Source organism: Pinus tabuliformis, chromosome 4_2 (genome assembly GCF_031772625.1).
Source record: "Pinus tabuliformis cultivar Carrire ecotype Pingquan chromosome 4_2, CPIR1, whole genome shotgun sequence".
Lineage (NCBI taxonomy): Eukaryota > Viridiplantae > Streptophyta > Pinopsida > Pinales > Pinaceae > Pinus > Pinus tabuliformis.
Window position 1 is genome coordinate 182,937,370 of NC_142304.1, and position 72,089 is coordinate 183,009,458.

Here is a 72,089-nt window from a genome sequence, read left to right on the forward strand (position 1 = left end):
TTAAGACATCTATTTCACTTCTGCTCAGTGGGACGATGAGGGTATTTTTCGGCACATATCCAGCATCACTACCACCAAACAGGCTAAACAGAGGTAATACTAGGTAATGGCCGATTGCAATATCCCGGGTGGGCCCAATCCCACATATCGATGATTGCAGTTGTTAAGGGGAGGCACTCTCGTCCCGTAAGGACCTTTAATGGAAAACCTTGATGCGATAGCTCTGCGATGAAGTAACGCAAAGCTTTAAAGGCATGGTGGGTCGACAACTAAGGCATTTAAGAAAGGAGGTGCAACATTCAAAATCGACATGGGTTGACCCAGAAAGGCCCCTTGTGACACGAAACTAGGGTCGATGAATACAGAGTAAATGAAGGCATGGAAGGTGAGGAGGACTTGATGATTCAACATGGTTCTCCATGTAGAGTGAAGATGAATTACTGCCCATACGAACTCTGCTTCTATACTATGGCATTAAACTGATAGGTGACCACTCCCAGTTTTGAAGAACGAAAGATATGAGCAGTAAAGGCAGAAGCGATGGGAACCGATTGAGTGACACATGTAACCAGATAGTGGGCAAGAAACAACCTGAAGCAAAGGCGATCACAGGGATGGGCATGGAGATAGTTTTTTGGCGTGTTCATCCAATCAATTGCCTTGTTTTTTTTTCTTGTGATGTGTCACCATTTATTGAAGCAATTAATTTTTGTAGTCATTTTTGGGCCACAGAGCCATTCTGGGCTGAGACTTACCAGAATTTTAGAAATTATTCTTGCAGGTAGGAGAAACCATGGTTCATAAGGGAAGGATACGATCATAAATCCTTGTCACATCCACGGGTTGAGGTCACATACTTTGTTATGCGATACATTAATTGCGAAGGTTGGCTCTCTACCTTGTTCAAATATCATTTTAAACTTCTTGCATGCCTTTGGTTCCATCATGTGCATTCTCTAGATATGCCATTTTTCTTATGGAATAACCTTTAGTTAATGCCAAGTGTTAGCAGTCCTCACAAACCACAGGTTTGTTAGGCTGGTGGTGGTGCATGCCCTATCATAGACTTTCGTGGCTTGTCCACAATTCACTGAATTAGTAGAAGAAGAAATTGCGACCATGATGCTGGCAAGAGAGGAAGAAGAGTTGGTGGCATAGGAAGAGGCTGCAGATGATGATGTTACACAAGAACTAGCATCGGTTGCCGAACAATTGGGTGAATTGACGAAGGAACAAGCAACAAAAGGATCACCAGTAGAGGAAGGGACCACAGACAACGCTGTTACAAAAGAACCAATGTCGACTGTTGACATGGTGGAAGAAGTAATGACAGAATCATCAACAGAGAAAGGGATAGCAGACGACGTTGTTACACAAGAACCATCATCGACTGCTCACATGGAAGCAAAAGAAATGAAGTGGAAGGGAGCGCAGGCGACGTTGTTACACAAGAACCAGTGTTGCCTGCCGAAGTGGTCGAGGAACCATTGGGAGAAACATGAGCTGCAGTCAACGTTGTTACACAAGAACCAACATCGACTATTGAGCAAGCAGGCGAGATAGAAGAACAGGTGGTGGAAGAAGTGTAAGAAGGAAAGGAGAAGGAGAGTGCAGAATAACTAGTAGATAAAGGGGAAGGAGATAGAATTGAAGGACTTGAGGTAGCAGGCATTGAAAGGATGGAGATTGAGGAGGATATCCCTCGTTCTCCGCTTCTCGCTTCCCTGCCAAGAGGGGCAAGAAAAATTTTCTCCCCTAATCACTCAGTAAGAGAAAAAATCTCTCCCTCGATATTAAGATTTTTAGGGACATCTATAGGCACCATCGTCGACACTGTCACAAAATAACCATCGTCGGTTGGGGGAAAATCAGGTAATTTGAAGAGTTGGTGGTCGACACTGTCACACAAGAACCAATGTCGAACAAAAGGAAAGTTGAATAAATCATGGCTGATGTTGTTCCCACAGAGTTGTTGGAAGAAAAAATCATTGTTGGTACCGGCCCGCAAGGGCCATAACCAATTTATGAGCCAATTGAAGGAGATGACCGGGCAACAGAGTAGCCATAGGAAATGGATGTTGAAGATGTTATTCTATAATAGACTGTAGTGGCTCTGGAGCCATTCAAGGAAGATATGGAGGTTCCAAGACCTACAGAAGAATATGTTGGGGCTGCCCCCCAAATTGTGGAGCAAACATAAGAAATAAGGGTGAAACATGAGCTGGTTGATGAGTTCACGACATCAATATGCCAAATCCAACACCGGTCATGAGACCAATGGAGGATGTCGTTATTAAATAGGAATTTGTTAAACAATGTGCAAGGAGAAGGGCCCCCATCCAGGATAGGTATCGATCATATTTTAAGGAGAACATGCAATTAAAAGTGGAAATTATTAAGTTAAGGAAGCAAGTGTTCTACTTACGGGGACAAGTGTGGAAGAAAAAGAGGAATGTCAATCGGGATGCCGTGAATCCTAGAGCTGAAACCACCTCAGTAGTAGTGTAGACTTAAGACATGCCTACGATTTCAGCAGCCGAGCAGACTGAGTCATTTTTTCATTTGTTTGAGTCACGGGAATTCTTGTTAACAATAGAAATTTAGAAATGGCATACTACTGCGTCTCGCCTTCAATGGGGGTCTATCCCTTTGGAAACCCACCAGGAAGGAGTGAGAGGAATTCGGGAACAATCTATGAGAGTGATAGCTAATTACATGACCCAAATAAAGAAAGAAAAGAAGAAACAAGAGAAGCAGCAGAGAAAGATTGAGGAATTATAAGAGCAAGTGCAGCTACTAAAGGCTGACAAAGATGAAATTCTTTCCCTTGTGCAACAAGCCATGGTGTGCTGACCTCCTACTAATAGTGATGCTCTGTTCCTCCATGAATAGTACATGTTCTTATGTTTGTAGAGCATCCATTAGGAAACAAACCATGAAATGAAGGATCCTATACAGTTTCTGCAGCTCCTGAGGGCTCATAATATCCTGAACCAGCACTTAATGTGCAAGCTCTACATGCACAATTATATTCTGGGGAATGATTAATCGTTCAATCCAGTACCATATGTGGGAGATTTTCAAATGAGAGACTTCACCTCTTTCATAATTAACCTGGTTAAATGGAAGAAATCCTTTGACATGCTCGAAGAGAGTGAAGTGAACATGCCACTTGTAATTAGAATGGAGCATTTTCAGGCTGTTGATATTTCTAACATGCATCGTACCTTCTTGGAAATAAAAGGATGGAAGGGTCAGATGCTGACAACACATAAGTGGTGTGCTGACATGTGTACAATTTGTTTTTTTACTTGTCAGGAGGAAGCCCAGGAAGACTGTCAAAAACGATGGATGTTGTCACCATCAGAAGTGAGGGTACGCGAACCTTTTGGGGCCCCTAATTTTGTTCGAGATTTGGAAAGAATACCACGATATATCATGTGTATTCAACATTGTGGGACTCGATGGATAGGTCTGAGATTTCAATTTCCCATTATTTGTCTGTCATCTGGGCAACACACACGAACTTATGTGGTAGACAAGGATTGGTGGAAGGATGTCCTTCAAATAGATGGATTTAAAATTTCTAGAACAAATATGGCTGTGAGATATGACATTGCACAACTTCATGCTGACCATAGTAGCTCCAACCCAAATCTGCGCAAACGATGAGCTATATAAGGACATGTGGAAAGGCTAGCTGGGGGGAGATGTTAGTTGCTAAATTTGTTTAATTTTTACCCGCCCATTTTATCCCTTTCCTGTACCTATTTCATGTCCTCGTTGGGTCAATTTGTATTCTAAACAAAAAAGATATAACTATTGTCATGTCTTTGTGAATTATTTATCGATGAAGCGTAGTCATAGGGGATTATTGCCTAAAGTGACTTGCTAACTTAATTTTCCTTACAAATTCGAAGGAATGATGATCAAGACCATGATTCAATGTATGGTTACTATCGAGTTGGGAGGGCTATCTTTGGATATCAGCTACAACAGTGGTTCAACTTATTGACCAACACAATTGCTATCTTTGTATACTATTGTATTTCGAGAAACACTATGTATTTGTAAGCATACATCTTCCATAATCTTAGGAATTATCAATTGTTAATTGAAATGTATAAGTAAGGTTACGGGGTTGGGAAATCCACTGCTAGAAGATATATGAGAATTCTGAGCTTGTAGACCTTTGTAATTTCATTTTGATTAATTCAATTTCAGAACATCTGAGAATTCTATAGTTATTGATCTTGCCACAACCCTGATCAGGGAGTTGGGCCCTCTCTCGTGAACAAGTATTGTTGGATTAGTAGTATGCATAGGTTTATATCTGTTGCGTTATTTCCTTATTGTTTTGATGATTTATCAAGTGCATTAATGTGATTTGTAACTTGTTGTTACTCTGATTGTTGTTACAATTATTACTTACTGTTACACATTGTTATGTTTATGATTGAATGTTCAATAATAGGTAGGGAAATTGTGGCCTGCATATACCTTGCATGATAGTCTTGAAATAACCAGCCGAGCCCCAGGTTGACAATTACTATGGAATGGGGTGAATTGTATGATTCATATCTGAACACCAACAATAACCACAAATTAAGATGTGGTGGAAAGCACCATGAAGGCGCATATATGACCGCATAGATTACATGATGGATCCACGGGTGACATGGAGCCTAGATAAGTTGACTTGGCATTACCACATAGCCCATATGTAGTTGCCACGTGGAAAAATATTGATGACATGGACTTGTGTCATGATAATGTGGTAGTGCTAAGTGGATGCTCAACACTGACATGGAAGTTCCCTTCGATTTACATGAGAGTGCCATGTGGTAGTGCCTTGCTAACGTAGCAAGGTTTAATGGGCTAAAATTAAAATGGGCATAAATTTCAATCTAGGAGTTAGATTGAGATAAAATCTATATTGTTAGAAATATCTCGATGAGGTGAATGTAATGGTGGTAATTATTCTGGGATTTGATGAAGTTGCAAAAGGAGGATTTTTGTAACCCCATCTTCATGTCTTACTTTAAGGGTTGGATTAATTATAAAGTAACACCTTCCAAAACCCAAGGAAGTATAAAGGGCGGGAGGGAGCATACAATTGTGCATAAGTCTAATGAAGGAAAAAACAAAAGCATATTTGAGACCCTGTAACTACCTCCCCCCACATTTACCCACTTTCACCAGTTTTCCCGGGGTAAACATGAGTTGAGGATCACTATGATAAGACTCAACCTCCTATATGACCTTAAAGAAATGGAGTCAAAAAATTGAGACCTTACTGACTTCACTTAGGTGCTATATGACCTCCAGGAGAAACCCAACCCCTCCAGGTATCCAACCCCTGAGACAAATCTCCTTTTCAGTGACCTAGAGGCATGCATGTGATTGTGGATGTTTCCTATGAGTTCTATGCTAATGACCCAAAATTTTGAGCCACTTTTTCAGGGCAAAGACTCAGCCTCTGCCTATAACTCTGTGAACATTTCAGAAATGATAAATGACACAGAAACAAGCTTATAAACCAAAACTTGAAATGGGAATTGACCTGACCCCTCTCAATTGGGACTGATATTATGTCAAACACATGATAAACATGCAACCTATAGGTCATGAATGAAAATATAAACATAGGGATTTGAAACTTATCTGAGGTTAAACAAGAAGGACCAATGCATTCTCAATATAGTTGTCATAACACCAATTAGGTCATGCATTCATTAACCAGACATTCATTAATGGAAATGTGATAAGAGCCATACTTGAATCTGTCAATTAACCATGCTTATAACTAGCATATAAACAAATAACTAACAATGATATAACAACAATTAAAGCCACATAATAAAAAGTACATTTACTCATCAAAAGCAAGAGGAAATTAGCTCTTATTAACCATACACAAAATCCAACCAAGTTACGGATTTTCATGTACCACCCAACCACATATTGGGTTGAACCAAATATTTCTTTCAGTCGATCACCCCCATGCCATATTCCAAGCATGAATGTGGGATCTCATGGGAATAACCAATCCATAAACAACCAAGGGAATCCAGAGGTTAAACCACCCCCACCATCACCATACTGTGATATCACCTAAACCGGTCTCGAGATCACAAAAACAAACCAAGCTTGGATGCCTCAAAATTCCTTCACCATCCCTTGAGGAATTTTCCTATCTCTACCCACCTTATGAGGGCTTCTCGGAGAAAACCATCTCTACCCCAACCCCTTGGTATTTTCTCGAGATCACCTTACTCGGATCCAAAACCTTTCGGAAATCCAAAGCTCAACCGAGAAAGAATCCCATCACACCATGAATATCTAGAAATGGAAAGGCAAGGTTAAAACCACTGCCAAAACCCAAAAAAATCCATTCCATTGACAACAAAGAAACCAAAATATACACATACATATGCCATGCATGCCAAAACCAGCTAGGAAATCATACATGCAATTTGTTCCCTGCAAGTATTCCTGTTGAAGTTGCCTGATCTACCCTTTCCTTGTTTGATCCTTGCTTCCTTTGCCTTCCTTGTGATTCCTTTGCTTTCCTTGTCCTTCCTTTTATTGATTTCTTTCCTTCTCCTCTTGGTGATCTTCTCCTCTCTAAGACTAACTCCAAAATTGAACTGACAAAAGACTACCAACTAATGCTCTGATGTATTTTTATTCGTGATGCCTTTAATTTCTTCAATTTTCCATTATTTTCCTTCATTTTCCCCCTCATGCAAATTGTGACCTTTCGCCTCCTTTTTCCCCTAATTTCCTTTATTTTCATAAAAAAATATGCCAATTAATGCCTCTTTTACTTTTCAAAGCCTTTGCCATTTCCTTTGCCAATTTCCCGTTAACCATAAATGCAACAATTGATGCTCACTAGGATATTTCACACAACATTCAGGTTGGAATAAGTATCCCATGACCTTGGTATTATTTTTCCTTTGTTAACTTTTATTACATGAAATTTTGAATCAGGGCTATTATAGACCCCTCCCCCTTAGGGGAACACCATCCTTGACGTTCTATGATGCATACAACTAGAAAAACCATTGAAAAGCATAACATACTGCCTATGGAGATTTATAACTTAGCTCATTGCAATATTCACAATGAACATCCTTCTCAAAATAAAAACCATCATGACAAACATGACAACCATACCACTTATTAGAGCTTTATAACACAACTCATTACGGTATTTACAATAACAACCATACATGAATATGTACATATACTAAAATTGCTTTGCCTCAAGCAATAAACAATGAAAGATACATAGCTCACATCTGATCACCCATCTCCCATGTAGCTTCATCGAGCCCAAAGTGCTTCCATTGCACTTTAACTTGCTCGATTGCTCTATTTCAGAGCATGGGTTGTTTCCATTGCAATGCACTGAGGTTCCAGCTAGAATTCTCATTTTGGGTCCACCTGCAATACAAACCGATCAATAACATGATCAACATCCTTTTCATATATTTTAAGAAATGAAACATGGAAAACATCATGGAATTTCACTATCGGAGGAAGTGCAAGTCTGTAGGCCACTAGTCCAATCCTCTCAAGGATCTCAAAAGATTCACAATATCATGGTTCCAACTTGGCACATGATCCAATCCTCAAGGAGCTCTCCTTGGGTTTGATGCACAAATACACATGCTCCCCAACCTGAAAATCCTTAAATGCACTCTGTTGATCTGCATAAATCTTCTACATGCCCTGTGCTACCTTTAGATTTTTCTTAGTAATCCGCATTTCCTATTCCATCTTTGCGAACATGTATGGTCCAATCAATACCCTATTCACTGGATCACTCCAACTGATGGGAGTATTACAACTATGCCCATAGAGTGCCTTAAATATACTCATCCTCTGTTGTAAGCAAACTCAACCAGTGGAAGGTACTCTTCCCACTTTCATTTTTGATGCATAACATACATCCTCAACATATTTTCTAGAACCCTATTGACCCTCTCTATCTATCCATCTGTTTGAGGATGATAGGTTGTACTGAAGGTCAACTCTTTCCCCAAACCTATAAACAACTTCTTCCAAAACTTGGAAGTGAACTTAGCATCCCTATTCGACACAATCTTCTTTGGAACACCACACAATCTCATGATCTCCTTGACGAAGATCAGTGCCACCTCACTAGCTGAATAATTAGTCTCCACTAGAATGAAGTGAGCTACCTTTCTTAACCTATCGACCACAACCATGATAGAATCATGCTTCCTTGATGTCCTCAAAAGGCTTGTAATGAAGTCCATGGAAATGACCTCCCATTTCCATTTCGGAATTAGAATAGGCTGAAGCAATCCACCTGGTTTCTTACACTTTGCTTTCACTTGCTGACATTCCAAACATATAGCTACAAATTGTGCCACTTCGTTCTTTAGATTTGACCAATATTAGAACTTCTTCACTATTGTCAATGTCTTCTGATATCTTGTGTGACCTAAATATGGCTTGACATGAAAATCCTCAAGATAGGCTTCTTGAACCCGTTGTCACCTGAAACATAGATCTTATCCCTGAATCTCACCAAACCATCTGTTGTGAGATGATAGTCTACATCCTGTTCACTCGTACCCCGCTGTAATCTATGCGTAAGATCCATGTACCTATAATCTTGTTGTGCTACCTATAAGATCTGATCTCGTAAATATATCCCATATGAGATCGCTGTTGTAACATGGTTCATCTACACTCTCTTTTTGAGAGCATATGAAACCCTACTCTCTTGACCCTTGATGCATCTGATCTCAAATTCAAACTCACTGAGGGTGGCCGACCATCTAACTTGCCCGACATTTAGATTCAGTTGCTCAAATAGGTACACCATTCCATTATGGTCACTCATCAATACGAACCTCCTACCAAGAAGATAATGTATCCACATCTTCAATGCATGGATAATAGTTTCCAACTCAATATCATGAGTCACATAGTTCTGATTGTGCTCATTTAGTTTCCTAGACTCATAGCATACCACCTATCGCTCTTGCATCAAGACTCCACCAAGTCCTCTCTTGAAGGCATTTGTACACACCACAAAATATTTATTTGGATCTACAATCTTAATAACTAGAGAATTTGTCAACAACTGCTTCAACTGCTCAAAACTTGTTTCACATTCCTCTATCAATTCAAATTTATTCCCTTTTCTTTGCAAAGATGTAATGGGAGATGAAATGCATGAGAAGTTCTGGATGAACCTCCTGTAGTAACCTACTAACCCAATAATGACTTGACTTCATCCACATTCCTAGGAGCTTCCCACTCCATGATAACCCTTATATTTTCTAGATCTACTATTATTCCTTCCTTGGAAACAACATGTACCAGGTAATACACCCTTGTCTGAAATAAACCACACTTGATAAGCTTGACATACAACTTATGCTCTCTTAGCAATCTCAACAATGCTGCTAAATGCTCGACATGCTCTTCCTTATTCTTAAAATATATCAATAGATCATCAATGGATACAATAACAAACTTGTCCAGATAAAGATGCAACACATTATTCATCAAGAACATAAAAGTAGTTGGATCATTAGTCAAACTGAATGGAACTACAAAAAACTCATAATGCCCATACCTAGTCTTGAAAGAAATATTGTAAATGTCCTCTTCTTTGATGCATACCTAATGGTATCCTGATCCCAGATCAATCTTCGAGAACATTGTTTCTCTTTTTTGTTGATCAAACAAATGATCAATCCTCGGCAATGGGAACATGTTCTTGATCGTCACCTTGTTCAACTGCCTTTAATCAATGCACAACATGCGAGTACCATCCTTCTTCTTCACGAACAATACTGGTGCACCCCAAGATGATACACTTGGCATAATGTATCCATTATCAAGCATTTCCTTCAACTGCAACTTCAACTCTACCAAATTTGGAGTGTTCATCCTATAAGGTGCTTTTGATGTTGTTGTTGCACCTAGTACCAACTCAATAGAAAAGTCCACTTCCCTATGGGGAGTCAACTCTGGAATCTCTTCTCGAAAAACATCCTGAAACTATTGTAATACAGGGTACCTATTGAATATTTATCCATCCTCAACATCCTTACCCTTGTCGTTAGAGATATGGATTGCAAACATCACACACCCTTTCTTGCAACTGTACTTACCTTGCATAACGATGACCATCCTCACTGATGTAGGCTTCTTCTTTCCTTACAAAATTCTCTTTTCCCCATTATCATCGAGGAACTCAATAGCCTTGTCATAACAATCTACTTTGGTGCTATGAAGGTACAACCAATCCATACCCAAAAGCATACTATATAATCCGAGTGGAAGTACATTTAGATGTGCTGCTGTAGGCATACCATTCAACTCAAATGCGAAATATCTTACCGAGTGATGAACTCCCTTCTTGGTACCTGTATCCAACTGCACCAACCAAGACTCTACATGCACTTATTTTCTCAATCCACACTTATCCACCAGGTAAGGATTAACATAACTATAATTAGATCCAAGGTCAACAAAAATATAAAAAACTTGATCATAGAGCTTACCTTCCATCTCAATAATGGATGCCTGGTGATGTGCCTACTTGTTGTCCACAATTGCATAAATTCGAGGAATGCTATGACCAACATCCCCAACTATCTGTGCCTCCTAAGCACTATAGATATGAGGCCTACCACCCTAGTACAATATAAAATCCTTCTTGCGATGATCTTTTCCACATATCCAACATTGCAACGGTCCCTTAGAATCACCTCTGTTCCAATGCTCTCCAAGCTGTGAGCCATGTCCCTTCTCAACTGCATTAAACTTCTTGTAAGCAACCACATTTTCTTTCTCACCTGCATCCTGAGGTCTTCCCCACTTCAGTGGCCACTTCCCTTTAATTTCCTCATTTCCTTTCAAGTCACGCTTAGGATCAACTTTTCTCTTTGACTGCTGTTATAGACAATTTTGTGCCTTACAGCAACAAGCATGAATTGTCAATAATCCAAGGGATCCAAAGTTCCCTAAACATGATGTTCCCACCCCTAGAGGAACAAGGTCAGCAAACCAACAGCTCTTAGATCAGTTTTCCACCTGAAAACACTCAAAAACAAGCAATCCTGAAATCAAAGCAGGTGCTCCACTAGGTTTCTGCGCTGAAACTCAGTTGCTCCATGGTGTACCTGCGTTGCAAAGCAAGTGGGACAAAGGCCACCTGCGCTGAGCGAGAAGGGACAAGTGGCACAGTGAGTCATTGCTTTGGAATCTTCCAAAAATGACACTTGGATCAGGTATTTCGCCTTGTGATGAGTCAGAGGCTCTGTTTCTCCAAGTGGAAGCAAAGTTCTCCAAGTGGACTCAAGAACTGAAGATCAACTAAAGATTAACTGAAGAGAGAGAGGACACAAGGCAGCTACACATCAGTTGCAAGCTGACTCATCCTTTCTCAATTCATCTATATATTGAGCTCTCTCCTATGAGCTCAAGAGGCTGGAATTTTGTGCAAAGTAATGATATGCTGTTGGTTTCACTATTGAGTTATTGGGTGATTGTTTGAGAGAGGCGAAGAAGAGCAATTCTTTCTGCTGGGAGGTGTTGCTGGGTTGGAGCCTTCAATGGTTGTAACACTCTCAGAACCTTTATTTCTTCATTAATAAAAGCTATTGAGGTTTCTTCTATGTGCTCTTGTTTCAATTATATATTGTGATGATTGCATGTTTGGTTTACACTAATCCATGAACCAGTTATGATTGCATGCCTCTTGTAGTTTCCTTCTTTGTTATTTTGCAGGATCTCATCGTAGCTGGGCGAACAGAAGGACAAAGAGCTAGGAGCAAGCGGCCAAAGAGAAGAGTTTGGATTCGACATTAAGCGCAAGGCAGCAGTTAGTGCTTTCTCCATTCTCTTTTGCTTTCATAAAGAAGTAAACCTTAAGTAGTTTGTTTTACAGTTGTTGCTAAGGAACTGTCACCCTTAGAGTGGGATAGGGTCATCCGAGTCGGATACTTTTCCCTACAACAAACTGGCGACTCCACTGGGGATCGTATCCGTTTGATTGTGTTTGTAGTATTTTGCTATTCATTTCCTGAACAAAAGAGTACCAAATCGAAAAGCTTTTGACTATATCAAAAGCGAAGTAGAGGGCAGCTACTCTTGCTCATTTTCTGAGTAAATTCATGATTTGAAGAGCTGATCTACAAGGATCCTTGTAAGCTCTTAGTGATAGCTTTGCACCTTCTTAATCATCCCTTTGAGTGTGCTTGACTGATTGCTTCTGATTTGAGCAAAAACCGTGCATTTTTGAGAAAATTATGACCCGGAAACTGTGAAAACGCAATTCTCGTTTTCCAAAGCAGGTAGTACACAGGCTACCTGCTTTGCAACGCAGGTCCCGAAGGGGCTACCTACGCTGAGAGCCAGTTTGGCTGTGCAGAGCCTGCGTTGGCCCAAATTTGCCTAGTGCATTTGGGGTTTCCTCCTTTCTCTTGCCTGTTTTCACTTAGTTTTGCTGCTAGGTGTCAGTCTGGTGCCTGTTTTGAAACCAATATTACTTGCCATCATTCTGCCTCTGTTATATAACGAAATTGTACTTGTTCTTTGTATTTCTTACTCATTTACAATTTCCCATAACGAAAAGTAAACTAGTCATGCTTTTGGCCTTTTAGATCTGAACCTGTGTTAGGCATTTTGCTGGTCTAAAGAGTTAGCTTGTTTGCTGTCCATAGCTGATTAGTCATTTTACTTTCGTTAGTATGGTTTGATTTCATGTATTTCCAGTGATTAAGCAAGTGAATCTTAAGGTGTCTTTTGATTTTGGACAAACTTGTTTGTTTTCACTCTAAATCGAAATCAAAGTTATATAACCACTTTCTTTTTGTAATCCATCAACATTAAGAAAGGGAAAAGAAAATACATGCATTGTGCATTTTGCATTTGAAAAAGTTTGCATGATGATTTAGGAGAAAGTGCATTAGTTTGTGCTGTATGAACTGTGTGAAAAGAATTTGCCTTTCTTCTCCCTCAGTAGTTAAGATTTTCATCAGTCAAAAAGATTTGAAAAAGCTTGCTTCTCATCTTAGGCTGCATTTAGGAATTTGTCATATACATCTCGTGGTGAACCTTGAAAGGCAAACTTTAAAAAGATCAACTTAAAATATACTGAATGAACCTAACAACGCATTTGAAACATCTAGAGGTCTAGGTAGAGACGTGTTCCGGCGTCGTTAAACATAGTGACTGTCGATCTCTACGAAGGTGGGTGATTCCTCCTGAGAGTCGGTGGCACTAATACGGACTTGTGCTCCCACGTACCGTCGCGTATATATTGGGAGACCCCTATAGGCAATTATCCTTTATCCATAGGAAACCGTGTCGGCCGCCCTACTGATCGCGATGCAGTGAACACAGCATTCACGAAGATCGACCACCCGTACCGTAAAACGTATTCTATGGTTTCGCGAAAAGTTTGGCACACCCTCTACCTAGATCTCCAGAGCAGTTTCTTTTGGCCCTTTTCAAACTCTATAACTGAAAAGGTCCAACCGAGCATTTGTCACTTCGGGCTCGTTAATACATCGAAGGAGACTAGAGTCATCTTTAGCTTTTTCTCGACTCTTAAAACATGAAAAAGCAAAGTTATGTTTAAAAGCGTCTAATAAAATTCATTCAAATCGGAAACACAAATTTTCCCCTTTATATTTTGGTTGATCGAGTAATCCGCAATCGTGGAAGAAAGTCAATTGAATATCCGTCGTTCTCGGAGGCTTGCGAGTCAACCGTCTTTGTCTCCGGAATCGAAAACAGTCCGGACAAAGCGAGCTCGTTGAACCAGTTCAAAATCTCCTTTAAAAGTTAGAACAAGTGTTCCAACGACATCTGAGATTCTGGTTACTCCAAACATTTCCGGAAACCCTGCCTCTATAGAAGAAGTTCAACCGCCGCAGAAGGACAGTAATACTGATCCTAGTCTGGGGGCAAATACTTGTATAACTGAACCAGTTCCATCTGTAACTGGTCCAGAGGGTTTTGTTCCTCAAACATCTGTCGCTGTCGATACAACCCCTTCTTCGGCACCGGAAATCTATTACGGACCTGACGGTCTTCCTCTTCCACCTGGTCTGATTGCGATAGAGGAAATTATAGAGGAACCGCAAGTATCCACTCCAACTCATTTTGGAGTAGGGGTCACTCTATTTCCTGCTACAACAGAAGTTTGTCCATCACCAGTGGAAGTTCCCGTAGAATCACTAGGCAATCAATTGGATAGACTCAAAATGTCTGAACAACCGTCGACATCTAGGACTGTGTCAAATGACACGGCGACGACAGAATTACCTGCTGCAAATCCAACAATGTTCGCCGGCATACCATCTGTCCCAACTAGCTCTCAATCGCTAGAAGGAGTCCACCAAGGGACTATCTCGACAGTATGGTCTGTTCCTGTTTGTTCCGGAGTAATGTCTGGTAACTCTTATGGTGAGACTCATCAAATTGACCCTTTTGGGAATCAATTTAGGCCATCCAGTCCTCCAGGACAATCAATTGCCTTGAGTTCTGGATTACCACCGTATGGGGGGCAGTATGCCCTTTCATTACCCCCTCCGGGAGGGTACCCATACGGGAGTTCTCAACCTTATTCAAGTTATGGTGGAATTGCAACGAGTAGCTGGGTACCTATGATATCCCAGCCACCAAGAGTTGTATATTCTATGCAATAGTGTGTACCTGTGACGAACATCCCAACTACACCGGCTATTGTAACCATGTCGCAAGTTCAAACGATGCCTGTTGTATGTCAACCTCAGATTTCTCAGGTTCTCATGCAACAGCCCCTTGACCCGGCAACCCAACCACAATCGCCTACTGGTGGGGCGACACAAGTACAATCGGGTACAACTACCCCACATCTTGGTCCAATGGTTAGTGTAGCGCAACAACCCATGGTATCACAACCGTGGATAGTGCAATACCAACAACCACAATTCCAACAAGTGTACCAAGGTTCTGAACAACAAATCTTTGCGAATACTGGACAGCCATACATCCAAAATGGTCAAAATCAACCACTTTATAGTGGTCAAGTCCATCAACCGTATTCATCATACCAACATCAACTCCATTATGCTGGTATGCAAAGACCAACTGTTCAGGCAATTCCATCGTACCCTGGTTACGCTTCCCCTAACTTGAATCAACAGTTACCATTCGTGGCAACTTTAGAGTTGCCTGATTTACATCGGTTAACTAATGATCCAATTGCTTACGCCCCATGGTGGCCAGTGATCCCGCACAAACTTCCATCCGACATTCCTAAATTCAATGGAAATCAAGGTGAAGACCCGTCGAATCATGTGATGACATTTCATCTATGGTGTTCATCGAACACTTTAAATGATGATTCGATAAGGCTTCGCCTCTTTCAGAGGACATTGACAGGTCCAGCGGCAAAATGGTATATAGAATTGCCAAGAGCTTCGTTCGACAATTTTAGCTCCCTTGCCACGACATTCTTAACCCACTTTCAATTACCAATAAGGTACGAAACGGGAACAGAGATATTGACCAATTTCAAACAGACAACCGCAACTCATATATCAGATCATATACATGAGTGGCGACGTCGACGAAGAATGGTTAAAACATACGTTCCTGATCAGCTTTTAGCTGAGTGGTTTATAAAGTCGTTACTTCCGGCCATAACAGAAGATGTGGCGAAGGGAGGAGTCGTAACAGAAGAGCAGGTTATTGCTCGTGCGCAATATTTGGACTTAGTATATACTCAGTCCGGCACGCTCTATGACAAAATACTAGACGCCCCTAGACCAGAGTTTTCAATCCCTCCTCCTCCTAAATCTGATAGTGACTCTCATGCCGGAGATGGCATGGTTGGCACGACAAACTCGAATCCGAAAAAGGCCAATCAAAAGAAAGCCCGTAAGGATTCGAATCAAAATGCGCATGAAGAAATTCTTGCTTCGGAAGTAAATACCGTATCGACAGATAAGGGCAAAGAAACCAATCAACCAGGAAGCAAGAAAAATCAAAACAAAGGGAAGAAGAAGAAACAAGGAGAGTCATCTCCTCGAAAAACTTCTTCAAGCCCTCCTCGAGATAGGAAACCACCTTATGGGTGTCAGATATGTGATGAGGATCACTGGACGAGAGAATGTCCATACAAAGCTGATCTAAAAAGATTCTTAAAGAGTTCGCAAACTCCAGCTGTGTTAACTGATCCATTTCCCGATCGAGGAAAAAATCTGGTTGGTAGTGGAAATGCTTCACCGTCGCAAGTGCTTATGTTATCGATATCGAAGCAACAGAATGATGCTTTGATTTCGACAAGGAACAAAGATTACGGGAATCCACAGGTGTCGAACGATAAAGGTAAAGATCAACCTAGCAGTTCGACAACAACTTCGGCAGAAGTTGTACCCCCCATCACACATGAATTAACAATAAAACCGCCAAAGGGAGTAGTACACAAATCGACATTTAATCCTCGTGCCAGAGCGGCACAACATTATAATATAGTGGAAGATTTGGCGCAATCACCGTCTGCTATGTCGACTCTTGAAGTACTACAAAATTGCCCATCCCAAAGGCAGGCATTGTTATCAGCAATTGGTGGGGTGGATCCTAAAGAGTCCAATCTTGTATCCTTTGATCACAAAGGATATGATCCTCAGTTACCAGCTCAACTAGCTTTCCTCGTCCAAGTGAAAGCCCTCAACAAAACTGTTCATCGAACAATTATTGATGAGGGGGCATCGACATGTATTATGTCGATGAGTTGCTGGAAAACTTTAGGATCTCCAACCTTGTCGCGATCATCGACAACATTAAAAGCATTCGACGGAAGGACATATACCCCTTACGGTATCCTTAGTAACTTGAAAGTTGAACTAGGGGGCAAAACAGTAGAAGTAGATGTTGAAGTCATCGATGGCAATCTTGACTATAACATCCTACTGGGAAGACCATGGATTTATGCCATGGAAGCTGTTGTGTCGACCTATTTTAGGAAAATCGCATTCCCCTTTCAAGGAGGGATTACGATCATTGACCAACAAAATTTCCTCCCTAATGGTTCACAAGTTACAGGAAGCGTTCCTCTGATCCATGGAAGCGACCATTCGTTTCAAAATATCGGAGTAGGCCTACTAAAAGATCCTACATTAATGGGAACTTTCACCCTTCCGACGACGTTCATTGTGGGAGAAGTGGCGACAGTAGGAACCTGCAATATGATATCTTCCGCACAAAAGATGTCAGAAAACGATATCAGCATGGATCATGCAAAGGTTTTATCCCCAAGCCCAATGGAAATATTGTAGCAATCAATTTTCTTGGCCTGGGGGGCAACCCCAAATCAACGCTCATCAAGCGTTTGGATAGATAGGTCTAGAGAATATGGCACCCCTTTAAGTCCTTGGTCGCGAGTGCATGGAACCGACAAAGGAATAGTCCAATCAATGGTAATTGACGGGGCACCATGGAATGATTCCCACCATCGTTCCCTTCTCCCGGATTGTGGGGAAGATACTCAAAATAACCTTTATCATCCTTCAGTTTTCGATTTTCTATCGAGTACTGTAAATACAGCGGGCAATGAGGATAGTTCTTTTACTATGTCAACCTCATTAAAAAATGAAACGATCCCCTTTCCAGATCTCAATGGTAAACCTTCATTCCAACCAACAAAGTTGAATGCAATGAAGCTTGGGGGGCATGCACCTCGATTTGCGTTATTATGCTGGGGGCATGCAAACATATCATCGAGCAGTTTTAGCAATGTTCATGCTCGTTAAAAAATAAACGCAAGAATCGAGCAGTTTTGTACAGAGTTCATGCTCGTTAAAAAATAAACACAAGTTGTGAGCAATCTTTCCCTACAGTTCAAGCTCATCCAGAAAAAATGAACCGGTAAACAACCTCGAGAAATGTAACCTTTGAAAGCCATATTAAAAGCCCTTGGTCGTGTTTATATGCCATCACCTCCATCCGTTCATTTGGCCAATCGTTCACCTCCATATGTTTGTTTACCCATTTTGAGGAACAGCTGCGAAGAGTGATTTCACTTAGCCATCCTTGTGACACTGCCGTGATTGGAGAATTCCAACCTGTACCTGGAATATGCTGCTATCCCTGTTCATCACTCGTTCCTCAAAAGATGAGTCTTCTTTGAGCTCTTTTCACTGACTCGTAAAATATGAAAAGTTTGCCGAGTTTTGGCCTTCCAGCTCGTTAAAGGACAAGAAGAGCTATCCCTCCTCTAGATTTTAATCTTTTTGGACCTGAGGGATTATTACACAAAAAGATCGAGCGCTTGTTTTGTTCGGCTCGTTAAAGAAATCGAAAATTCATCCCTTCTGTATTGTTTTATACTTTTTCGGACTTAAGGGATTAGAAGACGAAAAAGGAATCTTGGAGTTAACTTTTCGTACCTTTTCAGACTCTCTAAAAATGAAAAGGACCGAGTTTTCTTTGTCGTTAGACTCGTTAAAATGATTAAATAGCGACAAACTTGTCTTTAGACGAGAATGAGTTTCCCTATTGCTAGGCTCGTTAAAACATAGCGATGGGCTTGCCCGAAGGGCAGGTTATAGAACAAGCATATGTTATCCTCCTCAAGCTTGACAAAAATAAAGAGGTACTGGTCAGCAATGACTAGGGAAAAATTGGGAGAACCTCACAGCATTAATGGTAGCAAGTTGCTCTTGAACATGACACTTTGTCCTCCGTATCACATCGGGTTGGGTTGTTTCATTCACCGGTCTCATAACCATGGTCTTCGCCACACCATCCACAATTGGGGTAATGCTACCAATCCATCACATCAGTGTCGTTATATGTTCAAGAGATGTGGTTCTGTAAAGAGTCAACCGTGTTCCACCCACTACCATACATTATCCTTCATCCACTTCATGACCGCCACCCTGAATCATACATCACAGTTTGTTTTCACCTCATCACAATCACTAGCTCCGTTCCGTGTCACTGATGTGGGATTCATTAAGGCCCTCCTTTGACGGATCGCTCCTTGTCGACATCGGCTCATTATCCAAGGAGTTGATCTAGGAACACCCCCCTCAGTACTTTGAAGCTTGCATGCCTCAATGGCAAGTTTCTCACTTCCGGTGACAGGTATACATCAATGACCTTCGACCAGAAGATTTTGCATGGTGGTCGACGCCAAGTCCTTTATTCCCACCATGTGGATTGTACTGCCGTACCTTGAGGGTCATCATCCTTATCGGTGACTCCTCTCGCACTTGTTAACGGTTTACATCATTGACCGGTAATCAAGCGATGTCTTTCCATGTTCGACTTCAAGAAATTCTCACATGGATCGACTTGTACATCGAGTGAAGATCGGAAGAGATTGAAGACCCCGGATCTAGTTTCATCCATCCGGGCTGCGATATATATTCAGGACATAAAGACATTTGATATGTACACCATTACAGCAGATGATCATCCTTCTCAAAGGATGATAATTTCAGCAGAGAATTATCAGTCTACAATCAGACGATCGTCTGTTCTATGTACCAAAATGTATTTATAAAGCTGAGCATGGGAATGCCCGCCTCAGCTAGATCATGAAAAATGTATGAAAAATAATGTATTGTATTGTATCTTATTACAGGACACTTCTCAGCAGATTGAATGAACTTCAGATCCTCTCAATAAAGCATTTCACCCGATAAACGACCTCATACTTTAGGGGGCATCTGTTATAGACAATTTTGTGCCTTACAGCAACAAGCATGAATTGTCAATAATCCAAGGGATCCAAAGTTCCCTAAACATGATGTTCCCACCCCTAGAGGAACAAGGTCAGCAAACCAACAGCTCTCAGATCAGTTCTCCACCTGAAAACACTCAAAAACAAGCAATCCTGAAATCAAAGCAGGTGCTCCACTAGGTTTCTGCGCTGAAACTCAGTTGCTCCATGGTGTACCTGCGTTGCAAAGCAAGTGGGACAAAGGCCACCTGCGCTGAGCGAGAAGGGACAAGTGGCACAGTGAGTCATTGCTTTGGAATCTTCCAAAAATGACACTTGGATCAGGTATTTCGCCTTGTGATGAGTCAGAGGCTCTGTTTCTCCAAGTGGAAGCAAAGTTCTCCAAGTGGACTCAAGAACTGAAGATCAACTAAAGATTAACTGAAGAGAGAGAGGACACAAGGCAGCTACACATCAGTTGCAAGCTGACTCATCCTTTCTCAATTCATCTATATATTGAGCTCTCTCCTATGAGCTCAAGAGGCTGGAATTTTGTGCAAAGTAATGATATGCTGTTGGTTTCACTATTGAGTTATTGGGTGATTGTTTGAGAGAGGCGAAGAAGAGCAATTCTTTCTGCTGGGAGGTGTTGCTGGGTTGGAGCCTTCAATGGTTGTAACACTCTCAGAACCTTTATTTCTTCATTAATAAAAGCTATTGAGGTTTCTTCTATGTGCTCTTGTTTCAATTATATATTGTGATGATTGCATGTTTGGTTTACACTAATCCATGAACCAGTTATGATTGCATGCCTCTTGTAGTTTCCTTCTTTGTTATTTTGCAGGATCTCATCGTAGCTGGGCGAACAGAAGGACAAAGAGCTAGGAGCAAGCAGCCAAAGAGAAGAGTTTGGATTCGACATTAAGCGCAAGGCAACGGTTAGTGCTTTCTCCATTCTCTTTTGCTTTCATAAAGAAGTAAACCTTAAGTAGTTTGTTTTACAGTTGTTGCTAAGGAACTGTCACCCTTAGAGTGGGATAGGGTCATCCGAGTCGGATACTTTTCCCTACAACAACTGCTCGCAAAAATTATTAGCTTCATGATGGGTTCCTCTAATGACCTAGGGTCATCAAACTCAATCCGGTCTCTATATGTTGCTGGAAGCCAACTGATGAATCTAATGAGCCTCGATATTACAACAAGAATGGTGCAAGTCCCAAGGCTACCAACCTTAATTATCAACCCAGGGTTCGTACAAACTTAAGAGGTATCAACACTATATGTGCAACATACAATGTGTCCTTCCTTTGTTGGCATGATGTAATGGAGTGCATGTAATGAAATCAAATCCTAAACTAATTGCAGAAAATGAAATGCTCGAAATGGAAACCTTAACCTATTGCAAGAAAGACAATACAAGGAAAGAAACCTATTCTGATTGCATAAAGTAAATGTAGGAATTTACAGGGTAAGTTCCTCAGAAAGAACACCAAAAGGACACCGCTCACAACCAGATCTCAAATCAATACACCAGTATTTTTGACGTGGTTAAAACCCTCAAAGTGCAAGGAGGGAAACAGTCCACGGCCTGTCCCAACGTGGGTACTACAAGCAATTTATTAATCAAAGAATGAAAATTTACATAAGCTTCTCTCATGCACGGATTACTCGAACAATGACCCTCCATGCGCTTTAAATAGAACTCATGGACCAATCGGGTGTCAAGCCACGGATCAAGTGTCGGTAATACCGAGGTGAGAGTGAACCGTCGGATCACTACATATCGTGACCGTCGGATTGTAAGTTACAAAATGTACAACGGTAAAGAAACACACTTTACCTAACTCTAACCTAACTCTATACTAGACCAAGTTGAACTTAACTATATCCTATGTGTCGGAATATCCTAACATCCCCCCTTAAGAACAACTTGGGATAGGATTGAAGGATTTACAAATATGACACAATAGGAGAAGGAAGGAGGCACTAGAGCCTATCCCCCCTTAGTGACAACATCCTGAACTCCAAGCATATATCGAAGTTTAGTGAACTTCGCCTCTGTGAGAGCCTTTGTGAAGATGTCTGCAACCTGATCATCTGTTGGACAATATTTCACTTCAAGAACATGGTCATGAATGAGCTTTCTGATGAAGTGCATGTGTAGTTCAATGTGTTTGCTGCGTTGATGCTGGACTGGATCTTTGCATAGCTGAATGGCACTTTGATTATCACACCAAAGTGTGGTTGGATGCTGCTGCTCAAAGCCAAACTCTGATAGGATCTGACGAAGCCACAAGGCTTCCTTACTAGCTTCCACGACACCACGATACTCTGCTTCTGCTGACGAAAGAGAAATGGCGGCCTGTTTCTTACAAGCCCATGTAATAGGTCCTGAACCAAGAGTGAAGACATAACCGACAGTAGACTTCCGATCATCAGGGTCACCAGCCCAATCAGAATCAGTGAAACCAACTAACAGAGGAGCTGCTTTGGCACTGTAATGAATCCCAAACTGTACTGTACCTCGAACATAACGAAGTATTCTTTTAGCTGCTTTCCAATGACTTTCACGGGGGTTTTGCATAAAACGAGCAACAAGGCCAACAGCAAAGGAAAGATCAGGACGAGTATGGGTTAAATACAAGAGTTTTCCGACAAGTTGACGGTATAAGGTAGCATCAACTTCAGGAGAAGTACAAGAGACTGAAAGTTTGACTCCAGACTGAAAGGGAGAAGGGGATGGCTTACAGTCTTCCATGTGAAAATGACGAAGAATATCACAAGCATACTTGGACTGGGAAAGGAAAATACCCTCCTGGGATTGCAAGACTTGAAGACCGAGAAAATAGTGTAAGTGTCCTAAGTCTGTCATTTCAAATTTCTTTTTAAGGCTGGACTTCACATGGTTTATAAGGTTGGGATCACTACCAGTAAGAATAAGATCATCAACATAAAGAACAAGGATGATAAGAGAGTTGCCCACTTTCTTGGTGTAGACAGTATTGTCAGAATGACACCTAGAAAAGCCAGATTCTAAAAGAAAGCTATCCATTTTGGCATACCAAGCCCGAGGAGCTTGCTTGAGGCCATAAAGGGATTTCTTAAGTCGACAAACAAGGCTGGAGTCTGTTTGTATGAAGCCAATGGGTTGTTCCATATAGATTTCTTCCTGCAAGTCCCCATGCAAGAAGGCAGATTTAACATCCATCTGATGGACTTCCCATTTTTAAGAGGCAGCAAGGGAAAGAACAAGGTGGATAGAGTTCATTTTGGCAACAGGGGAGAAGGTTTCAGTGTAGTCAATGCCTTCACCTGTGAAAAGCCCTTAGCAACGAGACGAGCTTTATGTTTATCAACTTTCCTATCTGGTCCATACTTGGTTCTGTAAACCCATTTACATCTAACAAGTTTGCGTCCCTTTGGTAGAGGAACAAGATCCCATGTATCATTTGTCATCAATGAATGATATTCTTCATTTATAGCTGCTTCCCAATGTGGATGGCCTGAAGCTTCTGCAAAAGTGTCAGGATCATGATTTACTGGAGCTTGAGCCAGTAAAGAAGAGGCTCTTTCAAACTGAGAACGTGTACGTCACTGATCTGTAGGATCACCGGCAAGATCACCTGCTGCATCCCGAGTAGCACGGACCCATCTTGGAAGTTGAGGATCCTGAGAAGGTGGGGGAGGATTATCATCCTCGCTTTCATCATCTGAAGAAGAAATGTTTTCAAAAGTAGAAGAGATAGGAAGAGGTGGCACATCCGCCGGACTAGGCTCGCAGGCCGATTTATTTTCATCAAACTTTACATCTCTTCTAATGATAACATTTTTGGACTTAAATGGAATAAGTCTATAACCTTTTACATCTTCAGAATATCCAACAAAAGTGCATTTCTCACTCTTAGGTTCTAAAGCTTTATGCTTTTCATCTGGAATATGAGCCCATGCTTCACTTCCAAACACACGAAAGTGACTTACATCTGGTTTAATGGAACTCCAAGCTTCTTCTGGAGTGATATTCTCTAGAACCTTAGTAGGAGTGCGATTGATTATATAATTTGCACAATTAATTGCTTCGGCCCAAAAACTAAGACTGAGTCCTTTAGATTGCAGCATACAATTAGCCATTTCCTTTAAGGTGCGATTTTTCCTTTCAGCTACACCATTTTGTTGTGGAGTGTATGGAACAGTATGTTGCATTTGAATTCCATTTTCGGTGCAAAAGTTGATGAATGTGTTTTTAACATATTCTCCACCATTATCAGTTCTTAGCTTAAGAATTTGATGTCCAGATTGTTTTTCAACAAAGGCTTTGAAGGCCAAAAAGGTGTTAAATACTTCGCTCTTGAGTTTTAAGAAGTATACCCAAGTGCGTCTGGAGAAATCATCAATGAAAGTTAAGAAGTACTTGCAGCCAGAGAATGAAGCAACAGGAAGAGGACCACATAAATCACTGTGCACAAGCTGTAAAGGGGCTGAGGCGTGCCAAGAGGCACGTTTGTCAAAACTGTCCCGATGATGTTTTCCGATTACACATCCGGAACAAACACCATCTCTGCAAGATACCATAGGAAGACCTGTCACCATATTTTCTTTAAATAGATGCTGAAGGGAGCGATAGTTTAAGTGACCAAATCGCTCATGCCAAAGTTTTCTCACTTCATCATTATGAGCAATAAATACTGAGGAAAGATTTGATGACCCAAAGTTGTGAAACTTATACAACCTTTTGGAATCATCAGCAAGACCAGTAGCTAGAATCTGTTTAGGATCTTTTAGATCCTTGATTACAACATCATGAGGTGAAAATTCAACAATTTTACCTTCACCTGAATGAGTTATCTGATAGACAGATAAAAGGTTGCAGGATAAGGTTGGAACACATAATACATCATTAAACTGACCATTGTCTAGATGAACAGTTCCAGTCCCTACAACATTAAGAGATCTATCATCACCAACATATATATTTTTGGTGTTACAATCATTTAAAGAAGAAAACATGGCTTGGTTTTTGGCCATGTGACAAGAGGCTCCAGAATCAATGAGCCACTCATGAGAATGAGAAGAAGAAGAAGATACATTTAATGCATAACCAGACTGAGATGATTGACAATGACATGCAGAAAGTGCCATTCCGGAAGTTGAAGTTGAAGTAGGCTCCACATGGATGTTATGTTTCTTCATTGCGGCTTCCAAGGCTTCCATCTTCTTAAAGCATTTAGATTCTAAGTGGCCATCTCGATTACAAAAGTTACAATGTCTATCAGTGTTCTTCCATTTGCTTTTATTGGTCTTATCATTTTGCTGAAATGATCTTTCATTTTGAGGCTGAGATGGTTTAGGACCATTCTTTTGAGGATATGACTTCTTAGGATTCTTTGAATTTGGTTGCTGCTGGGCGACTAACGCTTTCGTGGAAGAGTTTCCAAGATTAAGAAGACCAAGGTGTAAGAGTTTTTCTTGTTCTCTTATTAAGGAATCACAAAAGGAGTCAAAGGAAGGGGCCTTGTAGCCTTGTCCTTGACAAATGAAAGCTTCCCTTGTAGAATGGAAAGTGGAAACAAATACAGAGTAGGTTGGTCCCAACTTAGTAAGGATGGAATAAATAAGGTTACCATCTTCTTTCTTAACTTTAACACCTTCCAAGAGATATCTAAGGGTCTTGAATTTGGACAAGAAATCTTCAATGCAAGAAAAATTATTAGGATCCAAAGTAAGCAGCTCATTTTCAAGTTGATGGGCTCTAATTTCATTTTTAATCCCAAAAACTTTAGCGAGTTTTTCTAATGCTTCATGAGGAGTCTCAAGTTCTGCAATGTGGAATCTAAGATCAGGAGAAATAGACATCCCTATCAAACCACGTGCTTGATCTTGTCTATTTTCCCATTTTGCAGCCTTGTCTTCATCTTTTGGTTTCTTCTCTTGGTCTGTGGCTATTCTGAAGAGACCTTTACTTCTAAGTAAATCTTCCATGTAGGCTACCCATTGGAAGTAGTTAGTGCTGTCAAGAATGACTTGGCATGGACTTTCCATTTAAAAAAAAAAAACTGAAGCTGAAGATGCTGAAAGTAAGTGTTCCAATGGATAGATCTCGAAAAAATAGGCGGTTTTAAAAAAAACGGCTCTGAAAAAGGCTTCCGGAAGAAGAAGTTATGGCTTTTTGAAAAAAAATTGTTGAAGTTGCCGGCAAAGTGCGCGAATGTGCGGGAATGAAAAAATCCGCCCCCACAAAATGGAGACTTGAACCCAAGACCTCTACTCTCTTAAAATAGCTTTGAACCAATTGATCTATACAAAAAATTTGAGAGAGAGAGAGAGAGAGAGAGAGGGGGGGGGGGGGGCCTTGGTTTGCGTGCTTGCCTTGAGAAAGCTCTTTTTTCCTACAAAACACAAAACCCAACACGAATATGCAAAGAAAAACGAACCTTGCGGCTCGAAGTTAGCTTTAGCCAAAAAACTAGAAATTTAAAAAAAAATCTCAAAGTTAGCTTTAGCCGAAAAACTAAATATTTTTCTCAATGTTTCTGATTTTCCGAGATCACACTAAGGTGCAGGGAAAAGAGCATACACATGAGAAAAATCCTTCCTTTCTGTTTCTCATTTGCCCAGATCGCACAGAGTCGCAGGGCAAAGAGCATACGCAGAAATGAAAGGTATAGATCCGGTTAAAAAAAAAAGGCTAAATAAACTGAGACCAAAATAAGCAGAGAGAAAATAACAGTGAATTGCAAAAAAAACACTGTATACCTCCCGATCTGAAAAATGACGCAGCTAGGGCTACCGGAAACCTTTTCGCGTGAAACGAAAGGGGTTCCTCACTGGAACAGATGCTCCGAACGCAACAGAGTAGTCCTCTCGGCCCGAAAGCAGTCAGAAACAACAGATCTAGGAAACGACAGCCACATGCAGTTCTACCGGCTTCAGATTTGGATCACCAACGGACGCGGCCCTCAAATAGCTCCGATACCATGTAGGAATTTACAGGGTAAGTTCCTCAGAAAGAACACCAAAAGGACACCGCTCACAACCAGATCTCAAATCAATACACCAGTATTTTTGACGTGGTTAAAACCCTCAAAGTGCAAGGAGGGAAACAGTCCACGGCCTGTCCCAACGTGGGTACTACAGGCAATTTATTAATCAAAGAATGAAAATTTACATAAGCTTCTCTCATGCACGGATTACCCGAACAATGACCCTCCATGCGCTTTAAATAGAACTCATGGACCAATCGGGTGTCAAGCCACGGATCAAGTGTCGGTAATACCGAGGTGAGAGTGAACCATGGGATCACTACATATCGTGACCGTCGGATTGTAAGTTACAAAATGTACAACGGTAAAGAAACACACTTTACCTAACTCTAACCTAACTCTATACTAGACCAAGTTGAACTTAACTATATCCTATGTGTCGGAATATCCTAACAGTAAATATCATGAAATAAATTTCAACCATTACATTTCAAAGAATTTAGATCCATTAACAAAGTTCATTGGAGGTGGCAATCAAGAAAATCATCATTGTGTTATCCAATTCATAAATTTGTCTATTAACCAAAATCTCTAAGATGGTTTGCATGGGTAAAAAGGAAAGTCCTAACTGGTGTTTATCCCTCCTCAACCATTTATTTAGAGCCTATGGGTCATGATTCAACCCTAAGGGACCAAAACCAATATTTTTGAGCAGATATGGGCAGGTATATACACGTTGGAAGAGTACTACATAATGTTACAAATTTACTACAGGAAGCTATAATTCATCGAATGACCAATAAAATGAAATCCAAATTGGATGGGAATTTTTTTTTTATTGACTAGGATGTATTAGGTCTCCATTCCAAGTGGAATCACTCAAAAATACCTTTGTTAACCCATGCTAAAAAAAATAGTAGAAAATTACTAGTTTAAAATGTAGAAATTTGAAAACTCTTGAGCTAGTAAATCTATCAAATTCCTAACCTAATCAAGTGAAAATGAAATGGGGTAGTTTTTTTTTTTTTTTTTATTAAATAGAATGTTTTTGTGATCTAATGCAAGTGGAATCAACTTGATTGAATCTCACTAGCATGCTCTAAAAAATAGCAGAAATCTACTGTTATTTGCCACAAGGGACTTCCAGAAATCTCGATTTGGGAATAAGCAAACTAATCCAAGCAGCTGAATGATTAATATGAACTTCCAAAGATGTTCCAATGATGAAATTATGTTTGTGAGCCTGAAAAATAATTTACTTCAACCATTTAACCCAATCTTACAACAAGAAATCATTAATATTAAATGCAGAAATAGAAAAAAGAAAGGAACACGAGATGCATGTGAATAAGAAGTGAAAATAAGAAAAGTAAATGATACAAAATGGCTCTGAGGCTCTTGGGATGGCCAAGCCCAAGGATACTCAAATTCTTATGAAGGACACCAATATTTAGAAGCTAAACATGGCACCAATCTTCATTATTTCCATCGATACAATTACATCCCTGCAAGAAATGACAGTGGAGCTGCAAAAATACGAGTTACCTCCACAAGAAGACTAATACAAATAAACCCATAGAGGAAAATTTGACTTGGTACTTATACAAAATGATTAGGAAGCATTCCCCATGAAAGGAGGAAGCTTTCCACACCAAAATCCCTTAAATAATGGCTCTGGTTCCTAATACCAGGATTGTACATTAAATGTGAGGGAACACATTCCTAGATTTTCTCAACATTGGAGCTCTATAATATGTGCAATAATTTCATAATATCTTCTTGATTTATTATTTAATATTGATCATCCTGTAGTAGGGAGAAAGTCTCTAAATTATATCCTCCTCCAAATCTTCATAATCTACCCAATATTCTCACAATATTTCACAAAAATAAATAATATTAAGCACAAATACGAAATTATCCATAAACCTTACCAATGAACATATTAAAGTTAAAAATACATTATCTAATGAAAAAATAGAGGTTTAATGTGTTGAAGGATGGTTAGATTGGCCTTAATTTATCTCTAATTTGGAGGCCCATCATACCCCCTTGTTGAAAGCATTGTTCATCCTTTGAGCAACTTAGTGACGTCATTCTGCCTCATTCATGGCCCTGGTGGCCTCTCTCTCGTGCATTCCTCAGTCCTTTTTCTTTAAGAATCTTGGCTGTAATTTCTGCAAGTACAAGCACAAAAATTTAGTTTCTCTTTTCATGATTGTTTAACCGTCTTTCAAGAAAAAAAACATAAATTTCCTCTTTGCAAGTGGACTTTGTTGGGTTTTAGATCCATTTCATTCATATCCTCTCCCTTGAAACCTTCATTCCATTTTCACTCATTTTTCCAAACTATTTTTGCATAAAACTCACAGTGTTTCTTGATACCATTAGCCTGCCTTCTTCCCCTTATTCAAGATGGGTTTTTGAATATTTTCGAGTTTGGCAAGGTCTTCCACATCCTTTTCCAATCTCCTCTACCTTTTTCCACCATTTGGACACCTCTCAAAATGCCCTTAGATGAGATCCTATAGTAAACTAGGACATCCTATAGTAATTCCTGTAGTAACTACAGGAAACCGTGTAGTAATTCCTATAGTAACTACCAGAAACCTTGTAGCAGTTGTTTAAACCTATTTTGAGCAGAAATGATAGTCTGAGCCTAGGGTAGGTCCTCAACTTGACTTACATGCCTTTATCCCCTTTCTATAACATCTTTTAGGCTTTGGAAAAAAGCTAGAAAGAGATTAGAGACCTCTTGGAAAGCCTCTTTTCATCACTGCAGTTTGAGTTTTGTTTTGATGGTGAATGCCTTATTGCCTTATGTTGCATTATTATTCTCTTTTGTGGCCTAGATGATTGCCTAATGACCTTGGAGTTCTCTGTTTTGATTAGGTCTCTCTTAGGCACTTCCATTTTGGGTTTTAGTACAATTTGTTCCTTTCTTCTTGTAGCAACAATCTGACTTCCTATAACAGTCATTCCTTCTCTTTTAGGGTCTTATAAATATTTGGGCATGATGAGAAATGATGTAGAGGGTTTGGAAGATGATGCTAGGGCTCAGAGGGAGTAGTGTAGGTTTGTGAAAATGGAGAGGATGTGCTCTGTGTGTTTTTTTCAATAAATTTTCAGGGTGAGACAGAGTATAGTGTTTGTTCTTGAAAAATATCAATTTTTTTCTTATGAAATGGGATGGATGAATGATGGATAGGTAGTGGATATGATGTGGATGGAGAGCTTGGAGTGTTGTGGTGACTTGGCCTTTGCATAAATTTCTTCTTTTAATTGTTGTCCCCATTCCTCGAAATAATCACCCTTCCTAATTTGGTTTTTCCGCATTGCATGAGTGAAGGAGTTAGTTGTATTAACTAGTTGAAGGTGGTCAAGACTTCTGAACCATCCTTAGCTTATAAAACCTTATCTCTCATGCATTGACAACAAATTTCTAACTTTAATATGCTCAAGAGAAGAGGTCAAGAATATTCATACTTGTACCTACCTGATGGTTGTTGGAGAGGCATGCATGCTGCTGCTGAGTTGATGATCAATCCATGGTCCTCTTAAGGTGATAATTTCTTTTGTTTGCTTCTGCACATGTCTTCATAGCTTGGTGATTCTAAACCTCTGTCTTCCAGTTACTGTGAAAAAGCTATCTTAGTCAAATCTGGCCTTCTTGGAGTGTTGGACTGGGCCATGGGTGATGTTCACCTTCGCCACATTTTTCACAACTTTCATACCCCTTACCATCACTTCATTTCACCTTCCCTACCTTCATATAGCCTTCAGCTAGTTTCTTGTAGAAAACCAAGACACCCTGTAGTAAACTAGGACATCCTATAGTAACCACAGGAAACCCTGTAGCAGCCTATTTAAACCCATATCTCCGAAATGTTATACTGGATTGAACTGGAATTTTCTGAGAAGGTTTCCATAATCCTTATGCACCTCCCCATAAAAAACATTTGGCCAATGGATGCACGAATCTTGAGAAAAATAAAAATGGTTATAGGTTATGGATGTCAATTTCTCGAAAACAGTGCATTGGAATTTACTGAAATTTCTTGGGCATGTTACCATCATCAATATGCATCTCCCCATGAAACAACGTTTCAAATGGATGCACGAATATCACAAAAAATAAAAAATGGCTATAGGTGATGGAGGTCGATTTCTCGACAATTGTGCATTGGAATTTGTTGAAATTTCTTGGGCATGTCAATATCATCCACATGAATCCCCCGCTGAAACAACTTGGCAAATATATGCATGGTTTTTAATATATGACAAAAATAATTTTCTGCTCTATTTATTTTTGTTTCTTGTAGTAAGTATAGGATCTTCTTGCAGTATTTCAAGACAACAAGGAAAATAATTGCTAAAAGCTTGGGAATGATGAGTGGATGGTGGAAATAGCTGAGGATGACGGATTTTCATGGCCTTGGTCCTGTTGGAGCCTTTGAACAAAGGAGGAGAAACTCAAAATTTGACTTTTTTTTACTAGGCTTGTGATCAAATTTTCTTTTGGTGGCTAACTTGTTTTTGTTGCTTCCGGAGGTTGGACAACACCTGCATTCATGAGAGAGAGATGCATGGAGCAAATATTTTTATTTTTATTTTTATTTATTTTTATTCTAGGCCTACTAGCCACCTCAGTGAGGTTTTCAACTAGTAGGTCTGCCTAGGCACCTCAAAGCAGGTTTTCACCTAGAATATTTTCTTTTTTCTCATTTTTTTCTCTTTTTTTTCCAACCCATTGACCCCTCATGGAGGTTTTCAATCAATGAGCTAATCTCAAGCACCTCAAAGGAGGTTTTCACCTGAGATTTTATTTTTCTCTTATTTTTCATTTTTTATTTCTTTTCCTATCCTACTCTACCTAAAAAAAACAAAATTTTCAAGTGTAGGAATACTTTGAAAGGAGCCACTTGCATAATTAGATGACAGATAAAATCATGTGTAGGCTCAAAACATATTCTTTGACATGTACCTGAATGTAAGAGACCAAATGCTTTGACTTTGATGATATCAATCATAGCTGAAGGATAGAATATCGTTGCAACTTAGTGACTGTTTGGAACCATATTTCAATATAGTTGTGATGCCCCTGGTCCACTTGTTGATTTGGATCATCTTGGATGTCTTCTTCTTCCATGAAATTCATATCTTCTTATTTTTTCCAATTATTCTCTTGAACACATAGAGGATCTAATGGTAAACATGAAGGCACTTTCCCAATCTATGGTTATGATGTCTACTCTTAGTCACTTGAAGGCCATGATTCTTTTGTCTTCTCATTTGAATCTTCTTTTTCTCCATGTTGTCCATCAATGATGTCAAGAGAATTTTTTTTGTGATACTCTTCTTGAGCTAAGATGAATACCATTTAGATCGAGAGGAGATATTTGGAAGTGTTGTACCTCAACATTATAAGTGGGTTGAGCTACTTCATTGTGTGGGTTTGGAAATGATGGTATAGGTAGTCGAGTGGGAGTGGATATTTGAGATGGATGTGGTTGGAGTTGTGGTTGTGGTAGAGGTGAATGGTAGGGATAACATGGAGTTGTGGTTGTGGTAGAGGTGAATGGTAGGGATAACATGGAGTTGTGGTTGTGGTAGAGGTGAATGGTAGGGATAACATGGAGTTGGGTATGGAGGATATTGAGCAAAATATTGAGGATATTGTGGATGGCTCCCATAAGTTCTTTGCCAACCTTGTTGCCAAGATTGGTTTTGGGGTTGAGATGGCCAAGGTTGCCAAGGAAAGGGTGTGTTCCAATTAATTTTAGATGGATGTGTATATGCTTGAAATTGTGAATTAGGCTCTTGCATCATACTAGGTCGACTAGGCTACCATGGTCCTCTTGGAGCTACATAACATAGCTTCTTTGGTGCTTGACTTGATCCACGATCCTCTTGGTAAACTTCCTTCAACCTTGGTAATGAGGGGCAATATTTAACATCATGTGATTTTGCATGGAAAACAAAAATATCAGCATCTTCCTTTTTCTCATTTTGTATTCTTAACATTTCTACTTGTTCACTTAGATTGCTAAGAATTTTTGTTTTAAAGTTATCAAGAAAATTTCCAAGTTTAGCTTGACTTACCGATCTTGATGTTGATTGAATTACTCTTTCCCTTCCTCTTGATATAGGTTTTCATGTTTCAGAAAATTTCTTCAAATGATAATACATCACCTCTACTCATGAGATCAAGGAGATCAATCCACTCATCCGTAATTGTTCTCAGTAAGAGGGTTTTTAGTGTGTCAGATCCTAAATGACAATTTTTCCATCTTAACATTATACATGAACCTCTATATTAGATCCTCTAGACTCTCATCTTCATTTTGGTTCATTCTAAAGATTTCTTCTTTAAGATCATGATCTTTATATTTTTCTAGAAATATCTTTTGCATCTCACTCCATGATTGTATTGAATTAGTCCCTAAAATCATGATCCATCTAAGAACTATATCCTTCAATGTGCGGGAAAAAATCTCAAATTTTTAGTGTTTAGTAAGTAACCATAAGATATACAAAGGATTTCAAATTCAAAGAGAAAGGTTTCTGAATCCTCTGACCTTATACCATGAAGTTTTGGAAGAGAAGTTGGAGGGATGTTCTTCATGTGCACACTACCATTAGTATCGTGAATGGGAAATATGAGAGGATATTCCTCATTTTCATAATCTCCATCCATTTCTTCTACATTCTTTTCCCTCTCTTCTTATACCTACAAATGTGGATGGTGACGTGGTTCTTACTGCACCACATGATCAAATGGGGGGGTGGGGTGGGGGTGTTGATGTTGGAGATTTTTTTTATGTTTATGATTGAATGAAAACACTAATGCAATGCACTTTTCTATTTTTGAAATGAAATATGCCCAATGAAAATATTTTTTTTTTTGCAAAAAGTAAAAAGAAATGAATCAACTAGGGAAGAAAACAATGCATACTTTGAAAACTCCCTGACAACGGCACCAAAAAGTGATGAACCTCAATATTGCAACAAGAATTTTGCAACTCCCAAGGATACCAACTTTAATTATCGACCTGTGGTTTGTACAAACTGAAGAGATATAGACACTATATGTGCAACATACAATGTGTCCTTCCTTTTTTGTCATGATGTAATGGAGTGCATGTAATGAAATCAAATCCTAAACTAATTGCAAGAAATGGAATGCTCGAAATGGAAACCTTAACCTATTGCAAGAAAGAAAATACAAGGAAAGAAACCTGTTCTAATTGCATAAAGTAAATATCATGAACCAAATGTCAACCATTACATTTAAAATAGTTTAGATCCATTAACAAAGTTCATTGGATGTGACAATGAAGAAAAATATCATTGTATTATCCAATTCATAAATTGGTCCATTAACTCAAATTGTTGAGATGCTTTGCATGGGTAAAAAGGAAAGTCCTAAGTGGTTTTTATCCCTCCTAAACCATTTATTTAGAGCCCAGGGGTAATTATTCAAACCTAAGGGACCAAAACCAATCTTTTTGAACAAATTTGGGCAAGTATATACACGGTGGAAGAGTACTACAACAAACTACAGGATGTTACAAATTTACTACATGAAGTTATAATACATTGAATGACCAAGAAAATAAGATCCAAATTAGATGGGAATTTTTTTTTTATTAACTAGGATGTATTAGGTCTCATTACAAGTGGAATCACTTAAAAATGCCTCTATTAACCCATGCTAAAAAATAATAGAAAATTACTAGTCTAGAATGTAGAAGTTCGAGAACTAGTGAGCTAGTAAATCTATCAAATGCCTAACCTAATCAAGTGACAATGAAACGGGGTGATTTTGTTATTAAATATAATTTTTTCATGATGTAATGTAAGTAGAACCAATTCGATTGAAACTCATTAGCATGCTCTAAGAAATAGTAGAAATCTATTGTTATTTGCCGCAAGGGACTTCCAGAAATCCAGATTTGGGAATAAGCAAACTAATCCAATAGCTCAATGATTACTATGACCTTCCAAAGATGTTCCAATGATGAAATGATGCTTTTTATCCTTCAAAATAACTTTCTTCAAGCATTTAACCCAATCCTACAACAAGAAATCATTAATACTAGATGCAAAAATAGAAAAAAGGCAAGAACAAGAGATCCATGTGAATAATAAGTGAAAAGAAGAAAAATAAATGATACAAAAGGGCTTTAAGGCTCCTGGGATGGACAAGCCCAAGGAAAATTAGATTCCTACGAAGGAAACCAATATTTATAAGATGAACATGGCACCAATATTCATTATTTCCATCGATACAATTACATCCCTGTAAGAAATGACAATGGAGCTATAATAATATGAGTCCCCTCCACAAGAAGACTAATAAAAATCAACCCCTAGAGGAAAATTCGACTTGATACTTATACAAAATGATTAGGAAGCATTCCCCATGAAAGGAGGAAGCTTTCCCCACCAAAATCCCTCAAATAGTGGATATGGTTCCCAATACTATGAATCTGCATTAAATGTTAGGGAACACATTCCTAGATTTTCTCAATCATTGGAGCTCTAGAATCTGTGCAATAATTTCATAATATCTTCTTGATTTATTATTTAATATTGATCCTCCTGTAGTAGGGAGAAAGTCCCTAAATTATCTCCTCCTCCAAATCTTCATAATCTGCCCAATATTCTCACAATATTCCACAAAAATAAATGATATTAGGCACAAATATGAAATTATGCATAAACCTTCCTAATGAACATATGAAAGTTAAACAAACATTATCTAATGCAAAAATAGAGGTTTAATGTGTGGAAGGATGGTCATATGGGCCTGAATTTATATCTAATTTGGAAGCCCATCAAAATCTTTGGATCTTAGCCTTCCCATCCTTGAGATAAGGCACACACCTCAACAACTCCAGGAACTTAGTAGTATACTCATCATCTGTCATAGAACCCATATGCAACTCATAAAACTCCTTATCCCTATCATCATAGTACTTCTCAAATACATACTTCTTCTTGAAGAGTCTCTCAAACCCATCCCAGATCAACTCTTCTTCTTGAATGCCCTTGACATTCCTCACATCTTCCCACCAAATATCTGCTTTCCCTTTGAGACTGAAGATGGCTATCTTGGCTTTCATGTTCTCTAAATAACTATGCAATATAAAGAATTTATTCATCCCAAGAAACCATGCCTCTTCATCTTATGACTTCTTCATCTCTCCATCGAATGTAGGTGGATTGACTTTCTTAAACTCCTTAGGCAAGTACTCACCCCTCCTATAAAGGTGATGGCAATGATGACTATGATGATGTCTCCTAGATGAGGAACTAGAATGGGGCCCATACATACCAATCCTCCTATTAGGTGTATCTAGTGATCTACCACCTCTGACTGTATCCCCTTTATCCAACCTATATCCGGACCGAGACTTGCTACCATAGGCTCCATTAGTCTTCTCTTCCTACTCTTAACTGGTCCTCAACTATCCCTGAATCTACAACTCTGAAAAGATATGAATAATCACTGCATTGACCTCTACTTGCTTCTCCTAAGCCATTTCAAGTCTTTCTTGAGCCTCAACCAACCTGTCATTGTCTGCTTTGTAAATCTTGATCTCTACCCTCAAAATCCTCAATGTATCTGCTATACCAGGAGAATACTCTCTTCCTTGTTGCCCAACTAATCCGTAGGGAGAGTCACGGGAATTGTAGTCTACCTTTTTGCTCGTCATCTTTACTTTTATTCTTCTTGCAAGTATACCATATTAGATAAACCAAATAGATATGAAAATCAAATCCATACCTCATTGATATTCAAGAGAGGCTTATCTCATCTACAAGATCAATCCACATTAGAATGATACATATATAATTATAATCATATCAATATAAAAACATCATGCATGACCATACCAATTATACACCATGACTCCATGCATGACAAACTTAACCATGACAACATCAAAATTTACCTAAAGAGAGCGTAACCCACTGTGATACCACCCTATAACTACCTCCTCCCACATTTAAGCACTTTCACCTGTTTGCCTGGGGTAAACATGAGTTGAGAGTCACTAGGATAAGACTCAATCTCCTATATGACCTTAAGGAAATGGATTCAACTACTTGAGACCTTACAGACTTCCCTCAGGTGCTACATGACCTTGAGGAGAAACCCAACCCCTCCAGGTATCCAACCCCCGAGATAACTCTCTTTATCATAGACTTAGAGTCTCAGACACTCCCTTGCCAAGGTATTCAAGTGACTGTAAGCCTCCAGTCACTCCCATAGGCCTTCCTACCAATGAATATGGACTTTTCCAGTCATTTCTCTTCCAACGACCTTGAATTCTGAGCCACTTTTTCAGGTCCGAGACTCAGGTCCCTTCCCATAACCCAATGAAACTTCTACAAATGATAAATGAAAGAAATAAAGCTTATAAACCAAAAATTGAACCAGGATTTGACCTGAACCCTCCCAACTGGGAATGAAATTCCATGAGACACATGGTAAACATGCAACCTACATGTCATGAATGCAAATTTGAACATATGGATATGAAACTTATCTTAGATTAAATAAGAAGGACCACTGCCTTCTCGCTATAGAGGTCATAACACCAAATAGGTCATGCATTCACTAACCAGACATTCATTAATGGAAATGTGATAAGAGCCTTACTTAGATCTGTCAATTAACCATGATTATAACCAACATATATCCTGATAAATAACAACGATAGAACAACCATTAAAGCCACATAATAACAAGTACATTTACTCATCAAAATCAAGAGGAACTTAGCTCTTATTAACCATATGAAAAAGCCAACCAAGTCAGGGACTTCCACGTACCACCTGACCATAGATTGGGTTGAACCAAATCTTTCTTTCAACCAATCACCCTCGTTCCATATTGCAAGCATGAATGTTGAATCTCATGGGATATACCAATCCATAAACAACCACGGGAATCAAGAGGTTAAACCACCTCCACCCTCATGATACCATGATCTCACAAAAACTGGTCTTGAGATCACAAAACCAAGCTAAGCTTGGATGCCTCAAACTTCCTTCACCATCACTTGAGGAATTTTTCTGTCTCCACCCACCTGTTGAGGTCTTCGCAGAGAAAACCATCTCCACCCCCAACCCTTGGGATTTTCCTGAGACCACCTCACCCTGATCTAAAACCTTCCGACAATCCAAATCTCAACTGAGAAATAATCCCATCACACAATGAATTTCTGGAAATGGAAAGGCTAAAACCATTGTTAAAACCCAGCAAAATCCATGCCATCAACAACAAAGAAACGAAAGTACACACATTCATATGCCATGCATGTCAAAACCAGCTAGGAAATCATACATGAAATCTGTTACCTGCAAGTATCCTGTTGAAGCTGCCTGATCCAACCTTTCCTTTCTTGATCCTTCCTTCCTTTGCCTTTCTTTTTCTTACTTTTCTTTCCTTGTCCTTCCTTTGCTTGATTTATTTCCTTCTCCTCTTGGTGCTATTCTCCTCTCTAAGATTAACTCAAAAATTAAACTGACAAAACACTACCAACTGATGCTCTGATTTATTATTATTATTGATGCCTCTAATTTATTCATTTTCCCATTATTTTCCTTCATTTTCTTCCTCACATGCAACCTGTGACCTTTCACCTCCCTTTTATCCTAATTTCCCTTATTTTCATTAAAAAATGCCAATTAATGCCTCTTTTCCTTTTCAAAGTTTTTGCCATTGCCTTTGCTAATTTCCCCTTAGCCATAAACGCAAAAAGTGATGCCCACTAAGATATTTTTCTCAACATTTAGTTTGGAATAAGTGTCCCATGACCTTGATCTTATTTTTCCTTTATTAACTTTTATTTCATGAACTTTTGATCCGGGGTTATTACATAACCTAAATTAATAATGAATGAAATAATGAAAGCATATTTGAGATAATAAATGATTAAAAAGAACTATTGAACAAACACATTTGAAAAATCTCATTTAACAATTGAAAAAAATAGAGTCACAATTAAAACCAATTCTAAGAATGAAGTTCTAGCCCATGATAGTGATTTATACAAAAATAAAATAGTAGAGAAAAATTAAATGAAGCCCACAAATGTAAAAATGATCAATTGAAAAATTAATAAAATCCCACCGTTGTTTGACCTAAACTATGTCAATACTAGAGAAAGTGACTTATAATTTTTTTAGAAAAACCACAAATTTGCAAAATTTAACCATATCTCACAACTTAACATTAAGAGTAAAATCCTCACAGAGTAAACAAAAAATGAAGCTAAGATACCAAAGACATGTCTTTTTTGGTGCGACTCCTTTGAGCTCTAAGAATATTCTGAGCAATATTTAGAGACTGTGTAGGTGTTTGGTTGAAGTCAATTAATTGAAAGAATATCTTGAAGGAGTATGCAAAGGATGTGCATTGGGTAAGAAAATCAAGAGACCATTTGGAAGCAGTGCTTCACGATCAAAAGAAATCTTGGATCTTATTCATTCCGATGTTTGTGGTCCTATGACTCCAAAATCACTTGGAGGTCATCTATATTATGTCACATTTATAGATGATCATTCAAGAAAAACTTGGGTTTACTTAATGAAATCCAAGGATGAAGTATTTACCAAATTTCAAGAATTCAAAGTTGAAGTAGAGAACCTTACAGAAAGGAGAATCAAGATACTAAGGTCTGATAATGGAGGAGAGTATACATCCAAGGAAATCATAGCCTTCTGTAAGGAGTCTGGGATTAAGAGGGAGTTGATAGTCCCATATAATTTGAAACAAAATTGAGTTGCAAAGGCAAAGAACCGATCCATTGAAGAAAGTGTAAAATCAAAATTGCATGATCACGATTTACCAAAATTTATGTGGGGAAAAGCCACTAAGAAAACTGTATATATTAAAAATCGAATTCCCCACAGGTCACTAGATAACAGAACTCCAGAAGAGGTATTCACTGGGAAGAAACCAATTGTGTATCATCTTTGAACCATTGGTTTTCATGTATATATTCATATATCAAAGGACAAAAGAAAGAAGATGAACGCTTCAAGCACAAGAGGAAAATTTGTTGGCTACAATAACTCCTCTAAGGCCTATATGATATACATAAAGTAAGGACACCGTATAGAAGTAATTCGAGATGTTATATTTGACGAAAGCATCACATTCAATAAATATAAGGAACTTCCTATGAACTCTGATGATGAATAACTTCCAATATTTGAAGAAGAAGTTACCAGGGAAGAAGAAGAATCTAATCATGAAGATGAAGCTCCCAGTGTACTTATTCAACCTGTGGTCATCCCCGAATCAAGAAGGAGACCTAACTGGTTGAAGTATACATTACTTGATGTAGAGGGTCATGGAGTAGCTCAAGGCACATTCAGGGAAAGCAAGAAACCCAAATGATATTCTGGGTATGGAACCTACATGACAAAACTGATAGAAGCAAAGCCATATTCTTTTTAAGAGATACCAATCATCAAGAATGGAAGGATGCCATAAATGAATAATATCAATCTATAACAAAGAATGGAGTTTCAGAGATCATTCATAGGCCCGAAGACAAATTTGTGGTGACTTCCAAATAGATCTATAAGCTAAAACATGCAACATATGGATGTATTGACTAGTATAAGGCAAGATTTATGTCCAGGTGTTTCTCTCAATTAGAAGTCATCAAATATGAAGAGACATTTTCTCCGACAACAAGGTATACAACTATACATTCATTGGTCTCTTTGGCAGCATTGATGGGATGGAACATCCATAAAGTGGATGTCAAGATTACATTTATGAATGGAATAATTGATGAGGAAGTCTACATGGAACAACCCTTGGTATTTGAAGTTAAAGACAAAAAGGCATATGTTTGTAGATTGAAGAAGGCATTATATGGCCTCAAACAAGCACCAAGGGCATGGTATGCTAGGATGGATGCATACCTTCAAATATTAGGCTTCACAAAGAGTTCTGCTAATCCAAACTTTTATATTAAGGTTATGAAGGGTGAAACTGTAATCATTCTTGCATATGTGGATGATATTCACTTGACAGGTGTAGAAAGACGAATTGAAGAATGTAAGAAGCAACTAGTAGCATAATTTGACATGAAGGATCTAGGGATAATGCATTACTGTTTGGGACAAGAATTATGGCAAGGACCTAATGAAATCTATCTAGGTCAACGTAAGTATGTGATCAAGATGTTGAATATGTTTGACATGAAGGATTTCAAACCAATCACAACCTTGATGATCACAAATTTCAAAAGACTAAGGAGTTATGAATCGAGCCTTGTGGATCCTTCCAAGTATAGAGAGTTGATTGGCTCACTAATGTACTTGGTGAATACTCGACCAAACATATGCCTTGCAGTAAATGTTCTTATTCAATTCCAAGTGGAGCTGAAGCATGATCATTAGATAGCATAAAGACATATTTTGACATATCTGCAAGGAACCATCCACTATTGATTGAAGTATAATAGGAGGAATGATTTCCACCTGATTGGATATACAAATTCTGACTAGGGAGGTAGTGAACAAGATGGAAGGATCACTATTGGAGGATGTTTCAATTTGGGACCCTCCATGATCTCATGGATGAGATGAAAGCAAGATATAGTTGCCTTAAGAAGTGCTGAGGTAGAGTATATTTTAGCATGTGAGGTAAACTGAGAAGCATGTTGTGTGTGGAGCATGATTGTTCAGAGGTCTTTGTTTCAGCTAGATGTATACCCCAGGAAGTTTGTACACCCCTCCATGTGGGGGGGGGGGTGTGGGGGGGACTTGTACCCCCCCACGGGGGTCCTGGGGCCAGCGGTCCCCTGGCAGGGGCTCGGGGGTAGCGCCCCCGAAGCTAAAAATAGATGTAAAATTGCCTTGTAAAAGTATAGTAATTTCTAGTCAATCTGGGTGGTTCATTAGGTGGATGATCTGACGATAGAACTTATGTTTAGTTTAGAGTTTTTTGCCCTAGAAGGAAACCCCTCTCTTTGTATGAGGGCATTGTATTTGAGGCTGTGTAATAGATGTTTATTCTCTGAGCAAGAAGCAGAGAGGTGAGATTGTGAGAGAAAACAGAGGATATTACAGCGGATCTGCTGTAGGTTGTGTCTCTTCATTTTGCTGGATAATAGAAAGGAAGGACTGGCTGTTCAGGTTGGACGTAGCCCAAATTGGGTGAACCACGTATATCTGTGTCTCTCTTGTTTTATGCGTTTTCTGTTTTTATATTTCTGCAATATTATATGTGTTCCATTACTTCGTAATATATAATTTCTAACAAAGCGTTCTGGTTGAGGAAGCTCCTATCTGACTTATTCGAAGGACCAACGGACCCTACATTGATACATTGTAATAACACTAGTTGTGTACTATTGTCTGAAGACCCGATGTTTCATGAAAATACAAATCATATCAACAATAAGTATTACTACATTCATAAGCTAGTACAATATGGTATAATAGAACTAAAATGTATCTCCACCGATGAGCAAGTAGATGACATATTGACAAAATCTATTCCTAATAAGAAGCTTGTGTATTTGAGAGACAATTTGTTTTGGTTGATGTATACTGCCTAGTTGAGAGGGAGAGATAGGCACATCATTCTTGTCTTCACTTGGGAAGAAAGAATGGAGGATTGGGTTAGCATATGGCATTTGATACTCTCTGAGGGTGTGGTAGGATATCCAAGACGAGAGTAGTCATGGACCGATATTCTTTGAGGACTGGCTATCCAAGATAAGAATAGTCCAAAGAAGTTCATACTCTGTGAAACCTGGGTGGAGTATTTACCTTGAGAGACAATGATTATGGTGTCTATAAATCATTGGTCTCATCGGCACTATGCTATGATCTTGTGGAGATATAGATTTGTTATTCAAGGCCTTGCTATGTGACAATGCTGGTTGGTATGATGCTAAACAAATAGGTTACCAATCTAACTCTTCTTATGAGATCTCTTCAAATTGAGAATGTCCATGTACCATTTATGAATATCTCCCTAGTTAAGAGGGAGTGTTGAAAAATGTGTAACTAGGTTCAATATTCATAAATATGAAATGTACTTTTGATTCTTCTAAATTACAAAACAAAAGAAAAATTATTATTATTGATTTTGGAGGATAGGTTTCATGCTCAAGGTATTTTATTTTATAGCTCAAGCACCCATTGAGTGCTTCTAGGGTTTGACTTAGGTCAAGAAGTCAAAAGAGTCATTTTCATAAGTTGAGGACCCATTCAAGCACATTGTAACTTGTAGAGAAAATTATTTTTGTCATTTAAAGAATCAAAATACCCTCCAAGACCAAGTCAGCCCGATAGTTGGCAAGTCGGCCTAAAAGGAAGAGACATGCCCACCTTGAAGAGCCTATATTGAGACACATTCATCCATCACTCATTCTAGTGAAGGAGGAGGAAGAAGAAGGAAACAAATAAGGAAGAGGTCGAAGGAGACTTTTGTTTGGGATTTTTCTCTCTCACATATGATAAGGATGACTAGGGTTTCTATCTAAAAGTTCGATCTTGGAGAGAAGAAGGAAAGCAGGTCAAGAGAAGATCACCAAGGGTCATCCTCAAGATCCATGAGTCGGGGAAAGGAAAGAGAAGTTCAAAGGAAGGCTCAGAAGGAAGATCGAAGTTCGCACATGTGGCAACAATACCCAGATTGAAGATCGAAGTTCGCACAAGGGGCGAAGTTTTAGATCTATAGTGGAGGCCGAGATTCTGTAGTTGGAGGTTGAAGAAGTGCTACTAGAAGAGATTTGACAAGGCTTGACTGGATCAAGGTTAGCACATCATCCAGAGAGGTTGGTCTTGGTCTTGGATGGTATTGGGTTTAGTCTTAAGGTCTTGGAATTCATCAATTGAAGAATTAATAAGGAAGAGAAGATATTTGTGAGTTTTCCTCTCAAGTGGAGAGGTTTTGGCCCTAGGTTCCAACCTATATTCTGTGTTCTTGTTCTTCTTGTTTTGGGATTTGTTTGATAATACACACAGATAATAATAAGTAACAAAGCTAATAAGTAAAAAGACATCACAAGAAGTTATAAAGTAAAGAGAAATCACTATAATCATTTCCCTCTAGATTTCTCAACATGGTCGACTCCTATTTAGAAACAGTTGGATCTGAGATCCAATTTTAGTCCAACATGAAACCAAATGAAATAAAATTAGACAATTAAAACTAGATCTGCCTATAGAAGTTGACCATTGAGATTTCACCTCTACTTCCTTGGGATGATACCATCGATGGAGGGAAATAATATATTTTTCCAAATCTCATCAAACAGTCTAGCTTCCAGCTCATACTATGAAAAATTGTCTATGAATCGTGGTACAAGCAGCAACTTAGGTACGAGCAATGCATATATTAGGGTTAGTGGTTTTTGTTGATCACAAAGGTTTGGAAAATCACACAAATCAAATAATTCTAACACTAAACATAAATATGCCTACCTAACTTTGTAAAATGTTGTATTTGTAATACTTTTCTTCAAAATCACATAAAATTGAAGGATAAGCACCATAGGTTTAGGCAAAAATTGGGTGAAACATAGGTGGTTAAAGAAAAAAATAAGACATTTTTAACACCCATCAATCCCTTAAGAACCTCCTGAAAACGACACCAAAAATGTTGGTAAGATTATATCTATTCTAATTCCAACATTTAATTATCCTATCCGGGATCATAAGGCTTAGAGATGCAAGCACAAAAAATGTAGGATTATAGCCTATTCTAGGCTACGCTAACAACTAGTACCAGAAAGAACTAATCACTAAATATTATAACTTGTCATTGGAATATGGGAATCTAATTCTTATCAAATTTTGAACCATAATCTTTCATTATGAACAGATGATGTTCACGTGATTTTACTTATGTAGCTTATTAGGTATTGATACTTCAACAATTCTAATCCTATAGTGATGCATACAAAAACTTATTAAACATACTGTAGAAAAAGTAAATTGTATAATAGCAAATGCCGACGACTACAAGCAAAGGCATGAAAGGCAAGTAAATAAAACAAAACAATAAATTACAAACAGAAAAAAACAAGAAATGTATCACTCGAACATCAAAAATAAATGCTAAGAAGGCTTAGAGTTATAATTTTTTTTATACAATATTATATTGTAGGTTCTTATTTGTTGTATGACTCTTTTACCAACAAAACATTGTAACTTCAAAGCTCCAATCAATTAAATAATCCTGATTGCAAACTATTTCTTTTTAATACCCTGTTCTAGGACAAAACCTAGTACCAGAATATAATAAGAAACATGCAAGCTACAAAATTTAATACTAAATTGTAGGCTACAAATTTTGAGTACTCTGATTTAGTTTTGGTGCAAAATCTAGGTACCAAAATGTGTTAAGAAACCAAATTCAAAGTTTTCTTAACTCTTAAGCTTGAGAAAATTTTTTTGAATATGATCACAATGTGTTATACTAACAGATCTGAAAATAGAAAAATGAATTTAGAAAAATACCATATAAAATATAAGTATAATATAAATTTAAATTTATGAATAAAATATTATGCAAATATGAATTTTAATAAAACTTAATCTAATTAACATTCTACTTTATTACTTGAGTCGAAAATCCCTGCCCAACCTAGCAACGTGCCTAGAAACTAACTTAGATCAGAATAATCTTCAAAGCTTCAACAATTAAATATTGATTACAAGAATCTCAACTTCAGAATACAAATAAAATTTCAAATATATTACAAAAAAATCAATCAAAATACTAATAAAATTCCTCTCTATGTCCTCTCCTCTTAATTTGTTGCACCGATTTGTTTTATATATTATATCATAAATTAGAGGAAATGATGACCAAAAGGATCACATTGACTTCCATGGAAATCTTGCTTCGATACTATCATTAAAATAAAAAATATTATTTTAAATAAATGACGATCACTTTTCATTAGTTTGACTTTTTTCCAAATCTAGACATAACTGTGAATCTAGACGTAATTGCTAGTAGTTGCTGAGTGCAAGTGCAAAATTAGATGCAAAAATTGGTATCGAACTACCAAATTGGTACTGAACTAGTACAAAAATAGAAACTTTTGTATTCAAATATGCTTCTTCGCCACATAACCACATTAGTAAACCGTCATTGATAAAACTATATTAAAGACACATTTAATCATTAAAAAGATAATAATTCTGTCATAATTAACCACGAGATAGAAAATGTACATTTAATGAAAATTGGTGGCATAATTTCTATGGAAAATGTCATAAGTGCGGGAATATGGCTTATGAATGGAGACTTTATATACTGAATATTATGACATACTGAGAGCCCAACATTCCCTCGTGCCTAAGATTTTGCATGCCCTCATGTAAACAAAATCCTTGCTTGTTACATATTGATATGACATTTTTCTTTGTGCAGGTGCGGGTTCATGTAGAGAAACATTGTTGAAGGTTAAAGGTGATTTGTCATAACATCATAGACTTGATATATTTCACAACAAAGTAATACAAATTGTGGACAAGCAAAATATGGACTAGGAAGGGATGGTGGATGATATAAGGTGATGATGCAAATAATGGTTGTATAAAGGTGGAATTGGAAACTTTGTAAGACATTATTCACTTTTCGGTTATTTTATTAGATAAGCAACAATGAATTCATCCTCTTATTAAGAGCATTTAGATGATGATTTTGTGAATTCTTTATGATGTACAAGGAGAAGACACTATAGATGTTGCTTTTCATTCATATACCATAATATTTTTCTTTTCATTCATATACCATAATGCTTTTCTTTTCATTCTTGTGGTCTTACTAGAATATGTATTAATGGATTTGGAAATGGGGGGTTTAATGGTGGTTTAATAAATGTAAAGATTTATGGAATAGAAAGTGGTTAATCATTGAGTTTCCTTATATTCTTAATGAGTTAAAGAGCCTTTAAACATGTTTTACCTCAAGTATACCTTTTAGATTTTGATTTGTACTATAGGATGCAATGGAAGTTGTATGGAGCTGAAGATGAGGCAAGGTAAAGCTAAGAGTTTGGAATGATCTGGAAGAGTTGGAGGTGATGAATGTCGATCTGATCTGTTGAAGGAAGTTAAAGAGAATGAATTGAAAATGCTAACAAGGAATCTAAAGATCCCAAAAGTCATCCCCGGTGCCTTACGTTTTACATGTCCTCATGCAAACAAGGTGAAGTATTGAAGAAGTGAGGAGGTCGTTGAGATGACTGTAGTACAAAAAGAGACCCCCCCAAAAAAAAAACAATGGAACTAATGAGATGAATACTGATAAAAAATAAGTCATCCTTGATTTATGAAAATGATGCAAAACTAACATCCAACATAAAAGAAATTCCAAATCACTCATTACATATGATTTCATTATACTCTTATGCTCAAGAAAAGAAATATATTATAAATTTAAGGGGATCTCCTTCTTTGTAGACAGAAACGAAGGATACTTATTATGATCAAACAAATATGAACCAATGAAAAATTAGTTAATACTAAACAAATACCAAAGTCTTATAGTTATCCAAGTATTACAAATTAGCTTTGCAGTTGAGTTTTATTGGTTCTTTGTTATCATAGGTCCCACTTCTAAGCTAATTAAATCTTAGATATAGTACATAAAACCAATGACAGAGGTCTCAAGGTTACCTTAAGGCCATTATTTAGCAGCATATTTATGGAGTTCATTTTTCCCTTGAATTCATCGACACATGCTTCCTCTTGATTGTAAAACTATAGAGTAACCATCATACGTGTAAAAAAAAGCCCCAGTTTGGTTGACACTTCTTTAGGCATATTGACCCATTTCGCGTGAGCATCCATAGCCTTGATGGGATTTCCTAGTGGTATCACAGGTCAGTACCCGTTACCAGTAGGTGTCTATAACCTTAATGGGTTAACCTATTAAACTTATTTTACATTGAAGGATCTATTCCCATGTTTCCTACCATTTTAGGTTTATATGATTTTGTAATTGGTATATGGGGGAGCATCTTCAGAAATCCCCTTAAAGGTATAGGATGATACCTTTCATAGTGACTTTGATTACCTGCATAATGTCTTGGACGCATAAGGTTCATATAGGTACTCAAAGGACATAGAATGAATGATCCATTTTAATGTGATATGGATGAGGCCAACCAAAAACTTTGAGTAGAGACTTCAGTAACTCTTCTGCAAGTATTAATAAAGATGCTCGGATATCATGATTTTCTTTTATGGTTATAGTATTCAAGTATTTTTTTTCATCAATATCATTGTATGGGCACCATTAGTATGCTTTGCAAACTATATTTTGAGAAAATGTTTCATATTAATAATCAGAAATATATATGTATAAGAAAAATGAAATTCCAAAACAGAAAAGTTATATCAGCTATGAATAGTTTGGAATTATCATTCAATTCAACTTTTATGAAAATGATTGCTTATTCAATCATCTTTGTCAAATAACAATGTTAAAATAGATAAGTAATGAAAAAGCATGAATGCATAATTTTTAACAACTTAAGGAAAAAGGAAAGATGTCATCAAATACCCCCCTAACTGTTCCATTTTATTGACAAAGTCGTATTCCGCTTTTGAAAATATTCTTCCAGTATTTAAGCATCCCAAACTAATAATATTTTCGAATTCGTCTTTTTCTTGCAAAATAGAAAATTGCTACCAAAATTCTAGGTACTAGTACCAATTTGAGTACCGAAATTCTGAAAATTAAAATTTTTGGTACTGGTAATGAATTAAGTACTAAAATTCTAGAAATTTAAATTTTGAGTACTAGTACCAAATTAAGTACTGAAATTCTGGAAACTGAAATTCGTAGCATTGGTTAGCTAAAATAAGGTACCAAACTGTTATATACCTAGGGGGGATAATATGGGGTACAAAGGGAGGTACCCAAGGTAATAATGTAATAATGGGATGGGTCATAGTAATAAATAAGGTGGTTAACCCATATTACGTAAGGGACCACAAGTAGTTAGTAATAATGTAATGGGCCCATGGTATTAGTTGATGGTATGAGGGAACCATGGTAATGACCCATGGTATTTTATGTATGAGGCCTATATAGAGGCTAGAGACTCCACATGGAAAGATGTGAAGGAATATTGTATGAACAAGCATATGGCTTGTGGAGTGTTTTCCTTCCTTAAGGAGTGAATGTATGGTGTTGCCCTACCTTAAGGGTTTGATATCAATAAAGAAGCATTTCTATCTATATCTTATTATTCTTGGTTTTATTTGCATTGTCTTATATTTTCATATCGGGTTTATAACAAGTGGTATCAGAGCACTTTCTTGGGCAAAGTGGAGACGACTTTACTTCTTCTTCTTCTTCTTCTTTTCTTTTCTTTTTTTTATTTTTGCAGGATTTCAGGGGCGACGAGTTTGCAGATCATATCTGTACGTTTTGGTGCAAGATCTGCAAAATATAATTACAGATCTAGATTCTATGTGAAAAAATACCTGGTTAAAAAAAAAATCGGTCGAATCGGAGTTCGAATGAAGGAGATATCGCTGATTTAAAAATCAGTGGGGTTGCAGACAATTTTTTGGGGCAGCGAGTTTGCAGCGTAGATCTGGACGTCCTGGTTCAAGATCTGAAAAATCTAATTACATATCTGTATTCTTTGTGAAAAAATACCCAATTTCAAAAAAAAAATCAGTTGAATTGGAGTCCGGATGAAGGAGATATTGCTGATTTAAAAATCAGTGGGGTTGCAGACAATTTTTAAGGGTAGCGAGTCTGCGGCGCATATCTGGAGGTCCTAGTGCAAGATCTGCAAAATCTAATTGCAGATCTGGATTCTTTGTGAAAAAATACCAAATTTCAAAAAAAAAATCTGTTGAATCGGAATTCGGATGAGGGAGATATCGCTGATTTAAAATCAGCTCTTTTTTCAAAAATTTTGGGTGACGACGGGAGAGTTGCAGCGCAGATCTGAAATTTTAGTGCCTGGATCAGAATTTCTATCACATGGGAAGATGCATAATGGTTGTTCCATTTCCAAAAACAGGTCATAATAGGGATTCTGAGCAATATTGACGGAATTATGGCCATTTCAAATTTTCGCCAAGTGAGTGAATTTTTCTCAAACCCTCTTCATGGACAATTTTACTGGAAAAGATGATAGCCCTACTATTGAAGAATTCATACAAAAACTAAAGAACATATTTGGGGAAGGATGGAAGTTTATGGTACCAATTGGTTTGAAAGAAGAGGCCGCCATATGGTGGAACTCACAGGGCATCATAGGCTTGTCCAAATTCTCGAATGAAGAAATGGAAAAACTCCTTATGGACAAATGGTCTCAGGCTAGAAAACAAGATAAGGGGAAACATGTGGGGTTATTTCCTACTGGTATATCCTTATTGCAGGTTCATGGATTGATTCAGAAGGAGAAGATCATTGCTTCTATAAATCCTAGTTGCAAGCATAATTTTATCAATGTTATTTGGCAAAAAAATTGCAAGTTCCAGCAAAACACATTGAACACACACAAGTGGATGATGAGGATGTTCAAGTGTATAAGGATTTGAAGATTTCTATGGATAAGTATGTGTTGCATGGTGATTTTTATACTTTAGAGATGGATAATATGGATGTTGTTTTGGGATATCCTTGGATGGAATCAGTGGGTACTATCAATATTAATGTGCAGAAGAAATTCATGAAGCTCTGGTATAAAAAGAAGAAAATTACATTACAGGATATTTCCATCAATAAACAGGTAGAGTCCACGGAGGTTGACACAGAAGATGTTCCAAGGACTGACATATCAGATGATGAGCAGTTGATGGTCGACAATCAAACACAAATAGAGGCTGAAGCCGAAAAGGTTACAGGTGCTGACACATCTGATGAGGGTTCAATGGTTGAAGTAATATTAGAAGATAAGACACCACAACAAGCACCACAACATGCACCAGATAACAGTCAGGCTCCAGTAAGGGGTGAATTAAAGAAAATGACACCGTGGGTTAAAACTTCAACATATCATCACCCACATCACCCCGCAAGACAACAACCAACAAGATGGCAGCCAATTAGCCACAAGGACAACAACCCCCACATGACATATAGAGCGGAGCGAAGATCCACCTACTACACATCAACACAGAAGAGCTGCCACGGTCAACTTCCATCTCAAGCGAGCGAGGCACCAGCGAGATCGAGGGTTCACCTTTCTCTTGGATGGCTAGATGCACGTGCATGGCACTAGTGGACTACTCTTTTGAGTAGATCTTATTATTTGTGTTCTTCCCATATTTCGGGGACGAAACATGCTAAGGGGGGTGGAATGTTATATACCTAGGGGGGATAATATGGGGTACAAAGGGAGGTACCCAAGGTAATAATGTAATAATGGGATGGGCCATAGTAATAAATAAGGTGGTTAACCCATATCATGTAAGGGACCACAAGTAGTTAGTAATAATGTAATGGGTCCATGGTATTAGTCGATGGTATGAGGGAACCATGGTAATGACCCATGGTATTGTATGTATGAGGCCTATATAGAGGCTAGAGACTCCACATAGAGAGATGTGAAGGAATATTGTATGAACAGGCATATGGTTTGTGGAGTGTTCTCCTTCCTTAAGGAGTGAATGTATGGTGTTGCCCTACCTTAAGGGTTTGATATCAATAAAGAAACATTTCTATCTATTTTATTCTTGGTTTTATTTGCATTGTCTTATATTTTCATATCAGGTTTATAACACAAACGGTTGGTAAGCAATATCAAATGATGTTGCAATGCAATCATTTCCATTGATTTTAGGCATCCAAACTAAAAATATCCTCAAATTAAGAAGATTACCATCACATAAAATTCCAAATATAATGTTTATAGCTTACTTTATTGAAAAGAGAAACTAGAAACAAGTCTAACTATAAAAAATAAATAATAAGTGGGAAAGCATTGTAATAATTGAATCATGCTACTATTTGAAATACGATTGAGTGGCAATCTTCATTAAAGAAATCTGTAGTCAAAATAAACTTCAACATAAATATGTAATAGGAACATAGATCGCCCATTTTCAACTAGTTTCCTTTTTAACTATCAACATTCCCACTTATACAAAAAAATGAGAAAGATGTTGCACTATATTTTAGAACTAAATTAACTATTATATGCAACATTTATTTATTATCCTACTCTTCTTGAGAAAAATAAATTCCTCTCCTCAAGTATAGGAGTATTTCCAATGCCACGTGCATAATAGGTGTAAAATTGCATTCATACTCAAGTTTAGAATATAGTATTTAATGTATACCTAAGTACAAGAACCAAATGTTTTGATGATGATGTCAAGAATTAATGAGGAATGAAGGAGCAATATGGTCTTATAGTTTCCTGAAACAAACTTTCAATAAAATCAAAATTCTCTTGGTTTACCTTTTTATTTAGTTCACTTGGCATATCCTCCTCTACTGTGCCATGCAAATATTCTATTATTATATGATTATCCTCTTGTATGCTTAGAGGATACAGAGATAGGCATGCCAAAAAATTTTCAATCTCAGGTTCTAATGGTTGCTCTCCATTGGATGTGGTCCATGATTCTTCAACTTCCTCGACAAATTTGCAAGGGTGAAGATCTTTCGGTGTATGTATTTCATGAAGTCGTTATTCTTCTACCACTTCTAGGGAGGCATCTAAGTTCTTGATTGCTATTAATATTTGTTCTTCCTGGGAAGCAGAGATGCCAGTTTCTGCAAGGATTTGAGATATTTCTTTCAAACTCTTTATCATCCTTGAATATTGCTTTGTTGGTTGCAATCCCAGTCCTGCACTTGGATTAGTGTATGAAGTTCTTAAGGTACAAAAAAACTTTACAATTCCTAAACAAATAAAAAGGAAACATACTTAAAACAAATATAAGAAAACCAATCATGTACTCAAAGCGCCACCATGCTACTAGGATCCTGTTGTCCCCAATTTATCTGTTCACACAAGTTAGGCTTCTCTTCTTTTCATGAATTAATCTAAAGGAAAAAACACTTGCAAAGAAAAACAAGGAAACAATAAGGCTTTGGAGCAACCCCACCAAAGTGGATGTGTGGGTTCTTACCTCTTACCTGATCATTTTATCTCTGCCCCCAAGTTTTCCTTATAACTAAAATCACACAGAAAACTTGTAAAGAAACTATTCTCTAATACCTTTAGAACCTCCCCAGGAAATACACAAAAATGTTTGTAAAATTATATGTTTCTAATTCCAACATTTAATTATCAAATCTGAGATAGTAAGAATTAGAGATGCAAGCATAGGAAATGTAGGATTAAAGCCTATTCTAGGATACACTAACAACTAGTACTAGAAATAATTAACCACTAAGGATTATAACTTGTCATTGGAAAGTGGGACTCTAATGCTTATCAAATTTCAAACCACAATCTTTCATTACCAACATACGATGTTGATGAGTTTTTACTTATGTAGCTTATTAGGTCTTGAGACATCAACAGTTCTAATCATATAGTGATGCGTACAAAAACTTATTTAACATACTGCATAAAAGTAAATTGCAGAAAAGTAAATGCTGGTAGCTACAAGAAAAGGCATGCAAGGCAAGTAAATAAAACAAAACATAAATTACAAAAAACCAATAACACGAAATGTATCACTAGAGCATAAAATCTGCTTAGGCTTAGAGTTATAATTTTTTTATACAATGATGTATCGTAGGTTATTATTTGTTGTAGGACTCTTTTACCAACAAAATATTGTAACTTCAAAGCTCCAATGAATTAAAGAATACTAGACTGCAAACTACATATTTCTAATACCCTGATCTAGTATAGAACTTGATACTGTAATATAATAAGAAACCTGCAAGCTACAAATTTCGATACTAAACTGTAGGCTACAAATTTTCAGTACTCTGATTTAGTTTTGGTGCAAAAAAGGGTACTGAAATGTATTGAGAAACCAAATTCAAAGTATGCTTAACTCTTAAGGTTGAGAAAATCAATTCGAATGTGATCACAATGTGTTCTACTAACGGATCTGAAAACAAAAAAATGAATTTAGAAAAATACCATAATAAATATAAGTCTAATATAAATCGAAATTTAGGAATAAAATGTTAAGCAATTCTAAATATTAATAAGACTGAATCTGAATAGCATTCTACTTTACGAGTAAAATCCACGACGTTACCTGAGTCAAGGCCCTTCCCGACCTAGCAATGTGCCTAGAAACTAACTTATATCATAATAATGCACTAAGATTCAACAATTAAATCTTCATTACAAGAATCTCAACTTCGGCTTACAAATGAAAGTTCAAATCTATTACAAAAAAATCAACTCAAAATAATGAACAAATTTCTCTTTGTGTCCTTTTCTCTTAATCTGCTACGCCAATCTCTTTTTTATATTATATCATAAAGTAGAGGAAGTGATGGCAAAAGGGATCACATAAACATCCATGGAAATATCGCTCCCATACTATAATTAAAATAACAAATATTATTTAAAATAATTTTGTTCGGATCATCTTTAAACTAGGTCTTTCGTTGGAGATGGAAACAACGACCACTTGTCTTAGTTTGACTTTTTTCCAAATCTAGACGTAACTACGAATCTAGACATAACTTCCAGTAGCTGTTGAGTGCAGGTGCATAATTAGGTGCAGAAACTAGTATTGAACTGCCATATTGGTACTAAGATGGTACATAAATAGAAATTTTCATATTCGAACATGCTTCTTGGCCACATAAGCACATTAATAAACCATCATTGATAAAACCATATTAAAGACACATTTAATCATTAAAAAGATAAGAAATCCATCATAATTAACAACGAGATAGAAAAGGTACATTTAACGAAAGTTGGTGGTAGAATTGCTATGGAAAGTGTCATAAATGTGGAGATATGGCTTATGAATGGATACTTTATATATTGAATATTATTACATATTCAGAGCCCAACGTGATGCATATTTTATTTTACTTAGGAAATGTTTATAAGGGTTAGCTACATTCTCAAACTAATATTTAATTAATTCTTACTCACTAGAGAAAACTATAGCTGGATTTGGATCAAAGGAAACCTTTTATCTTCTAACTCACTTCTTCTTTTGAGTCCCTCATTCTTTTTTACTACCCTACTCCATTTCCTCTGTAGCTCTCTTCTTCATTGAATGCCCTTCTTTCTTCTAGCCTTCATGTTTAATGGGTTTTATTGGAAAGCCCACAATCACAATGGTTCATTTGATCATCAAATAAATTTTGGGCTATTCACTCTACTTTGAAAACTAATTAAATGATTATTACAAATTTTTATGAAAGATATATTAATTAGGATGAAATTCAAATAATTCATGCCCTCATGAGTTAAAATATGACCAAATGTTTCTCCCCTTGAATTGAAAAACACACTTGGCAATGCTTGTATATAGTCGTTTCTCCTCCAATAGATTTAAGACCAATGTGTGAACATGGTATATACACTCTCCCTAAGAGTTGTTGTAAATTAGTATATCATCAAAAAAGCACTAGCATAACTTTTATTAGGAATTACTTGAAAATATAATTCATCCTACATTGAAAAGTTGAAGGTGCATTACTAAATCCACTAGTCATCAATGGAAGCTCATAATGATCATCATGTGTTATTAAGGATATTGTGGGGATGGATTCATTCCTCATTCGTTTGATGATATCCTAAACAATTATCCAACTTAGAAAATGAAATTTATCCTCGCATTTCATTTAATAATTAATCAATGATAGGAATAGGAAAGTTGTCTTTAGTGTTGATCTTATTGAGATCTCTATAATTGGAACACATATTTGATGAAAAAAATTGTAAGTCATCACCACTGGTGAAGAGAAGGCACTTGACTAGGTGGAATGATGTTGACCTTTATCTTTTCTTGAACTATACACTCAATCTCACTCTTTTGGGCATATGGACATTTGTAGGGATGACTATTAGGAGGGAGGGTTTATTAGGATTAGTTGAATAACATGATTATACTATTGAGAGAGAGGAAGACCTTTTGGTATCTTAGAAAATGCCTTGGAATGATTGTCTATAACTATTTTGAGATCCAAGGATACAATTTTTTTAGATATTTTAACATCTAGTGAGTAATTAAAATGATTTTCTTAACATACCTCCAAACTCAATTTTCTTTCCTTATAGGGAAAATATCATGAAAATTTCCTAAAAATTAAAATCCATTGTTCCCATTACTTGTAAGCCTTAAACCCCTAATATCACATCAACACCACCCATTTGTACTGCAATCATTGGAATATCCAAGAAATAATCTCTCATAGTGAGCTTGATACTATGTGACTTACAGAATTTATGGTACCTTCATCCACAATCATTACTTGAAACTATGGCATTGAATATATATACAAATTGGGAAGTTTGAAAAAGTTGCAGTTAATGAAGTTATGTGTGCTACCGAGATCAATCATCAATGACACCCTCTTTTTCTTAATATATATTTCTATCTTGAGAGTTGGAGGAGTGGTAATGCCAACCACAATATGAAAATATATAGTTGGTGTAGTCTCTTCTTGTTATATATCTTGAGAAGGTTCCAATTCTTTCTCTTCTTTCTCTTTAAAATCCATATAGAATAATTTGTCCTTGCCACACTTATGCCCCTTACAATACTTATTGTCACTATCAAAACATTGTCACTTGACTCTCCTTTCATCCATTCAATGAGACATCAATATTATGGGTTGACTGAGGGTAGGAATGGGAATTGTTTCTGGAAGTGTTGGCATTGATGTCAACATGGTATTCATGATATGCTTATGCATAGTATTGATGAGTTGTTGATTGCAGGTGGTTGGACTATTTAGTTATTGGCGCTACACGTGATTACACTAATCCTGTACAATGGAATGATGGTGGTGTTGAACTCGGTAGCAGATTTTAGCAGTGAATTCTTAAGCTTTCTAAGGTTATAGAGATTGTCATGGTATTGTCATAGTCACCTAGTAGCACTATTGGAATTCCACACTCTTTCCATTGTGTGCTCCTAGAAATATTCCTAAGCTTCCTAGCATATGCTTACGACACTACCTGTAGGTGATTAAACCCAAAACTACTAACTTTTCTTGCCCAAGGTTTTGGTTAGTTTGGAGGCATTATTTTTCATTGATTAAGGGTTGTTTAATTGGTTGAAGAAATATGAACACGATAAATGTCAAGATTATTTGTTTGATATGGTCCGAGTTAATCACACTTGATCAGGTCATAAATTTGATTACTAAGGTTATGATTTGGTCACAACGTTAATGCTACAAGGTATTGGTTGATATGGTCACAATGTTTTATCTAATAGTTGTGATGAAATATCATCAATACAAGTAATAATGATTGATTTTATCCATTGATCTTGTGCGTTGATAGCTGGAAGAGTCGATGTTTAAATATTGGTGCTATTCGTTAATCAAAGGGTTAAAAAGTGTGATTTTTACTTATAAAGTGCAAATTGGATAATTGTGCACTCTTGTATAATGATGATGGTCTGTACATGGAAAAGTTTTGCGAAGAAATTAGTGTAGCAGATTACATTGATATTACATTGATATTACATTACATCGAGTGAGACTAGTCTGTGTGGTATGAGATTGATGATAGCCATGTATGGTGCACAAGATATCTATGTGTTAGAGCATTGTATCATAGGTCAATGGAGGTTGCTTGAATTGGATCAAGATGTTCCTAGTCTATGATGGGTTGTTGAATTGACCAAGTGTTGCAAGTGACAAAGGTATATTGGTGATGATCAAAGTCAAAGTAATGGATGTTATAATTTTTATATTGTTGGACCAGTTGTTGCGAAGAGTAGTTTTGATTGAATATTGTTGTAGTTGGAGGGTTTGATTATTGTACTACTAACTTATTATATGCATTCACGTAGATGCTTTGGTTGTCAAGTTATATGGTGTTGTTAATTTGTTTTAGTGTAGAGAAGGATTATGTTGTTGTTTCATGTAATGATTGTATGAGTCTTAATATACATAACTGACTGAGATGCCATATCATGTATTTCTAGTGTTTGGCGATGGGTATTGAAGTGTATGTTGTTGCTTTATTTTAACAACGAAAATTTGTTGTTTGTGTGAAGTTCATGAAAGAGTATGTTGCTAGAGTTGGTTATTGATGAGACTTTGAAAAAGAGTTTGTGTGGGAACTAACTTGTTGAGAGAAGTTTGTATTGATTAAGGAGGTTAGTGCCTTCAACAAGTTGTGGCTTTCTAAGATATGGAGTTGGGGTTTAGTAGCTAGTAGTGGCCAAAAAATTGTTGTAGGGGTGGTTGCTCCTTGTTAGTAGTGGGCAACATAATTTATATAGAGGAGTAGTGGCTCCTAGCTAATTGGAGCTAGCCTCTAAATGTAAAAGAGATTGAATGATAATAAAATAATAAAGAAGCAGAACAACCGGGTGTTTATTATCCCCTTGATAGTTTCCACTAGAAACACTTGTTTTCTATGTGCATGATTGCTATGGTGCTTATGTGTTAATTCTTAATGTTGTTTACATGATCATATCCATTGATTATATGTTGTGTACCGATTTTCAAATAAATTGGAAAAAAGGTTTTAAATTGTATAATTGCTATTAGTATTGATTCACCCCACCCCTCAGTAGTGACCTTGTTCCGAAAATTGGTATCAGAGTGAGGTTGCCTTAAGTGCATATTGATCATTGGAGGGTAGATTGAGGACCTATGGCTAAGAGCAAGAAGAAGCTTTCTCATAAACGAAAGGACTGCAGTTAGGCGAGAAATACTTAAGATCCTAAAGAACCCCTCTTTTTGCTGATCAAGGATGGTGAAAATAATAATAAAGGTGAATCAAGTATTTCTTTCTACTTAAATTGTGAGAGAGGTGGTCATATTACATATAGTTTCCCATATCCTTGTACAAATAAATGATGATGACATTTTAGAGAATATCAGGCTAGAGGATGATAATCAATTAGTTGAAATTAATTCTCCAAGTGCAAAGAAAGTTGATCAACAGATGGAGAAATCAAGATCATAAAATATTAAAGATGAAAAGGAAATATAATAGTGGCACTTGAAGATGAAATTAAAAGGTTCACAAATGAGAACAAATACTAGTAGAAGTTACTGCAGTTTTTTAATGAGGAGTGTGCCTTCAATGAAGAAATTATTAGATAAAATACTTAGCTAGAAGAAGGAAGGAGAGTTGAAGAGGGAATGAGAAGCAATATAAATAAAAATAAGATCAATGTGAAAGATTGGAAGATGAAGTGGTTTCATTAAGAAGTGATCTAGATAAGAAAACCTCTCAGCTGAAATTAGAAAAGAGTAACCAAAAGTCTCCCTTTGTCAAATTAGATCTTAGACTTCATAAAAGAGAAACCAATTTAGAAGCAACTACAAGAAAATCATGGAATAACAACAATGAGAGAAATAAGAAAGGAAACCAATAACAAAATCAGGAGCCAAAGAATTAGCCAAGAGAATATCTTTCATCAAGAAGATCATTTTTTCTCTTGAGATATTTCAAGTGCTTTAGTTATCATGAACTTCGACACATTGCAGCAAATTGCATAAGTAAAAATACCAGACCTTCCTAGCAGAATATGCATAAGAAGATGCAGCCAAAATGAAATCACCTTCAAGAAAACAATAAAGGAATATTTCTCCCATCACAAGATCATATACAATCAAGTATAACATTTCTTTTTATGACTATTTTTACTCCTACAATTATTTTGGCCATAATGTTGTTGATTGCAAGTTTTATGCAAAGAGGAGTAAAAATGTAAGACCAATTAACAACAAAAGGTATGAGTCTTTTCCCCCTTTCCTTGGTCACATAAGATGTTACATGTGTGACAATATTTGCCATATGGCTAAATATTTCAAGTTTCCGAGTTTATTTAAGCCATCTTGTCAAAATGTAAAGATCATTCAAAGCCGACTAGATAAGAATCTAGAAAGAGATGTAAATGTTAGAGATCAACCCATCAAAGTTTGGAAGAAGAAGGAGCAACAAGAGACTTCAATGAGAAACTAAGGCCTACATGGACTTAGGGTGAGCATATGGTAGCATCATGAGATTTCATGGAGGACCATTGAAGGTGTAGACATAGCAAACACATTGTGCGTGGACAGATGTGCATGGTACATGTGCTTAGAGGGAACTACACAAGGTTTTCTTTTTATTACTGGTTTATCTTTGTTTTAGCCTGATAACTATTGGTTCATCCATATATGATTATTGGTATCATTGGAGCACTTGTTTTTTGAAACCCTAATAATGAATTTGAACACATGACAAAAAATCATATCACCCCATGTTCATGTTCAAGGTTCTGGTTTGATGCGAATTGTGTTTTGTCCTACTTACTTGACTAATGTAGTTATTGCTATATATGATGACAATATATGTTACAGGATCATTCTGACTTTCTATTGTTGAATTATATATGCAAATAGGGTTTTTAATTAGATTGTGGTAGAATGTTGCATTGCCAAAGTTTATGTTAATTTGGTTTGCTGATGATTATCCTTTTGATGTTGGTTAAACGATGCAATAATTTCATGGTTATTGCTACTAACGTTGAATATGCTGAGATTGTTATGATCATGGCTTTGACAAAAGGTTTTTGAATGATCATATGAGAATGAGCATGAATTCTTTAGGGAGAGAGTTGTCAAGGCTTGAAGATAATGTTCTATCCTCTTGGAAGAGCTCATCTTGTTCCTCATGCTATATCTGACATTGGTTTATTGAAAAGGCTATCAATTATTCATGAGGAATAGTGTATACTGATAGATAAAGTGTTGGATGTTTATGATGATGCTTTAGACAGATGAAGAAAGAGAGTGTGTGTAGTGGAGTGGGTATAACTAGGGTTTTCATGGAAAAATATTATTGTTTTTGTTGTATGGATCAAGATTCTCTTTTGTTGCAGAAATATGTGTACTAAATTAAGTTAATGATTTGATAACTGCTCATGTATAATGTGTTAATTAGAATTTTGATTAGTTTTTATGACAAGATACAGATTTTGTGGATGCTGAATTATTTAATGACAATATATGTTGCTCTCCACTATGATTTCCTATTAACTCATAATTTTGTTTCACTTCTTTTCCACTCACCGAAGTTGTTGATTATTGAGATTTGCTTAGGGTTTTAGTATTTTTGTTGCTATTGGAGAATATTTTGTGACAAAATGACTAGTTTTTTATGAGTTGTCGCTACTTCTTCGAGAGAATGTTGTTGATGATAATTATTTGAGTATATGTTGATGATGAAGAGTGATTTTATGTTGCTTGTTTACATGTTTTCTAGAGCTGGAGTTTGTGTTGCAAGATTATGGTTGTATGTTGTTGAGCCTCATTGATGATATAATGCTATATTGATGAGGAGGATTGCAAAAGCCTCTTTTTACATTGTGTTGCTATTAAGACCTTAGCTTATGGCCGAGGTGTTGAGAGAGCTTATGTATATATGCCATATTCCATGTATTGTTAGGATTGATCATTTTTGTATGATGCTGATGAATTTGATCTCATGTACAACTGAAAGGAAAATACTTGTATTTTTGTTGCTATGTAGAGCACATATTGTTTCTCATAGATGCCATGTATTGTTAACCATTATGCATTTTTTATTATTGTCAGAAGTGTGAGTGTATGCATTGGTTAGAGCATGTGAGAGAATATTGATGTTGGCGTGTTGTTGTTCGGGTTTCTAGTGCCTATATTGTAGTTGTTTGTAACAACTAAAATCTTCATGGCCACCTTGATCAACATAGTAGCTAGAGAGTTATGTGCCATTTTCCATTAATGTCAACGGGGGAGAGAGAAAGATCATATGGTTTGGTGTTTGTAGGAGGTTTCCATCAATGTTGAAGGGGGAGATTGTTGGAAGCATTGGCATGTTGGCATTGATGTCAACCTGGTATTGTGATATTCTTATGCATGGTCTTAATGAGTTGTTGATTTCAAGTTGTTGGACTGTTGAGCCGCTGGTGCTACAAGTGATTGCATTGATCCTATGTCGTGGAATGATGATGGTGTTGAAGATGGAAGAATATATAGGTAGTGAATTATTGAGTTTTCTAAGGTTACAAAGACTATCATGGTCTTGTCATAGTCATGTAGTGGCACTACCAGAATGCCCCACTCTTGCCATTATGTTCCCAAAACAATTTTCCCAGGCTTCCCAACATATGCCTATGGCACTTCCTATAGGTAACCAAACCCAAAGCCATGGGCTTTACCAAAGAATTTGCCCAAGGTTTTGATTTTTTTTAAGCGTCGTTTTGGCATCAACTAAGGTCTATTAAATTGGTCATTGAACCAATATGGGCATAATAATTTCAATATTATATGTTTGATATGGTCCGACTTAGTCACGCTTGATATGGTCATAAAGTCGATTATTAAGATTTCAATGTAGTCACAAAGTTAATGCTACATGGTAATGGTTGATATGGTTAGAAGGTTTGATTTAATATTTGTAATGAAATGTCATCAATGCAAGTAAGAACAATTGATTTGGTCCATTGATCTTGTGTGTTTGATAGTTGGAAGAGTCGATGTTTAAATATTGGTGCTATTCATCCATCAAAAGCTAGAATGTATGATTATTACTTGTAGAGTGTGAATGGCATAAATGTGCACTTTTGTATAATGATGATGGTCTTTACATGGAAATGTTTTGGTGTTGAGAAATTAGTTAAGAAGAGTACGTTGAGATTACATGATAATCCATATGGATTCAGATTAGTGTGTGTGGTCTAAGATCAGTGATGGCCATGTATGGTGTGTGAGATATCTATGTGTTAGAGCATCATATCAGAGGTCAATGGAGACCACCTGTATTGGATCAAGATGCTATTGTTGTATGAATGGGTTGTTGCATTGATCAAGTGTTGCAGGTGACAGGGGTGTATTAGTGATGATCAAAGACAAATTAACGACTATTATAATTATAATATTATAGGGCTAGTTGTTGCAGAGAGTTTGATTGCTTGAATATTGTTGTAGATATAGGGTTTGATTATTGTACTGCTAACTTATTGTATGGATTCCTGTAGATGTTATCGTTGTTAAGTTATATGTTGCTGCTAATGTGTTTGAGTGTAGAGAAGGATTATTTTGCTGCTCCATGTAATAATTGTATGAGTCTTAATGCATCTAGTTAATGGAGATAGCAAGTGATGTATTGTTGGTGTTTGCTTATGGGTATTGGAGTGTATGTTGTTGCTTTATGTTAACAATGAGAATGTGTTGTTTATGCGAGGTTCATGATAAATTATGCTATTGGAGATGTTTACTAATGAGAGTTTGATAGAGAGTTTGTATGGGAACTGAGTTGGTTGCGAGGAGTTTTTATTGATGTTTTGGGTCCAATATGGAAATGAATGAAAGGGTGGCCTATAGTGATTGAGAAGGTTGGGTCCTTCGACAAGTTATGGATTGATAGCATAGGGAGTTGGGGATTCTTAGCTGGTAATGGCCATTGAACATATATATAGGGAGTTGGGGCTTCCTAGATGGTAGTGGCCAACAAATTGTTGTAGGGGTGGTGGCTCCTTGTTGGTAGTGGATAGAATAATTTATATCTAGAAGTATTGGCTCCTAGCTAGTTGGAGCTAGAATATGAATGTAAAATAGATTGATTGATAATAAAAGAAGAAATAAGTAGGGCAACGGGGTGGTTTTTCTCCCCTTGAGGGTTTCCATTGGCAACACTTGTGTTCTATGTGCATGCTTGTTATGGTGCTTATTTGTTGATTCTTAATGTTGTTTTCATGATCATATCCATTGATTATATGTTGTATATTGATTGTCCAATAACCTGGAAAAAAAATTAATTTGTATAATTTCTAACACTATTTATTCACTCCCCTTCTCAGTAGTGATATAGTTCAAACAAAATTATGGTCTCTCACAATTAGTAATGACCCTTCTAGTAGACATATTTTTATTTTCAACTCTCTTTACCACAATGAAAGCCTTATCCAAGTATTTGGGTTACAAGAGGTGCTTCTCTTGTTGAATGCTCTCCTTTAAAATGCCATAAAGAGATCCAACAAATTATGCTCTAGAATGTTCTTTACTGAACTTTTGACATTGTTGAATGCATTTTATAATGGACCACTTTGCTTGAGATATACAAATTGGGTAAATAAGATGTATAGTATCCCCATAATGAACTATTAATTAATCTTTAAAAATGGATGCACTTTCAATTCACCTTTAAAAATTAAATATGATATGATAGATTCCTTATTGCAGCCATAAATCCTTATACACCACACTAATTGATCAAATTTTAAATAGAACGATGCATTAGTTACCATTTGTAGAGTTGTACTTTGGTGTAGATCAAAGAATTGGTCCATCCAAAATATCCATGTTATAGGATCAGTCCCATCAAAATTAATCATATTGATCTTGTAAATGAAGTAGTTCCTAAGCCCTAAATTGAAACCATGATGGTGTGGATCTTGAAGTGATAATTAATCATGTCTAGGACTCAATCATCTTGTTCTTAAAATATGTTAAAAATGTTATCCATATGTGATATGGATTTGATCCCCTTCTTCACTTTATTCTCTTCTTGGGGAGCATAATTTAAGATATGGATTTTTTTAGCTTCTTAATAAGGACCCCCTTCATGTCTTTGAGATCATATTTGCTTTCCATATCTTACACATAATATTTGATATTTTTTTATGAGAGCATCTTTAAAATATTGGAATTATGTTTACTTGCCATATTGAGGATGACAACTTTTATTGGCATAATAGATTAGGCTCTTTATTCTTTCTTTCAGCTTGGACATCTTAAATTCCACCTCTTCATCCTCTTATTTTCAAGGATGATCCTTGAAATGCTTTCTTGCAGTCTCTTTTGGTTTATTATGTTTGAGCATGATGGGATTAGGTTTTGGAGATTATTCTACTTGCCAAAATTCAACCCATTATAAGTTCTCCAATCACAACTTTTTGTAGATCAAATTTTATAAGGTGTTCTCTAATGTCCTCTTTAGGTTCCAACTAACTATATGTAATTTAGAACTTCTAAGGAATGTTATCCTATATTATCATAACCTATTTATTTTATCTTTGTTTCAAAAGAGTGAACTTATATATAAGGCCATTTTACCAATATTTCCCAATATTGGACTTGAAACACTATGGTCCATATCTTTTCCAATATTGTTAGTGGAGTGGTGTTTGCCATATTTATATATGATAGTTTTACCCAAAACAACATGTTTAAGCCTAGAATATAGTTACCAACATTACAAAAACCCTTCATAGTTCTTGTTTTTTTATAAATGTCACATTAGTCGTTACTTTTACCCCTATTTCAAAAAATCGTCTAGTAATAACACATTTTTTTAATTGGAATATTTTTTTTGAAAATTTAAATATTCTTTTTTTCCCATGGAAAAATCATAATTTTCATTGATATTATGAAAATTACACGTCAAATATGTTGATAACATATGTAGTAATAGTGGTCATAAGCCACATACTCTGTTTTTCTGACCAAATAGAATTCTCCAAAGGGAGCATCTGTCATAAGCCCTAAAAAATAGGCATCAAATCATTTACAAAACATTCCGAAAAACCCCAGCAAAAACGTGAAAGCACAGGAGCCAAAACCCCATAAAGGAAACGAAGCCGGTAGACGACCTGTGATAAAACTGCATACACGCAGCTATGGCAAAGAACCGCCTACCAAAAGCCATAATATATCCTGGGCACAAGTCGCCCAGATAACCTGAAACAGAAAAGCCCAGAAATAGGGCAGCATAAGGAACAGGGCATAAACCCAAACTGAACCCGCTACAACTTCAATGCAAACCAAATAACATTGCACCAGAAGGATAAGGCGCCCATGGCGACAACGACAAAGAGAGGTCGCTCCATCCAGACCACAAACACGCACCAGTGGAACAATAAACCCTGACACCTACCCCATGCAGGCACGAAAACCTATGTGCAATATCACCACCAAAATGAGCACCCAAGAACATCATTGACATCATATCGGGAAGTCCTGGAGAGCTCGTCATGAATAAAGGAAATGCACGAACCAGGGGCAGAGGAGGCTAGGGTCAACCACCTCTCCCCTGCTCCCTCAACTCCCCAATATGTAGGACACATGCGCATACATGCAGTTATGGAAAAAATCTGCCTACCAAAAGCCAGAATATATCTTGGGCAGTTATGGAAAAAATCTGCCTACCAAAAGCCAGAATATATCTTGGGCACAGGCTACCTAGGTAACTCGAAACGAAAGCCCAAAAACAGGGCAGTAAAAGGAACAGGGCATAAACCCCAACGGAACCTACTATAACCACAATGCAAACCAAATAGCGTTGCACCAGAAGAAGGTGCCCATGGCGACAATGAAAAAGAGAGGCCGCTCCCTCCATACCACGAATGACATGCACCAGCGGTAACAATAAACCCTGACACCTACCCCACACAGCCATAAAAACCAACAACCTACACATAATAATTGCCACCAAAACGAGCACCCAATGACAACGTTAGCAGCATTCGGGAAGCCCTGAAGACCTGGTCATGAACAAAGGAAAGGCACAAACCAAGGGCAGAGGCGGCTAGGGTTCAGCCACATCGCCCCCGCTCCGTCAACTCCCCAAATTTTAAATCTTTTTATATATAAAGAAGCAACAATTTTATTTTCAAATATTGTTTTTTTCAATATTTCATTTTTGTAAAAAAAAATGTCTATTTTCTTTTCAATGATGATGTTTTTTTCATTATTAAAAATTAAAAATCAAAAAATTTCTTTTTTAACAATATAAAATTGTGATGTATAATTTATTTTAGAGTTGTGATTTTTCAATATAATTATGTATCACTAATTAATTGAAAGTGCCACACATTTTTAATACCATGTAAAATAATATTATTACAACGTTTTTTTAGCATTACTTCAATACATCATCGATAGTTTAACTAAATAAGGGCTACTGTAAGCAATAATAGTCCCTGTCGAGTTTGAAATAAAAGGGTAATATGCAAAAGATGCCTTATTTCTTGTGGGAGTAGTAGAATAACGTCGTTGGAATATTAGATTCATTTACTATGAAGAATGAAAAATATTTCTGGCATTCATTTATTATGAAGAATGAAAAATAATTTTCGCGTGGCTGAATTGCCAATGGACTCTGGTAGATTAAGAAGTCAAATCTATCAATTAGTATGTTCTACTACTTCAACCATGGAAGAGGTAGACTTCATGTGCTACTTCAATCTTGTAGGTGGTGAACCCTTGATCAATATAAGCCCTTCCAACAACAAAATACATAACAAAGCTCAATATCTCTTCAATAGCAGCAACAGAAAATTATTTTCACACTCCAAATCCTAAGCATTGGATAAGATAATGGAAGCATTGAAGGATCACATTTGGATCCCATGTGAAATAACATATATGTACAATGTTTCTTGCATGCTTCCATGCCTGGTAGCATTCCTGTCATTGTTATGTACAAAATTATTTCATGGAAGGTCTCCACTCTACATATGAAAGGTTTTACTTCGTTTGTATTCATGTGGATTGGCTCCTTTAGGCTCTTCGTTTGCAACTCCATGGATTCAGAGCAATTTCTTCAATTTCATGGTTGTTTCTATATTTCCTATCAAACATCACAAACCTAATTCTGAAAATGAATCTCACTCAAAGTCAATGAAATGGAAAGCTATGATTATGAATTAACCATAACATAAAATAAACTAATTGTCAAGACATTCAATAGAATTCCAATATCAATTAAACATTTTATTAAATTGTATTTAATAAAGTGAGATGTAATGTGTCATTTTCTTAATTTTATTTAATAGAAGACAAAAGAAAATGTAATTCTCCAAATGGAAAACCCACCCACATTACACGTGCATGAAGCAAACAGAACCCACCCACATGGATTACACTTGCATGCCCACTAAAGGCAACTAAAGACAAGGATACAGATCAACTAGTTCTAGGTGAATAGTTGTTTCTTGATCCAATTTGTAGAAGAAGGCACGAGGGACGACATCAGGTTATTTTCATAATGGATACCTCACTACCAGCGAGATGTTGTTAGAGAGTTTTTTTTCTTTCCCTATTATATGTTGTTACACTACCAGAGGATCCACACAGGAGAGAGGATGAATAGTAATGTGAACCTCTGGGATCTCTTGTAAACCATGAGTTAAGAATTCATTGGGAACTCTTAGTCAGAAATGGAGCAGATCTAAGTATGGTGTGAAAAGACTCCATGCTCTAGTCTTTCCTTCAGTTCCTACTCTTTGCTTCGATTCCTACTTCAGTCACAGTAGCCCAGTCTTCCCTAGAGAGAATTAGCGATTTAGAGGGCTAATAGAATCTTGGGTTGCAGGTTCATTTCTTTGGTTGTTGTAGGTTCATTTCTCTGGTTGTTGTAGGTTCAGTTTTCTGGTTGTAGGTTAGAAATTCAGGTCACAGATTTTGAGACAAGTAATAACTTATACATTTCCTTTCTTATCTATTTTAAGCTTGCTTAATCTATTTTAAGCTTTAAGCTTTTCTATTTGTTTAGAATTTTGTTGCAATTGTGCTTCTTTATTCATCCTGCAAAACCACCCATGCATATCCTGTTCAGAAGCACATGAAAATTAACACACAATCAATCACTACCAGAGCTTCAGTCCACACTGTTTACAATAAATTTATAAGATATAAATTAAATTTAAAATGAAAACAATTATCCAAACTTTAATCTCATTGGTACTTACTACTTACAATCTTACTAGTACTTGCTAATTATGAATATTATTGTGAATGGTCATGAAAACATATAGTATTCTCACTTCGTAATTAATTAATGGTAAATAAAAGAAAAAGAAGAGATACAGTTCACAAATGGTAAGTTATTACCTTGGCGCATTTGAAATCTCAATATCAATATTTGTACCAAGTTTACTCGTATTACTTGGATTTTAAAAATTTCTCTTGAAAATCTTGAATAGAAATAAAATTAACTAACTCATATTTCTTCGTACTTTCGAATTTATAATAAATAGCCATGTTCTATATTGAATTGAATTTGTTTGCTGCACTAAAAATGCACACTGGTATTACCAATGAACATCAAATTTACAATGATTTTGTTGTTTGAATGTTTGGCTATGACATGGATTACTAGAGAAGATGCAAGGAGAAATCGATCAGTTTTGAGCTTGCTTAAGGTTCAAGTTAATAAACAAGACCAACTGCAATCCGACCGAGAAATATCAGCTACAAGCCAACCAAGAAATACAAGCAAGCAAGAAGGGAGACAAGACCTAAAAGGAAATGAGAAAGCTTGATTTTATGCAGAAACTTGAGGTCAATCGTTGTATCTCTCCTTTTTTGGCTCTCAAAGCCAAAGTGCTAGCAACAATGTGTGTTGGCGACGATTCTAATCATTAGGCATCCATTTAAACAAACAACATACATTATGGCTGGGTCATTTTCTTGTTGTTCCGTTCATGTAATTGGTGTAGCTTGCCATCCTCTCAGCAACTACACTTAGGATGGGAGGTTAGCTCAAGCCATAAGGAAGAATCTAGTCATACTTCTTTTCTTCTAAGGTCCGAGTATGGAAGCTTTCGTCAATTTAGGGAATAGAATCTTTTGAACCAGCCGAGATAACATTTTCGAATTTCAAAGAAGGGAGAAAGAGCAAGAAGGAAGGCTCCCTCAAAGCCAGAGGCCAACCGTTGTATCTCTCCTTTGCCGGCTCTCAAAGCCAAAGTGCGAGCAATAATGTTTGTTGGTCCTCAAAGCCAATTGCAAGCAACAATGTCCTGGGAGGCGGTGAAGAAATGGTGAACTAGAGACCCCAATTGCCTAGATGTCGAAATGGCTCCACATAGCTTGTTGCGCTTTGGAGAGATGGCTCCACAACTTCCTATGTTGTCAAGTAGGTTTGGAGATATTAAACGAGTGTAGGTTTAGACATTTCTACAAGAAATGCACTTGAGTAAGGAGCATTTCATAAGGTTTTCCTTACAATGCTAGAGAAGCAAGGCGCAAGAGCTACATGCAAATAGATAGCCATGTGGAAATGGCCAGATAGTCATGTGGAAGGGACTTGGAAGGACATCTTTGGCTGGACATCCTTGAATTCATTAACCTTGGATATAAAGAAATTGGCTGCCTCGCTAAAAAAAGTTTGGATAAAAAAAATCTTTGCACAATAGAGGTTTGGATATTGGAAAACTTTCTATATTAGAAAAATTTTCCACAATTAGAATTACAATAAAATAAGGTTTCCCCCAACATAAAAGTTAAAAAAAGTTACCTGAGTTTTCAAAACTTTGGATAAAAGTTGGTTGGATATGTAAGGTTGCCTCAGGATAGGTGAAGGCTCCAATAAGACGTCTAAATCAAAACTTTCGATAAAATTTTGGTGAAGGGAAATTGCAACTTGAAAGTTTGGGTAAATTTTAGTAAAGCTTAGGAATTTTTGGTCAAAATACTGATTAATGGATGGTCAACGCTCTAGCAATTGTTAGAGTCGTTGCACACCAAAGGCGGGGACTAAAAACACTATTTTAAATGTTTACCAAAACGTAATATATTTAAAAGCTAAATATACTGAATATACACATTTTGGATTTTTTTTTAAATGCTATGACATCTTAATTCCACTTTGTCATTCTCTTGTTATGTCAAGGATGAGCCTTAAAAATCCTTTCCATTGGTCAATTTTGGGTTATTATGTTTAGACATGACGAACTTATGGTTTTGAAAATCATTCTACTAGCTAAAATTCATCCCGTTATAATTTTTCCAATTCTAATCTTTTGAGGATAATTTTTTTATAGGATTTTTTTTCTAATACGTTCTCTTTAGGTTCCAACTAATTCCATATAATTTATACCTTCTAGGATATGTTATTGTATATTATTATAACTTGTTTACTTTTTCCTTATTTGAAAAGAATGAACTTGTATGTATTGCCACTTTGCCCATACTTCCCTCATATATCTAAAATCTGAACTCGTAATAATATGTTCCATATTCTTTCCAATGACACCAGAAGAACTTGATTTGGAGTTTCTAATTTGTATATATGACCATTTTACCAAAGCTATATATATTTAAGTTGAGAATGTAGTTATTAACTTTACAATAACTTTTTAGAGTTTTTCCTTTTTAAGAGGTTGTAATTAGTGGCTATTTTAGGTGGTGCTAGTAATGACAATCCTTTTTTATTTGAGGTAGGTTTTTTTTGACAATTTTAATATTCTTAGCTATAAAGTATCAACATTTTTTTTTCATATCTACTTCGTTTTTTTTCTTTTTAATATTTTTTTTGCTTCAATTAGTTTCAATTTCTTTAAATTGTCTATTTTTACCTTGTTGGTGGCTTTCAAATTGTGTATGTGTGTGTAAACCTAAAAAATATCATGTTTAACAATATTAACATTTCTACATATGATTTACTTTTTGAATTTATAATTTTTCATCTATTTATGTATTATTAATTAATTCAGAAGGCCAAATATTTTTCTTAACCTAAAATTACATAGATATTTAACATTATAGAGAAAATAGAGTTATAGCCATTCAATAGATAGTATGTATCTTTTCCAACATGAATTTCTCATCTTCCAAAATTATTCATATGAAATGGTGCTTGAGTTGTACATGCTTAGTCTTAGAATGGAAGGCTTAGTTCTTTGTAAGATGAATGGAACTTTCACTATCACTATACAACCTTCTATTATCCATATTCCTTTCCAATTCCTCCATGAACCTCCATAACCAAATCATCTCTTTACTAAACTTTGTAGTTGCAACATACTCTACCTATGTTGTTGAAAGTGCAATAACCCTTTGTAGTTTTTAAATCCAACTTACTATTGTTCCACCTTCGATAGAAACATATACTGGTGGTGTTCCCCTTTTTATGTATATCACCTACCTATCTAAGCCAACATATCCTTGTAGACTAGTGTTTTAACCCCCAAAGGATAATTATTGAGCAGTAGTACCTTTGAAATATCTAAGAATCCACTTTACTGCCTTTGAATGCTCTTTATCTGGATTGTTCATATACCTACTCACAACTCTCACTACATCTGCAATATCTATCCTTGTGCACAACATCATATACATCAAGCTACCAACCAATGATGCATATGAAATCTTGGACATGTACTCAATCTATTCTTATGTCTTGGGACACATCTCCTTAGTTAATTTGAAATGGCTAGCCAAAGGTGTACTAATTAGTTTTGCATCTTTCATTTTAAATCATTCCAACACCTTTTCTATGTCCCTTATTATTCTCATACCAAGGATT